Source organism: Lissotriton helveticus, chromosome 4_1 (genome assembly GCF_964261635.1).
Source record: "Lissotriton helveticus chromosome 4_1, aLisHel1.1, whole genome shotgun sequence".
NCBI classification, from domain to species: Eukaryota; Metazoa; Chordata; class Amphibia; order Caudata; family Salamandridae; genus Lissotriton; species Lissotriton helveticus.
The window spans coordinates 51776542-51848630 of record NC_136063.1 but is presented as its reverse complement, the minus strand read 5'-3'; positions in this window follow the sequence as shown (position 1 = coordinate 51848630).

The window sequence follows — 72089 nt, the reverse complement described above, 5'->3', positions numbered from 1 at the left end:
GCCGGAGCAAGTCCAGGGGACTATGAGTCACCCACAAGCACCCCAGAGGAACAGCCACAGGCCTCTGGGACAGGGAAAGCCAAGTAGAAGAAGAGTAGGAAGAAGCGATTCAGTCCGCAGGAAAACAGGATCCTTATAACTGAGGTGGTAAAACACCATCAACAACTGTTTGTCACCTACACTGTGTCACTGGCAACTAAAAATGGAATATGGCAGTCCATCGTGGACAACGTGAATGCAGACGGAGAGTGGAAGAGGAAAATGGGTGTCGTCAAGAGGCGCTGGCATGATGTCAAGCGGAAAACAAAGAACAAACTTGCTGCCAAAGGGAAGGCAGCAATGCGGACTGAAGGTGGCAGTCCAGCGCCACAGGAGGAGCTGGACGAGATGGAGGAACTGGTGTCCACAGTCATCAGTGGGGAGACGGTGGCAGGTGTTGGGGGACCGGACACATCAGCTCCGGGGACAGTAACAACCATGGACTGGGGGGATGGGGGAGATGGCCACAAAGGCACACCTGCACATGTAAGTACAGCACATCTGTGGACAAAGCATGCTCTAGACACATAAATACCACCAAGAGACCAATGTCCCGAAGTATGTAACCCCTCGGCACTGTAAATTCAAAGAAGTCAAATGTAGCACAATCCACAACATGCACGCAAGCACACAGCAGAACACATGACACAACTGGTGCCGCTTGTGTGTTGGCATTGCAGGGAAATGTGAGATGATGTACATGTACAAACCCACATCCGTGACAGTGTTGAAATGTCCACTGTCCCAAATGAAATAGCCATCTCCTCCCAAATAGTCACAAAGTACACAGGCATGCAGTCTGAATGTAAACATGTACAATGCGTCAACATACTTGTGAACACAATGTTAAAACACATCTCCCCTTCTCATTGCAGAGGGAAATACAACACCTCCTGCAGAGCAGTCTGAACCTCTCTTTACTGATGACGAAGAGGACCAAGACACCTTCGACAACGGCGCCATCATAGAGTTCCTGGACAGATGCAACCTCACACCTCCAGAAGTAGGGCAGCCCAGCTGCTATGAGGACACCCAACCCCCTACACAGACCACACAGCAGCCAGCACCCACCACCACGACTGCCTCCCAAGACCCCCAGGATCACCACATGGCCTTCCAATGCTGTGTGTTGGTGTGCCAGGAGCAGCTGGCTGAACAGGTGTGAGCTAGGTTTGACCGCATGGAAGACCAACTAGATGCCATACGTGGGTGTCTAAGTCCCATCAGGGACTTCTCACAGTCCTTACCAGACACCCACAGTTCGCTCCATGTTCTCCAATGAACCATGGCTGACATTTTGGACTTCTGACTCAGAGACTGACTAGTCCGAGTGGCCCCAGCGATGTCACCCTGGAGTTGGGACATGCGGAGGTTCATGGTGCGTCCGCAGGCGGAAAGAGCAGATGCCTCAGCCTCACACCACCGAGTAGTAGCTGGGTTCCTCAATGACCTATAGACCCTCCTCATGGCATTGCTGCCACAAGGCCTGGTGCTGATGACTGCTGCTGCTACCACCACATTCACCTCTCCGCCCCCTGAGGTGTCACTGCCACGGAGTGCTAGAGACAGAACACCACCGCCCACGCGTGAGGCACATGAAACAGCAGATGACAAAGATACAGATGAACATGAAATCCTGGTAAGACAGACCCAGCAGCATCCTTCTCTGCCATTTGGACAGCTTGTGATTGGTACTGCCCTCTGCATCATCACCTTCCGCTGTCCCCTGATTCGCTCTGCGAAACTCACCATTGACATGGACTGCCATATTCTGATTGGACACCAGCGACACAGCATTCAGATTGTGGAATGAGCTCTTCCCCTTCCTTGGACTTGCCATTCTCTGAGGTACTCCGGCTGGCCTTCAAAGTGCCAAAAACTGTAATGTGGGGTTTGCATGGCCCTGTATTGCTCCACATAAACATTCATATCCACACAGATGTGTCATGTCCATGATCTTTCAAGTATGGAAGTATAGATGAATGTAGGGTCAGTGATTCCCCCTAACTTCCATGTTGACTATGTTGTGGGTCACAGGTTGACACATTGGCGATTGTAGGCCAGGTGGCTGTAGCACTACAACAGGGACACCCGCATCAATTAATTCCTCATACAGCCCAGGACGGAAACAGGTTCAGAGCCCCGTGGTCATTGTTTATAGCCTAACGCTGGAATGGCGTATGACAGTCCAGCCCAGCCCACTCCGCTTACGCTTACAGGGGGGTAATGACAATGCTACATGTCCCAGGTTTTCTTTGTAGTGGTCTATGGGTCACAGGTCTAGTTGTCAGTATGCCACAGCCACTCTCTCACGACTGGTTTACACCCACATTGCAGCCATCAAGCACAGGCATTACAGGACACATGACCCTGCCAAAAAAAAGGCCCGGGCACACGTGCTGGACGCCATTACCACTCTGGGTGTGTCTCGGGCGTCACCTATATGCATGTGGGCCTAGGGCACTACTACCCACAGTCCCCAGGGCCGGAGCTTACATGATGGTGGCCGCCCCTCAATAGACAATCATAAAGGCACCATAACTAGTGGGTGTAAGACTTGATGGAACCAGATACACTGCATCCAGCACAGGCACACCGTCACAGGTCGGTGACTTTCGGCGCACTGAGGTAGGGGCACAATCAGTGCTGAATGGGTGTACAGCCTGCGATGATGCCCCATCCTGCAGTCCGGACTGGTAAGGTCTTGTGTAAGCCCTGCTGGACCACAGTGTGGTGGGCAACGTGGGCCTACAGCCACATGGCGTTGGCTCGTGGGTCACAGGGTTAGCAGCACCTTAAGGGCTGAGCGGGTGTGCAGCCTGCGATGATGCCCTGTGCCATGATATGTTCTCGGCCATTGCAATATCAATACCCAGAATCAAGTGTACAACCTTCTGCCCGCCAAGGGCGCAGGCTACGGCCTTGGGTTCGCCTTGGCACGTGGTGGGCCCTCTTGGAGACACACCGGTGGTGGAAGGTGAGCAGTGAGGCTTGGTTGCGCAAGGGTGGGCAGTCACCTCTGGGCGGTGAGAGTGGTTGGGGTGCATCAACAGCATGGGTGCGCAGGGACTGGACAGTGATGAAGGCGTGTGCAGTTGTATGTACTCTGCCATTACTGATTCTGGACTATATTTCAGATGAGTGAGCTGGAGGGGGGCAGTATGTCCTGGCATGTGGTTGGAGACACACCGGTGGCGAAAAGGTGAGCTGTGAGGGTTTTGTGCGCAGTGTCGGCTCTCACGCTCACTCTCACTCTCCCTCTTCCTTTCTCTCTCTCTCACTCTTTCTCTCTTTTTCTCTCTCTCTCTCACACTCTTTCTCTCTCCTCATCTCTCTCATACTCTTTCTCTCTCTCTTCCTTTCTCTCACTCTTTCTCTCCCTCTTCCTCTCTCTCACACGCTTTCTCCCTTTCTCTCTCTCTGTCCTTTGATGAGTGCATGACGCACAATCTTATCTTGATTTTTTTCTTGGAGGCTGTGATTCACAGATTTTCGAGGGATGACACGCCATGGCTCTTCCCACTTTTATTTAGTTTTTTTGTTTAAATAAAATGTTTGATTTGTAAATCCATAGATGACTGTGATTCTCATTTTCCAACCTCACATGCATGTTGATTGTTGTCATTGTGCAACATCAGCCTATTCGTTAGGTTACAGATTTCGTAAGGTTGCTGTCACATTTGTTTGTCAGGGGGAGGTCAGGTGGGATGGCGGACACAGGGGTGGTGGCGGGGGGGTGTCAGGCCCTCTTGGGTGTCCGAACTGCATAATTTGACGGCTCCATGGCATCTGTTGTTCTTTAGATGTGGCTGTGGGCTGGGCTCCCTTTCATGTTGCAGTGCGACTTTATACCAGGTCAGAGCAGGGGTTAGTTTCCTGGTGCCTTATTGCCTGTTTTGTGTTCTCTTCGCCGATCTTGCTGGTGATTGTGAATGTTGCAAAGTGGTGTGTTTACTGCTTTTTGCACGGGAACGCCTACTCTGCATCTCATTAGTATTATTTGCTGGGGTCATCCGTTGCGATGTTTTTGAGGCTGCTACCACTGGTAAACTGGTTATATGGGCTGTTAGCACCAGCTTGTGAATGGTGCGATACATTTATCACCACTTTGGCTGCAATAAAGTGCTGTTAACTTGGCAATAAGTCCTTGAGAATATGCCCCAGTGTGTTGAAACATAGAACAATAGTATAATTGTATTTATTTGTGTGGAGTTTTGGCTTTATTACTGTTTTGGTACTGCACCATACATATTGCCTTTAAGTTAAGCCAGTCTCTTCTCTGCCATAGCTACCAGGAGGTTGTGACTCAGGTTAATTTAGTGACTTTACTTATTCACCCTAAGAACCTGTTAGAACCCCTTTCAGAGGGATACAGGGCTCACAGAAGATACTGGGCCACACCATGGTGGTTGAGGCATTTTACCTCTGAAGAGCCAAAGCCTGACCTACCATTGATTCTGAGCAACTAGGCCAAGTATCCCTTCTGCACTTGACTCTCAATGGTTGCTGTGGATGAGCAGTAAAAGGCTCCCTCAGGGGGGAGGAGAGTATAGATAGAGTTAAGAGAACACATCTCATAACTCAAGTGAAGACACAGTCCCAACAATCAAAGGAATACCAGCATTCATAAGCCTTAACACAATTTCTTTGAGGTTGGGGCTCTTGTACTTATCAGGCAAATCCCGGTCCCGCCGTCTTGCTTATAATGTGGTAGGGGTTAATCCCCATTCACCAGTGGTCACATACAGGGAATGTTCGCTAGTAGGCCATGTTCAAGTGATCTCCTTTAACTTTTGGGAATTGTCAAAAGAGTCTATGGTGCTGTAGCACATTGAGCAGAAAATTTCCCAGGACCACAGACCCAGCAAAATCTTACATGCACCAAAGTATTCAGGGTTAAATCAATCAATCAATCAGGATTTTGTATAGCGTGGCTACTCACCCGTGGGGGTCTCAAGGCGTTTGGGTTGCAGTGGGTGCCCTCATTGCTGGCACACAAGACTTTAGATCCTGCTTGGAGAAGTAGGTTTCCTCATGATACATGCTGCTGCATCCGGCAGGCTCACTCTACCCAGTGGCGCAGCTCATTCCCCCCAGTGATCAGAGAAGCTTCCAGCTCGCAAAAATGTGGTAGAGCAATTTCCCAAGGAGGGCGAGTCAATCCTTTGTCTCCCTTCTGAAGTCCAGTGAGGCAAAACATCCTCCTTGACATTCTCCTGGTTCACGGGTCACCCACTTTAGATCTCTTAGGGCAGGCTTCACCCGCTGGACAAAGCGTCACTCTAGTCCAAGGCTATGACCCAAAATCATCAGCAGATTTGTACCAACAGCTCCTTCAGGTAAATGGGGTTGCCACTGTTCATCTGGAAACAACGTATACACTCCGGTACAATCGCTCTCCACAAAACCCTTCCTGGAACACAGGGGTCACCATTAAAGTATTCACTAATCCTAGCCCAATTGGCCACAATAATATTTCCAGTGTCCACCTCTGCCATACGGAGTCACCGCTATAAGGCATTATGGACTTGCTGCACGGCCCTCTCCTGGCATACTGGGGGTTGTTGAACAATCCTGCTCATGGGCAACAATCCAATCTGCTCCCAACTAAACCTCACTCTCTCCAACACACTTCTCTTCCTCAAAGGTCATACTGGTCCTGAGAAGCAGGAAGGTGCTGGTGCTCCAGGCTGCAGGGCAGATGGTCTCGGTTTTCCCTGGGTGATACCCTCTCACCGACAATAGAGACTAACAGGTCTTTGGCCCTAGTCCTGGTCACAGGAAGGAGGCTTTTAGAACTTTCCATTCTCACACAGGACATCTGACTCTTTGGCAGATGAAAAAGTATGGGTCTCAACCTCCACTTCTTATAGTCCTTTTTCAGAACCCAGATGTTATTTGGGGTCTGAGTCTTTGAAGTTTTATTTTAGGGTTCTGCTTCTCTTGAAGTGCATATTTCTCCATTAATTCTTTACTCCTTAAAGGATGTCTGTCACATTAGGCAAGACTCTGCAACTGATTTACTCACGCAAAAACAACAGTTGATGGATAGAATGCAGAACAATGTAATACATTCACCCCAGTACAGAGTTCTGGCCCAAATCAATAGTTTTTTGTTCACCGTGCCATTCCAGTTTGAACCCAGCCATATACAAATCAGTCTTGACCCTGTGCCTCATGGGAACAGTCCAGCCCGAACTGCCAATCCAGGTCCTCCCTGACTGGTAGTAAGCATCCTAGGATCGGTTTCTGGCTTTCAGCCCTCATAAACCAGGATAGCTTGATTCAGTGGCATGGAGATCACAGGACTCACATTTGAGCATACCCGTCCCACTCGGGGTGACAAATGCAAAAACAACAGGTGATGGACAGAATGCAGAGCAATGTCATACATTCACCCCAGTACAGAGATCTGGGCCTAACACCATCGTTCTTTTGCTCACTATGCCATTCCAGTTTGAACCCAGCCATATGCAAATCAGTCTTGACCCTGTGCCCCATGGGAACAGTCCAGCCCGAACTGCCAAGCCAGGTCCTCTCTGGACTGGAAACAAGCATCCTAGGAGCGGTTTCAGGCTTTCAGCCCTCATCAACCAGGTTAGCTTGATTCCAGTGGCAATGAGAGCACCGGATTCACGTCTGAGCATACTCATCCCACTCGGGGTGACAAATGCAAAAACAACAGTTGATGGACAGAATGCAAAACAATGTCATACATTCACCCCAGTACAGAGATCTGGACCTAAATCCATTGTTTCTTTGCTTACCATGCCATTCCAGTTTGAACCCAGCCGTATGCAAATGTGTCTTGACCTTGATTCCCATGGGAACAGTTCAGCCAAAACTGCAAAGCCAGGTCCTCCGTGGACTGGAAACAAACATCCTAGGACCAGTTTTGGGCTTTCAGCTCTCATCAGCCAGGATAGCTTGATTCCAGTGGCATGGAGAGCACTGGACTCACGTCTGAGCATAAACGTCCCTCACGGGGTGACAAATGTATGAACAACAGTTGATGGACAGAATGCAGAGCAATGTCATACATTCACCTCAGTACATTGATCTGGGCATAAATCCATCGTTTTTTTGCTCACCATGCCATTTCAGTTTGAACCAAGTGATATGCAAATCAGTCTTGAACGTGTGCCCCATGGAAACAGTCCAGCCTGAACTGCCAAGCCAGGTCCTCCCTGGACTGGAAAGAAGCATCCTAGGACCGGTTTCGGGCTTTCAGCCCTCATCAGCCAGGATAGCTTGATTCCAGTGGCATGGAGAGCACTGAAATCACGTCTGAGCATTGATTCCGGTCCAGGGAAGACATGACTTGGCAGTTCGGGCTGGACTGTTCCCATGAGGCACAGGGTCAAGACTGATTTTCATATGGCCATGTCTGAACTGGGGTGGCCTGGTGAGCAAAATAACGATGGATTAAACCCAGATCTGTGACTGGAGGTGAATGTAATGCCAATGTGCAACATTCCGTCCATCACCTTGTGTGTTTTACTGATTTACTAACAACATAATTCTTGGGATGGATCAGACCTGCATGCCACTCACAGTGATATGTGCATTAAAATGCTAATGCCAGGCCCTCAGCCATACTCTTTATGAGATGTGTCCTTGCCCTTTCCTTGTGATATATCACTGAATCAAAAACACCACCTTTGAAGTGTAAAGTTAGAGTCTCTACCTGCCTTCCAACAGTGCATGTCCCACCCAGCACAGGAATGCAGCAATACACATATCTGTATGGTGGATTCCTCTCCTCCTCGTGCCATCACCAGACAAACCTGGGCTTCCCAAAATGGAACCCAGAGTCCTCCATGATATGTAGCATTCTAGACACACTTACCCTAAGTGTATTTTGACAGTACACTTACTCTTCAGCATTGTTACCTCCATGCATTTTGTCACTACATACTCATGCATACAGCACACATATTCAGTCTGGCGCATCACTCAGTACTGTAGCCTTTCTGTAATGTTACAGGTTTTTACAAACACACACTGTCAGCATACACACCACCATGTGCCTGCTATGAAAAATGTCACCCTTCATGTATTTCACTTCAAGCAAGCAGTCATATACCTAGAACCTGCTTCCATTGAGCACGCACTGCACAGCACTACATCTCTCATGTAATATTTTCCCAGCAGGCATACATACACTTAATACATGCACCAACCACACATACACTACACAGTACTGCTCCATCCTGACCCGGTACCTGCCCAGGCACACATACAACCAGCACTCCACAGCTACCTCATATAGACCAAGGCTGAGTTTAGCACACAGCAGCAGCAGAGCTTTCAAAAAGATGAGTGAGCCTGCAGGCCTCACTCCATTGAGACGGGAAAAAAGGACCTGTTCACCACTAATATTCACAACACAGTGTGCTGCCACCACTGTGCTTGTCCTACCACACCATCCTGCATATGAGGTGCTAAGTGGCTGCAACGTGTAGGCTCTAGGCAGTGCCTGATAGTCCTGGGTAGCTGGGAGACTGTAGGGCATATTTGCAAGGGGATTTTGCCACCAGAACAACACTTTTACAGAGGTTCTTGTGGTGCAATGCCCTGCTCCACATTTACAAAGTGGCGTAAAGACACTATTTGTGGCTTAACGCTGCTTTGGAAATATGGTACCCTTGCACACAGTTTTGTGCATGAAAGGGGCATGTAATGAGTGTTGTTGTGGGCGTTCTATCACAACACTCATTGCTCTTTGACACTGCTCCAGATTTACATGGATCTATAAATCTGAGGAAGCACCAAAAACTAACTCTATGCAAAAGCAGACGTCAGATTGGCGCAACAAGGAGAATACTTTTATTTCTCCTTGTTTTTGATTTTTCTATATTGGCTGCATTATGCAGCACACATAGACGGAGCAAAACTCCAATAATGATTGATTTTGTGTATGAAGGTTACCTTACAGCACATAAACAGTCACTAAACAATTGCGATTTGTTACCTTTATGTGTGCTGCAGCACTCATAGAAGTAGCAGATTGCAAATATTGATTATTAATGTGCAGGAAGGAACTTCCTGCATATAAACAATCATCCCCACAAACGCAGGCACGCTCACAATATGATGCAAGTGTGTTTGTGCTGGCGCAAGGTAGCTATTCTTAGTGCCAACACAAGGGGGAATACAGGCTTGCGCTGTATCCTTGTAAATATGGTGCACACCTGCATTTTGGAAATATAGCAGCACAGAGCTGCAAAATGTGGCACCGCGCCACTTTCTGACATTACAAACTCTTCATTAATCTGGCCCTTGGTTTGTTATTATCAACTCTGCAGTGTTTCTGAACAAGGTAGTGAAGTCCCACCGTCAGGGAACATTTTCATGCCTCTACATGATTGACTTGTAATTGTGGTCGGTGCCTCTTGGGCAATGCTTATGTTGGGGAATCTGAGGGAGCCGGTGCTGCGACATTGTTGGCAGTTCATAGGTTGCAGCCGCCTCAGTTGCCATATAACTAAAGACAAGACTAGTGCCTCTGGTGTCATTGTGCTGTCACTGTGCTCTAAGGCGCTAACCAACCTTGTCACAGGAATCAATGTAATTGTTTATCTTTTAATATGGAAAGAATGCTAGGAATGGCCATGACTGAGCAGAAATATTTTTCTCACAGTTGTGCTATAGATAACTCCCCAAAGTCACGCATGCAGATGAGTAATGTGATGATATTAGGTGTCCCCTTTGGCTGAAGCAATGCTTGGTGGTGAAGCCATCTAGGCTGCAGGAATAGATCAGTGTATCATACAATGCCTATTTTTCTCTATTGTATAGATGTACACAGTGCCTACCACAAGGCAGTTTGCCTCATTCTGCAAGGACTGTGCTGAGGAAGGTTGAACTTGGAATAATGAAGATCATAAATAAGTAATCCGTATTAGTAATGAGTATTCACAGATTTCTATAATAACATTTGTACTACTCTTATGTGAATTGCTGTGAGGGTTTTGTTTAGAAAAAAGTTGTTTCCAATTTCATACTATGTTGGAATTTTGTTGATAACTACCATGATGTAGTTATGGTATAGGAGTCAGCACTTGGGGGGGATGATGGTTGAGGGTATGAGAAATAGATGCACAAGTTATATATTAAAGTACTCCCTGCTGTACATTATAAGGACATTACAAGTCAAGGAAGTGTTACTTTATATGGCCATGTGGTCCAGAGGTGGCTTGCAATATCCTTATAATGTACAGGAGAGAATATTTTATTTTAATTCTTACAAATTAATGGTCACACCATTACCGTTCACATAAAAACACTCAAATCCTTAAAGCTTTTAATGCTCATGGCACTGATGAAGAAACACAGAATTGGTATTGCAGAATTAAAAACATCTAAAAGCAGTTAGTAGTTTATGTCAATAGATAATATGATTGGTTCTATGTAAGACAGATTTAACCAATATTGTGTTGAAATATTGATAGATTCTGTTAGATTTGGGGGTCTCTAGTTGGCACAGGTAGGTACTTGTGACAAATAGGGACCCTCTCCTCTTGTCAGGATAAGGGGATTACACTCCTAAAATAACCCCTGCTCACCCCCTTGGTAGCTTGACATGAGCAGAAGGACTTGACTTCTGAAGTGTTGTAAGTTAAGCAGTTGTGACCACATACAGTAACCCAGTGACAACAATACAAATGGACACCACACAGGTTTTATATAAAAAATAAGTAGACTTTATATTGAGTTACCACAAGACTATAAACAACAAAAATACAAACTATGATTACTTTAAGATGGTAGATTTAAGCTTAGTTCAGTTCTTAGATGCAACACTCTGCGTCAATGTACCTTAAGTTGCGTTGCGCTTCCACTACAAGCAATGTCGCAGCGATGGATAACACAGCAAAGTTCAGATACAAAGAATTAAAGACGTGAAGATCTTCCAGATGCGGCAGACTTCTCGGGTATGCAAGAAGTCCTCGGTTCGATGCGTGAACTCCAGCGGTGACACCCTTATGATACGACAACAACAGCTCCAGCGGCGACGCTCTTCTCCCACGATGCGAGAAGCTTCCGCTCGATGCGACAACTACAGCGGCAACATCTAAGATGTGACGGCAGCAGCTCCGTCGGTGGCACGCTTCTCGGGGATGCGAGGTGCTCTTGGTTAATGCGGTGCAATGCGACAATTCCAGTTGCGACACCCTCCTTCGGAGTTGCGACGGCAGCTACAGCGACGGCGGGACTCTCCGACCTCGTTGCGAGATTCTTCTCCTGATGTGGTGCAATGCGACAACTACAGCGGCGACACCCTCCTTCGGAGTTGCGACGGCAGCAGCAACGACGGCGACATGCTTCCTCTTCGTGCAGCACCTTTCTCTCCGATGCAGTGCGACAGTTCCAACGGTGACATCCTCCTTCGGAGTTGCGATGGCAGGCACAGCGACGGCGACACGCTTCTGCTCATTGAGTCAGGCTTCCAGCTCCTTGCGACACGCAGTTCCTCCGGAGGCCCAAAACAGCAGCAGGCACTTCCAAAAGAACTTTGGGGAGCTGGGCGTAAAGTCTGTTGTCCCTGAGACTTCAGCAGGAGGCATGCTCTTTTCCAAGCCCTTGGAGATCCTTCACAGGTCTAAAGCAAAGTACACAAAGTTCCTTTCTCCTTCCTTTGGCAGTAAGGCAACCACTGCAGGCCAATCCATCAAGCAGCACTTCAGCTTGGGAATAGTCTCTTCTCAGTTTCTTCAGGTTCCTCTCCTCTCAGGTTTCTTCTTGTAGTCCAAAGTGATCTAATTTCCTGGGATCAGGGTCCCAATATTTATACCCCAAAATCCTTTGTTCTCTGAGGGGAAAGGGGCCTTTGCCCAGTCCAAACCAGTTCTGAAGCACTCTGTTTACCAGACTTCTCCTTTCCCTTCACAGTGCAGGGCAGGCACATCAGACGCCCCACAGGATGTGGAGCCAGCATTGGGGAAGGCAAGTACAGTCCTGGAGCACTTTGTTGACAGGACTCCTTCTCTTCTTTCAGTGTGCAGGGCAGAGACATCAGACGCTCCTCAGGGGGTGCAGCCAGCATTGTGGAAGGCAGGCACAGCCCTATTCAAGGTTCAGGTGCAACTCCTCCCTCTCATCTAGATGCAGATCTCTCTATTCACCACAGGGTGACTCAGCCTATCTCTTGGAATTCCCCAGCCCTGTCACTCACAAAACCAGACATAGGAATACACAACCTAGCAGAGGCAGGTTTGAATGGTTAGACAAGCAAATACCTACTTTCTAAAAGTGGTATTTGCAAACACAGAATATTGAAATAAACTTTACTAAAAGATGTATTTTATTATTCGGTGTTCAGGCATACTAAACTCGAATTTCTACCATGTTCTCTGAGACAGTTAGGATTATAAAATATAATAACTCTACAGCCCATTCTGGCCTATGGAGAACAGGTAGCCTTATGTTTATGGGATTTGTAGAGCGCATGACTACCCTTGGACATCTCAGCGCTATTGAGGCAGTTTAGCCGAGGTGGGTATTAGTCCTGTGGAAAGAGCCAGGTCTTAAGCTTTTTCCTGAACTGTGTTTCTTCTTGGATAGCTCGTATATCTGGGTCTAGCCTGTTCCAGAGCTTGGGTATCAGATGGGAAAAAGATCTTCCACCCCATTTTGTTAAGGTTTCCTTCATGAGAAACTTTGAGCTTGACCTGAGCTGTCGTTGGGGTGTGTAGTGGGTAACCAGGTTTTGAATGAGTGCTGGACCCCTTCGGTGCATGGCGCGATGAGCCAGATTGAGAGATTTAAATTTGATTCTGGCGTGAACCGGAAGCCAGTGCAGTTCCTTCAGTCTTAATTTTATAGGCTGACGTCGTGGTATGTTCAATAGTAGTCGTGCTGCTGCATTTTTAACAATTTGAAGAGGGTCAATTACATATTTAGGAGAGCCCAAGAAGAGAGAGTTTCCATAGTCCAGCCTCAAGATAACCAGGGCCTGAACCACTGTTTTCCTTGCGTCTTCTGGGAGTAGGGATATAATCTTCCTGAGCAGACGTAATATCCCAAAACAGGTGCCAGAAAGCTTTTTGGCCTGTATCTCCGTTGTAAGATTTTGATCTAGCCACATGCCAAGATTTTTTATGGCTGGCTTGGGGGGAAGGCGGTGGTCCCCAACTGATTAGCCAAGGATTTTCAGCGAGGATTGAAGTTGTTTCCTAGAATCATCAGTTCCGTTTTGTCGCCATTTAACTTAAGTTCACAGTCCCCCATCCAGGATCCGATTTTCTCAAGGCAGGGAACAAGCTGTCGATGGTCAGAGTTAAGGGTGTCTGAGATTGAGAAGACTAGTTGCGTGTCATCCGCGTATGACACGATGAAATGCCGAATTCTTGGATGATATGGGCTGAGGTAAATAGTGAAAAACGAAAGTGGCTGTAATTCAATATTAGGACATGCCACACACACCAGGGCTTGTCCTACCTTATACGTACAAAGCACCCTGCCCTTCGGCTTACCATAGGGGTGACTGATATGAAGAAAATAATTCACATTTGTATTAATTCACATTTGTAAAGCACGAACAATCACCCGCAAGGGTCTTGAGGCGCTGGGGGCCGTCGGGAAGATTAAGCAAGCGCTTTCCCAGAGTCACATGGTGCTGAGCTAATCTGCCACAGGGGATCGAACCGTGATCCCCAGATTCCAGCGTCAGTCGCCCTGACTGCAGCACCACACCTCTCCCTTCCCTTAAAGGGAAGGTTTAGGGACTGTCAAGTGGGTGCACTTACCCAGTCAGCATGACAGTACCAGACTGCACGCAGGCTCTGCAATGGCAGAACTTAGACTCATATTACAAGGCTGCTTCTGTGGGTGGCACAACCAGTGCTGCAGGCCCACCTGTAGCATTTGGCTTTACACGCCCTGGGCACACTAAGTGCACTAGACTAGGGTCTGACAAGTAAACCAAATAGCCAAACATGGAACCACTGATTAATACATCAATTTACAATAGGGAGCACTTGCACTGTGGCACTGGATAGCAGTGGCACAGTGCCCAAAGCATCTAATACCAGCAAAAATACATGAGACAACAGTAAAAATAGAAGGGAGACCCACACCAATGGTGCCAGGTCTCACAGATTCTATATTTCCTGAAATTACCTAAAGCACAAGCAAACATAACAATGTTGCCATAACAACCTACGTTTTGCTGAACATTATTTTAGGGAAGCATATGAGAGAGAGGAAAACCAGTTCCTGTTTTCCTGGTTGGGACCTCAGATGCAATTATGGTCTATGGCCTGCCTTTCACCCTTGCTGCTAGCTCTAGCACAATATATTGTCACTTCAGAACTCAACTGTAATAAGTTATCACAATAATGGGACTATGTAATTTATGTTTTACAGGTGATTATTAGTGAACCAAGCAGCCTGTAATAAGGAATATAGAGAGGGTCTTTTATACAGTTATTGCAGACTCTCATGTAGTATAATTATAATGAGAACTAAACAAACAGGCCACTGCTCTACACCAGCCTGGCCATAGAGATAATGGAATGCTCATGGATTGTACATCAAAAGAAGGGATAGTAAGAGAAGGCCCAGTAATGAGAACATGCAACAACCGCAGCCATAAGTGGTGTCATATGAGTAAAGGTATGACAAAAAGGCAATATTTAAAACTGCTAACATGAGAACTGGCTATGGACTCGTTTAAAGGCAAATATACTGCTGAACAAATGTGCTCAATCAACAAGCAGGGAAGTGACAGAGTATTCAAGGTAGGCAAATGGAGGGGAAACTACACAATCTTTAATATGAATCTCTTTCTTGTACGCCAAACGAAGTCAAACCTTTGAACATGGGGCCACACTCCTGGCCCCTCTCAAGCTCCTAAAGGCCTCCAAAGGCAGACAAACTCTAGCCGAGTGAGCTCTGGACATGGGTCTGACCCTAAACAGCCTTGCACCCTTCACATGCGAGGGTGAGCAACACTACACTTAGAATGTTGCTGCCCTTACAGCAAAAGGGCAGTTCTCCCTGCCCCATGTTACCCTTTTGATCTCACCCTTCCATGCGTGCCCAGTACTTTTCAAAGATTTTCAGAGACAGTCCATAGACAATGTCAGCCCAGCATAATTCCAACCCTACACCCCTCTTTGTTGTTGCTGTGATTTTTATGATACAGGATAATCCCTATTTCAAGTGAAAATTGAAAGATTTAGTACAACAAAACCCTGCACGTTGGATTGTCACTCTTACTTACTGTTCTTCCTATGTGAAGTCATACATCAGGGCAATCCTTCTCTGTTGAAGAACCAAGCCTCTGGACTTTACTTTTAGCAGAGACTCAAATCATCTCAATTCAACTCGAGTTCAGAAATCTTCACATCCTACCACCGAATGGGAGGCACACCATGATAGAGACTAACAAGAGCAGCCTTCTTGTCATTGGGCACAATACCAAAGCAGGAATTACTTGACCACGCTTCAAACACATGCCCATTCAACCATACATAATGAATCTATGTAATTCAAGCAATTGTATCTATAATTCCTCTTCTCCATTATCCTCACTTAAATGCAAATATGTGTATCTCTATAGTAGGATCTCACTTTGTCATCACACAAGTCACTCTTGGCACTTTCCAGGCTCATCCAACTAAACACAACCTAGGGAGTAGAATGATACACAATAGATACTTGAATTAATCGCACCCAATGGTAATTACTCAGGCCACATCATAGAGCATTGTATTGTATTCCAAAACATGAGCCAGCCATATGCAAAACTAGACTTGGCCATGCTTCAATAGAAACAGTCCAGCCCAAACTTCCAGGACAGGTCCTCCATGAACCACAACAGAAGCAATGTCAGATATGTTTCACCCTGGCTGGTGTTCTTCAGTTAGATCTTGGTTCCAGTGGCACAGTGAGCAAAGGACCCACTTAGGGTTTCCACGATTCAAAAATAAATACATGGGCCAGTTGTTTATGTTTCAAGAATGTGCACAATGACACTTTAAGGGAACTTAAATAAAATCATCTTACTAATTTGAAATGAATTTTCTGTTTTTGTTTACTTCACGTATCAGTTTGGGACTTTTAAGACTGCTCTGGAACATTTTTAAACTGACTCCATCTTGTATTTCCCACTTGAAGTATGTACAGATAAAGGGATAATACCAGCTCTGGGTGACTTTTCCAAAATATTTCCAAAAAACAGATCTGGGTAACTTCCAGAGCTGCACAGTTTGCCTAGCTGCTAGAGGAAGATTTCTACAAAGTACAAGAGTTGTGTCCTATGCCTTTGGGACTTTGCGAGGAAGCCCAAGAACAAGTCAATATATTCGCTGGGAGGATGGCCTACATTATAGTGAGGGAGAAAATCATGTGCCAGGCACTCACTAGAGGCCAGTGGTTCCATTGATGCAAAGGAACCTCCTGTTGTCACTGACCCAAAAAGTGCCCTTAACAGGAAATTGGGGATTGGAGAAACCACGGATTGTTTGAACTCTCTGTTCCGCAGGCCAGGGATGCACAGAAACACAGATAGGTACTACATAACCTGTCCAGTTTTCCAGATGAATGGTAAGACAGGAGGGAGGACTAAGAGACAGTGAGTGCCTTTGACAGTAGTAGGTGTTCAGTTGGAGAAGGCAGGAATATTAAAAAATATGTATACTCAGTCCATTTCTCCATCTCACAGTGAGGCAACAAGTACATTTTGATTGTGGCGGGTTATGCTACAATGTATACTGAAGCCGTACCACTGGGGAGTATGACTGCACTGATGGAAGTGGGAGATCTCCCGGGGATCTTTTATAGAGTCAGATTTCTAAGGCAGTAATTTTTGACCAGAGAACAAACTTCATCTCCTTTTACTTGAGAGAGGTGTCGGAGCAAGCTGGTGTGACACACTATTTCTCCATAGCATAAAACTCACAAACTAATGGTTTGGTGGAGTGGTTGAGATTGAGCTGCAATTACCAGTAAGATGGCACAAAACTTTGAGAATGGTGAAAAAGATAGGCAGTGCAAACATTGCAATATAATAATGATTGTTAGACCTGGCACCTTGGTGTGGGTCTCCCTTCCATTTTTGCTGTTGCATCATGTGTTTTTGCTGGTGTTAGATGCTTTGGGCACTGTGCCACTGTTGTCCATTGCCACAGTGCAAGTGCTCCCTATTGTAAATTGCAGTATGGATTAGTGATTCTATGATTGGCTGATTTGGTTTACTGGTCAGACCCTAGTACAGTGCACTTAGTGTGCCCAGGGCTTGTAAACCAAATGCTGCTAGTTGGCTTGCAGCACTGGTTGTGCCACCCACAGAAGCAGCCTGTAAAAGTGTGTCTCAGGTCTGCCATTGCAGAGCATGTGTTCAGTCTGGTACTGCCATGTTGACTGGGAAAGTGCACACACTTGCCAGTCCCTAAACCTTCCCTTTTCTTCATATCAGACACCCCTATGGTAGACCCAAGGCCAGAGTGCATTGTAAGTATAAGGTAGGACAAGTCCTGATGTGGGTGGCCTGTCCTAATTGTGAATTGCAGCCATTTTTGTTTCTTTACTATTGAAAGGCTACCAATTCCCCATAGGCCAGAATGGGCAGTTTGAATATTACATCTTATAATCCTAAATGACTCAGGGAACTAGGTAGGAATTCGAGTTTAGTATGCCTGAACACAGAATGATAAAATACATTTTTTAGTGAAGTTGGTTTTAACATTCTGTGTTTGAAAATACCAATTTTAGAAAGTAGGTATTTTCTTGTCTAACTATACAAGCCTGCCTCTGCTAAGTTGTGTATTCCTTGTCTGGAGTTTGAGTGACAGGGGCTGGAGGATTCCAGGAGACAGGGTGAGTCAGTCCAGTGGTGAATAGAGAGATCTGCATCTAGATGGGAGGGATGAGTTGCACCTGGGACATGAATAGGACTGTGCCTGTCCTCCACATTGCTGGCTCCACCTCCTGTGGTGTGACTGATGTCTCTGCCCTGCACTGTGAAAGGAAAGGAGGAATTGTGTAAACAGAGTGCTCCAGCACTGACCAGAACTGGTTTGGACTAGGCAAAGGCCCCTCTGCCTTCAGAGGACAAAGGATTTTGGGGCATAAGTAATGGGACCCTGATCCCAAGAATTTAGATCACTTTTGGACAACAAGAAGAAACCTTTGCTGAGGAGTGGAACCAGAGAGACTGAGAAGAGACTACCCCTAAGCTGAAGAGCTGCTTGGGGGATTGGCCTGCAGTGGTTGCCTGACTGCCAAATTAGGGAGAGAGGAATTGTGTACTTTCATCAACTTTTAAGGATCTCCAAGGGCTTGAGAAAAGAGCTTGCCTCCTGCTGAAGTTTCGGGGACAACAGACTTCACCCACCAGCTCCCCAAGACTTCTTTGAGAGTGCTTGCAGTTGTGCAGGACGTTTTGAGGAACTGCGTATCGCAAGGAGCTGGAAGCGCGACTCACGAGCAAGAAGCGTGATGCTGCCGCTTCACAACTTGAGAGCGCCTTGCATCGCCGGAGAAGAGGATCGACGTCACAGCAGATGCTGCCGCATCACTGGGAAGCATGCCGCAGGGCCTTTCCTGGCCCCCAAGAACCGCTGGTTAATCGCAGAACCCCCAAAGCGCATCACATCGCCAGAGAAGAGGATCAACATCGCAGCAAACACCGCTGCATCACCAGGAAGCATGACGCAGGGCCTGTCACGGCTCGTATCATTGTCGAAGCACCACGCATCACCAGAGAAGAGGATTGATATCGCAGCAGGCGCTGCAACATCACCGGGAAGCGTGTTTCAGGGCCTGTTGCGGGCCGCATCAAGAAGAATACAACATCTTTATTTCTTTGCACCAAAGCCTCATCACATCACGGCGTTGCTCGCCGCATCGCCACGGAAGCACAGTAAGAAACCAACACATCACTGTATCCTACGCAGCAGTAGGGAACCGATACATCACCTTCCCTGCAACACTTTAGCTGTATTGCGTTACGCATTTTAAGGTACATTGACTCAAAGTGTTGCACTTGAACATCTAAAGCTTGAGAACTAAGCTAATTATACCATTTTAAGTACAGTTTTTTGGATTTTTGTCGTTTGTGGTCTTGTGTTAAATCTATATAAAAGATGCTTATTTTTAATATACAACTTGTGTGGTGCCCATCTGTAGTGTTGTCACTTGATTACTGTATGTGTTCACAAATGCTTTACACATTGCCTCTGAGATAAGCCTGTCTGCTCGTGCCAAGCTACCAAGGGGGTGAGCAGTTTTTTTTTTTTTAGGAGCGTACCCCCTTACCCTGACTAGACGCAAGGGTCTCTATTTGTCACAGGTACCTACCTATGCCAACTAGAGACCCCCAAATCTAACATTGATGGTCAGCTGTGAGGATTCTGGACTTGCATTTGTGACTCATGTACAGTGATTGGTGAACACTACTTGTGAGTGCAGACCAAAACACAACCACATATTTTTGGTAGATTGTTTCCTGGGAGTTTCTATTTTTGCCAAGTTTAACTACCATGGAGAGAGCAGCATCCATAGCCTCTGTTGATCTTGATTGGGAAGAGGAGAGACTAGAATGCTACAACTTAAAACAGCTTAAGCATTTCTGCAGAAGATTCAAAGTTTCTATAACTGGTATGTCCAGGAAAGAGAAGTTACAAAAGGTGCGGAGGGCCTGGTTTGAAGCAAGGAATACCCCTGAGGAAGGGGACGCGAATGCAGATGTGCAGCTGGGAAGGCCATTGGGTCCAGGAGGGAAGAAAGTAGTCTCCCCAGTAGGTAGCAGTGTCTCTGCCAGAGGACTGTCTCCAGAAGAGTTGAAGGACAGGATGCATGAAATGGAGCTGACCAAGCTCAAGCTACATGGGCAGTTAGAATTTGAGTTGCAAACTATGAAACTAGCCTTGGAAGAAAAGAAAAAGCAGTTTGAACATTAGAAGGTTTTGAGGGAGTTGGAATTGAAGGCATAAAGCTTCGAAATGACTCCCTCCGGTGGCAGCACACATCAGTGCCTGTAGAAGCTAGGGTGTATATTCCTAAAGATGTGGTGAAAGAATTTTATATGAATGATGATATTGGGCAGTGGTTCAGAGACTATGAGATAGCCACCGGGTCCCTGAGAGAGATTGGGTTGCGGGGTTGTAGGGGCGGTTCCTTAGTGAGGGGCGGGACACACTGTTAGACTTGCCTTCTGAAGTCCATAATTCTTATAGCCACATGAAGGGTGAATTAATGTCTAGGTATGGTTTGACTCCTGAACTGTATAGATAGAGGTTCAGGAGCTACAAAAAGATAGAGAGCAGTACCTGGGTGGAATATGTCACTTTCTATTGCAGAGCATTGGGTGGTTGGGTAAATGGCAGCAAAGTTAATGATTTTCATGAGCTCTTTGATTTGATTGCATGGGAGCACTTGTCCAGTAATTGCTTTCCAGAGCTGCGCCAGCACCTGATTGATAGTAAGCTGACTAATCCTAGAAAGATTGCTGAAGAGGCGGACTGCGGAGTGAGGACCCAGGTCCACAAGGGTCACATGGGAGATTCAGCCAAAGGTGGGCAGGGTCCCCAGCAGAGGAGTGGGGGACAAGGGTAAACAGAAGGAGTTCCATAAAGTGCCCCAAAGTAATTCCCAAGGGAACCAAGGGAAAGGTTCCCAGCCTCCCCCTGAGAGAAAGCAAGGGTCCCGACAGGTAATCTTGTTCACCAGGGACCCCTGAAGTGTTGCAAGTGTGGGGACCTGGGTCATAAGGCGAATGATCCCAGGTGCCACCTATTTGGAAAGACAGCAGCCCCTGGTGCTCCACCCCGGCAGATGGCGAGTGTAGCCTTGGGGAGGAGATTTGTGTCCAAGGTGGGTAGGGTCCCGCATAGATGTCCCTTGTCTCTTTAGGAGCCTGTGAGGTGGCCCCAGGGACCCAACTGCCCAACAACACTAAGAAATATGGGCAGTGGCTGACCATCAATGGCCATAAGGTGGAGGCTCTTAGAGATACAGGAGCCAGTGTGACAGCTGGCAAGTGTCACCTGGTGTCTCAAGAGCAGATTGTTCCTCATGCATGGTGCCGAGTTGTTGCCGCCGAAAACACAGAGAGCCATTGTCCAATTGCTCAGGTTCCCTTTGAGTGGGGGGGTCTCTGGGACCCTTCAGGTAGCTGTGAGGCCCGCCATGCCTGTTTGTTGGGAATGATTTGGAGAGCTCACCTTGGAGAAAGGTGGAGCGGAGTATTCACTTGGAGATGGTGGGTCTGCCTGACTGGGCGTATGTGACCACGTGGTCTAAGGCAGCCCGTAGGGGTGCTCAAGAGGACCGGGAGCCTGAGAGGGAGGCCCAGGGACCTGCCTTAGAGAGAAGAGGCAGGGGGCCTAACGGCTAGGGCGCTCGACCTCGGACCTGGGGATCTGGGTTCGAGTCTCGGTAACGATGCCAAAACCTCCTGTGATTCTGGGCAAATCACTTAATCTCCCGTGCCTAAAATGAATGTGTGTCCGTCCTCATGTAACGTAAATGGTGCTATGTAAAGCGCTCTGATACCTGATTCGGTTCGGGTCTAGTTCGCGCTATATAAAACTCTGCAAAAAAAAAAAAACAGCCTCCGAAGTTCCCATGGTCCAGGAGGAGGTAGATCCTGAGGGGATGCCCTGGAGACTACAGGGGAACAGGTAGCTGATCTGGGCGACCTGCCTGAGCTGACCCATAGGCAGCAGGAAGGAGGACCCTCCAATTAAGAATTCTGCAAGGAGCAGAGAGAATGCCCTTCTCTTGTGTGTTTGCGACAACAGGCTGCAAGCCAGGCAGCAGGTGATCAGTATGGATCACATTGGATATACTGGGAGAATGATCTCCTGTATAGTGAGCCTAAGGTTGCTGAGCCTGGGTCAGCCGGTGTCCTAGTGATACCCCTGTGCTTCAGAGCCTTCCTACTGGGGCTGGCTCATGATGTACCATTGGCAGGACATTTGGGGCAGGACAAGACCTTTGAGAGGCTTGTTACCCACTTTCATTGGCCCCAAATGTGCAAGAGTTCAGACACTCATTGCAAGACATGTCAGACTTGCCATGCAAGTGGAAAGAGTGGGAGGAAGCAGACGGCTCCTCCCAAGACATTCCCTGTTGTCAGCACCCCCTTTGAGTGGGTGGGTATTGACACTGGGGGGCCACTGGACCCCAAGACAGCCATGGGCAACAGGTTCATCCTGGTCTTGATGGACCATGCCACCCGGTACCCGGCCGGAAGACATACCTCTGAGGACAGTGACAGCCCCCGTGGTGGGAAGGGCACTGATGGGAATTTTCTCACGAGTGGGATTCCCTAGCGAGATGGGGACCCGATTCACAGAACTAACTTAAGACAAAATCCTAAACTTACTACTTTTGGTATTCAAAGAAGGCAGTTAGTAGTAGTAAAGTTAGGATTTTGTCTTTAGTCTGTCTTAAGTCTGTCCTAAGTTTGTCTTAAGTTTGTCTTTGTCTGTCTTAAGTCTGTCTTAAGTTTGTCTTGAGTCTCTCTTAAGTCTGACTTAAGTCTGTCCTAAGTCTGTCTTAAGTCTGTCTTAAGTCTGTCCTACTACTTATGGTATTCATAGAAGGCATTTAGTAATAGTAAAGTTAGGATATTGTCTTAAGTTTTACTTAAAACAGACTTAAGACAGACTTAAGACAAACTTAGGACAGATTTAAGACAGACTTAAGACATACTTAAGACAGACTTAGGACAAACTTAGGACAGCCTTAAAACAGACTTAAGACAGACTTAAGACAAAATCCTAACATTACTACTACTAAATGCCTTCTGTGCATACCAAAAGTAGTAAGTTTAGGATTTTGTCTTAAGTTAGTTCTGTGAATCGGGCCCGTAGTGCCTTGCCAAGGTCCAAATTTCATTTCTAAGTATATGAAGTCCCTGTGGCAGGAGTGTGGGATAACTTATACGTTTACCATCCTTACCACCCCCAAGGAAATGTGTTGGTTGAGAGATTCAACCGAACCCTGAAAGGCATGATTATGGGCCTTGAAGAACCTATGAGGCGTAATTGGGATGTCCTCTTACCATGCCTGTTGTTTGCATACTGTGAGGTGCAACAGAAAACTCTAGCGTTCAGTCCCCTTGAGCTTCTCTATGATCACCCGGTGAGAGGACCTCTGAGACTGGTCAAGGAAGGATAGGAGCAATCACCGGGAAGCGTGTCGCAGTGCCTGTTGTGGGCCGCAGCAAGAAGAAGACAACATCTTTATTTCTTTGCACCAAAACTTCATCGCATCATGGCATTGCTCGCCGCATCGCCACAGAAGCGCAGTAAGAAACAGACACATCAACGTCCCCTACATAGCAGTAGGGAACCGATGCATCACCTTCCCTGCAACACTTCCGCTGTATTGTGTTACGCATTTTAAGGTACATTGACTCAAAGTGTTGCATTTTAAGATCTAAAGAGAACTAAGCTAATTCTACCATTGCTGTGTGGCGATTTCGATTCCATATGCCTTTTCCCGATTCATGCCCTTATATAGGTACAATTCACTTTGCCCTTATGTAGGCATAGGCATAGAAATAAAGCACTTATGTATGCATAACCATGCTGCCCAAATACAGGCATGGCTACTAACATCCGATCATCTACGTCACAACAATTTCTTGGAAAACCAGACTCTTAAACTGAAGGGACTTCCCCTAGCCTGGATATTGATTTCTCCAAGAAACTCATTATTATGCATGAACAACTATTCATATGCCCAACTTTACGTCAAAGCTGGCATTCCTAAACACCTTCAAGGTATAATTATACCTTCACTTGCCATAGCAAAGCACGGTGTGGTTCGGTTCAGTTCGACTACCTACTTTCCTGACGCAGCTCGCTACAGCAAGTGCCAAAGGAAGCCAACTCTCCAGCTGACACACTGATAAGAAGCAGTCATCTTCTGCCGAGAATCCAGCTCCAATGTTTCTGACTCCCCTTGTGGGGTGTTGGGAAATCGAGTCAGTGAAAGAGATACCAAGCTCTCTCATTCTAAGGTATGGAGCTGATTGGAACCTAGAGAAACCTTTGGCAATTCTGAGCAGAACTAAACTCTAACTAAAAGACAAACACCTACTTCTTTCCCTGGAACTAGACCTAGGTTAGGTACATTGGGGTAGGCATATTTTCGAAGCAGCAGTTGAGTATTTTAGCCTGTGTTATTTATGTACGTATTTTTACATGTCATAGCAACAGACCATGCTATTACAGTATTATTTTATACTACCGTTTACGCTGTACGCATTATACTTTGCCTTCTAACAAATGATTGTAGCAGTTCACCTCTCTTGCAGGAGAAAGAAGACTGTTCAATAAATCCCTTTTATTGAAACGCCCGTCTCTCCATTTCTGTGCAACTCTGTAGAAACGAAGCATGCACGATTGACTGAATAAAATAGTTATCTATTGTTTCCCTGACTCTGAAGACATGCTTCAGTCCTAGGGAAACAAAGTTGTAATGTTTATGCAGTTACCAGAAATTAATCCCTTCTTGTGTATTCAAGAAAAAGTTTCTAGTGACCTCTGAGCTAGCTGGCTATCACAATTAGGTTTAGTATACTCGATAGAGACATGCTGACCTCAGTCCTATGTCAAATCTATAGTGTATATTATTCCAATGTGCAGAGCCTATTGGGAATATAGGAACTACACTACATGGCGCCCAACGTTTGGTAAGTTACTAATTTAACGCTAGATACTAAAGTAACTCAGTTGTGCTTTTCTCAGAGACCCCCTTTTCCGTAATACTACAATAGACATCTGGAGTGGGTAAAGGGATAATATCCATCATAGCTGAGTAGCACGAAAATCCTATGTATTAGTTGTTGGTTTGTTCAATGTTGAAGGATACAGTGTTCCAAAATATTGTGCACCTTATCTTTGTTTCCTTGAAACTTGCTCTGCAAATTTTAATTAAACAAAATGGCTGACGAATATAATCCTGGGTCCAGTGGAGCTACAGGCGACAACGCCGACAGAGCTTTAAACTATAAAGGTTTCCAAGAAACCGACGAGGATGCTATATGCATTCCTATTAATTTAAGGAAAGACATCACTATAAATCTTACAGAAAATGGCCTAACATCAAGAGCTGCTAGGATACTTTTTGTGATAGAGGCACATGAATATCACCAGACATAGGTATTCTATTCATGGGTAGTCTACCAAGAAGCAAATCCAGTAACACATGTGTTTCACTTCTACAAGGAAGATGAACCACCAGAGGAACATATTCCTTTCAAGGATATAGAAATTCCACTCACATACCAGGAGCATGAGCTCTGGTCTAAAGGTACCCTAAATCATTTAAATCATATTACCAGGCTCGGTCCACTAGGTAGACCAGGAGCAACATGGCCGGCTATATACCACATCTTGACATGAATGAAATGTCAGATGTAGAATTACAAACTCAACTCAAAGAGTTAATCAAAATCTATAGACAATTGGTTCAATATGTCAAGCAGATTCTTACAGTCCAACCTGCAATATTGATTCCACAAATACCCCTCACAAGGGGAACACACTAAAAATAACACCACAGACTCTACACTCAGTCATTGGTAAATTACCTGCAAAGCGGGAACAAATTCCATTCTGGATCGCTCAAAAAATTACTCAAATCGAAGCAGTATTTCCCAATACTAACCCTCATGAGAAACACAGAATTTTAACAATCTGCTTACCGATGGGGTTCACACCACATCTGGAGGACTGCACCACTTGGGGTAGAGTCTTTGCTGCAATCTACACTAAAACAGATGGTGTTCAGTCCATGGTGTTAACACCTGATGTCCTCAAACAGATTCAAAACGAATACGGGGTAGAGCCTGCTTTAAATTTGGGTAAGGAACTACTGAAAGATTTCAAACAGGTCTCTGCAATAATATTAGCTAGTATTAAAGGTGAAGCAGCATCAGTGGCGATACACCAAAAATTAAGGCAATTTGATATAACTGAGCAACCACAAGAACTAGCCAGAATAATTGAACAATCCTATGAAGAATTAGGAAGAGACAGTCTGGGTGGGAAACGAGTGAAACCCCAACTGTCTGAAAGTCCTGAAAAGGTCTTTATTAAAAACATTCCTACTCCTTCTAAAAAGAAGTGGGAAAATAGCAAACAAACTTCTAAAGAGAGGCATTCTCAATCCAGAGGTAGTTCTCCTCAAAAGGAGCCCTCTGAAAAGAGGTATAACCTCAGGAATAGGGATAATTGAGAAAACCTAATAGATATCAAGATACTGATACACGTTCCTCTCGTACCTTTCAGACTTCGTCACTGAAATCCGAAAGAAGAGGACGGTCAGAAAATAAAGAAGAACGTGTGAAGTCCAAAGACGATCAACACTTTCAGAAAAACAAGAAACCTCAATTTACCAAAAAGGAGGTAGCAGGTCTAAAAATCAGACATGCCGAGATTCTTGAGGACACAACTCAAGAACGAAGAATGGGCTCAGACAATGTTGGACAGCGCAACGGAAGTCACCATAGCTCGCCAGAACCTAAAGGGTCTTCTGGAGACAGTGGACTTGAATGAAGACATTGAAGTTGAAACTGCAGATACCAGGGTTAGTTCTCCACATAGGTTATATGGAATAACACTCCGGATGGAGGGAGACATACCAAGGAAAATAAAGCACTCTTTTAGGAGTGACTTTCCAAGGGTTATGACATTTTTCTAGCTGAAAAAGACTGGCCACCGCAATTTGTCAGTGAGTGCCCACATGGCAAGGACATCATTATGCTAGCCTTCTCCAACCACATTCCAAGTCATTTAAAATATACTTATGCCAGGAAATGGGCAGTAGCCCAAGCTCCTGCAATATATAAAAAACATGTAGGATGGGATGAGGACTCTCCTCACCATAAAATCCAGTTACAAAATCAACTAACTGCGCCAAAGGCAGTACCCAGTTAAGCAAGAAGCTAAAAAACAGGCCAGGGAGATCTTAGATCAACCTAAATACCAGGGAGGGATTGAAACATGCACCTCGTCAATGAACAATTCTCTGTTTCCTGTCTCCAAACAAGAAAATACATTTCATCTAGTTTTGGATTACAGACATTTAAACTCTTGTTGCAAAACATTTGCATTGTAGAATGCACACAGTACAGCATTAATGAATAACATTGTGCGTAAAAAATATAAAACAACATTAGATATTTCTAATATTTTTTTCTGTCAAAACATTGCACCAGAAAGTAGGTATTTGACCGCTTTCTCAATAATAGGGACACATCGTCACTTCTGTCGTCTCCCCGAGGGATTCCAGAATAGTCCTGGGTTATTTTCAGCAAGGCTAACAGCGTTAATACAAACTTATGATGATGCATCATTATTATATGTCAATGACATCTTTCTGACAGATGATGACTTGGATAGGCGCTTGAATAGGATGAACACCTGTAGTGTAGTTCCTATATTCTGCGCATTGGAATAATATATCCTATAGATTTGAAGTAGGACTTATGTCTTACTAGGTCCCTAGTGAGTATATTAAACTTAATTGTGAGTGCCAACTAGCTCAGAGGTCACTAGAAACTTTATCGAATAAACAGGAAGGGATTAGTTTCTGACAACTGCATAAACATGACAACTTTGTTTCCCCAAGAATCAAACGTATCTTCAGAGTCATGGAAACAATAGATAGATATTTTACTCAGTCAATTGTGCATGCTTCATTTCATCAGAGGTGCAGAGAAAATAGAGAGACGGGTGTTTTCAATAAAAGGATTTATTGAACATTCTTCTTTCTCATGCAAGTAAAGTGAACTGCTACAATCGTAATACTGGCTGTAAAGTATAATGCGTACAGCGAGAAGAGTATTATAAAATAATACTGTAAAAGCATTGTATGGTTTCTAAAAAATAGATAAATACATACATAAATAACAAAGGCTAAAAGTACTCAACTGGTGCTTATAAAATACACCTAACCCGATGTACCTAACCTAAGTCTAGTACGAGGGAAGAAGTAAGTGAGGTGTAGCATAGGTTTATTTATTTTTTGCCAAGAATCTAACCAAGATTTCTCTTAGGGTCTAATCAGCGCCGTACCTTAGTTTAGAATGAGGGAGGTCTGATATCTCTGTCTCGGGACTTGATTTCTCAATACCCCGAGGGAGCTTGGAAACAATGGAGCTGGATTCTCAGCGAGAGAAAGGACAGCTTCTCAGCTGGAGGGTCGGCTTCCTTTTGCACTTGCTGCAGTGAGCTGCGTCGGGCAAGTAGATAGTCGAGCTGCTATGAACTACTGTGTCTTTGCTAGGGCAAGTGTAGGCATATTTATACCTGGAAGGTGCCTAGTTTGACGTAAAGTCGGGCATAATAACATCATCAAAGAACCCCAAGGGAATGGTAGTTCTTTGAAAACTCCATGAATTCTTGGACAAATCAATATTCAAGCAAGGAGATGTCCCTGACTGCTTAAGCCGAGTTTTTCAAGAAATCATAGTGGCTTTTTGGAACGAGTGGAAGTAGCCATGCCTGTATTTGGACTGTAAAAGGCTTTATTGTTATGTGGTTAAAAACCCTTCCAATATAAAATCAATTGCAGCATATTCTTTAAAAGAAAAATCAGTATATATAAAATTACACAGAAATCCAAAATTTGCATTGTACATTGGAACTCGGGAGAGGTAATGTTCCACTCAAGGGCCAGCTTAGGGTCAGATGTTTTTACCAGTTACTAAACCCAGAGATGGGGTGCCTCGCTGCCGTAATGGGGAGTGGTTGGGAACATTAATGGCTTTCAACTGTTTTAGCGCCTTGGTAACAAGTTTTGTTAATCTGATGTTCAGCTTCATCTTGCTCGGGTTTAAAGCTGCTATTATGGCTTGGCGGCATGATCGAATTCCGAGTCTATTCTATTCTTCACACAGTAAAAAACATCTGACGGTGAGCACTGCGGGACATAGGCAAGCTATGTGTTCCAATCCTTCTATATGGTAGCCGCACAGCCTACAATGAGTATGATTATTTGATCGGCGCCTTTCTAGCAAATTTATTAAAAAAGGCCATTCACCCATCCTTTGAGCCAAAAAATTTCTTTTCAAAAAGAGTGCAAATGTACTTGATAAATAGGGGGGTACAACCCTGGGTTTAAAATTTGTGATCACTGCCCCCGACTGGGGGGGATTTGTTCCCCAGAACTCCTCAACACCCAGTTGTATTTGGACTGCATGGGCTATGTCTAAAAATGGTTGTGATTTCTATGCCTATATAAGGGCAATGTGAATTGTACTTATATAAGGGCATGAATCTGGAAATTCCGCTCAGATCCTAAAACGCCATACAACACACCTTTATACTCGGGTTCGCCTCTCAAGGATACAAATTCAATTTCAAGAAATCGAGAATTGCCCATCTCAATGTCCTTTTTTGAGGATATGAATTATCAAGTGAAGGCACAAGCTTGGCAGCAAATTTTCTAGAAAAGTGTGCGCTGTTCCAACCACCAAAAACACTGAAAAACTTACAGTTGATTCTAGGTTTCCTGAATTTCAGAAGAACTTACATTCTAAATTACGCAAAAAGGGTTAAACCTCTCTACGAATTAATCAAACCTGATTTTAAAACAGTAAATTGGACACAAAAACACACAGAAATGTTGCGTTCATTGCGAACAGATATGTTAGCAACTAAACATTTACAAACACGCGTAAACGTACGCAACTTAGTGATCCGAATCATTCCAGGACAATGCGGATTCACGTACTTAACTTTTAACGAAGGTGAAAAAGTACCAGCTTACAAATCACACTTGTACACACAAGCAGAAATTAAATTCACTTCAACAGAAAAAATTCTGACAGCTGTTCAGACTGCTGTCGCAAACGAGAGAGCCCTCACACGCGGTAAGCGCAATATGGTAGTTACAATTGTACCTGCTTTAGAGGCAGTGACAAAAGCGAGCATTCCAAATGCTAAAGCTTGATATCCTTGATCGATACAATGGGTTAATTATCTTGTTGCAACTGGCATTGAATACGTTTTTGATCCATATTTGAAAACACAAGCATTTCTACAATAGGAACAAGAATGTCCTCTGCCTACTGAAACTCTGCCTCTAGAGCATTATGAATGTATAATTCATACTGATGGATCAGCTCAACCCGCTACAGGGGTAAACAAGCCTATAGTGCGGCGTGCTCAATAGTTAAAGGTCGCTGGCGCGATGGCAAATTCCGACCAATGCTCACTAAAACTCAATCCTTATGAGATTGTACAGCTCAGCGAGCTGAAATACAAGCATTCAATATGGCACTTGAAAACACGGATCGCAAATTCCCCACACTCATAGTGTGCAATTCGTATTATTGTGTTCAATCTTACAATGAATACTTGCAAAACTGGATTCCAAACGGTTACACAGATGCAAAAGGTGGCGCAATCAAGCATAAACTGCTTTGGGAACAAGTAGTTCAGTTACGACTAGGACTACAAAACACTCAAGTGATACACACGCTGAGTCATCAACGTAATGGTGTTCAAGTTGCAGGGAATTCATTGGCTGATGAAGCCGCGAACACGGCTGTGCAAACGGTTTCTGTAGCTGCAATCACTGGTTCAAAAACGAAAATAGACAGCAAACTAATGCTAGCTGTCAATGCTTCAAGCAAAGACAGTGGTAAAATGTTACTGAAAGGGTTTCCACTCAGATACTCCTATATGACTGATGCAAACAATGTTCCGTTTGCTTGAATCCCTGGAGTGGGGGATAAGGTAATTCCAAACATGGAACATAGATTAGGACTAATCTTAACAGAACATGAAGGGCTCGCCTCTGCACATGTAGGTGTTTCTGCTACAGTGTCGTTATTAAAACAGAGATACTGGTGGCCACGCATGAGAAAACAAACCAGAAACTATGTTTTGGAATGTGAAATATGCCAAAAGATGAAAGTCTGTACAGTGAAACGTTGTGTGCAGACGCCCCTGTTAATTTCAGACAAACCATTAGCTTGCATTTACCTTGACCACTGCGGTCCCGTACAAAGGGATGGTAACTGTAAACATACCATGGTCGCAGTGGAATGGTGTTCAAGGTTCATTTGTAAGTGGCCTGAGCGCTTGCTGGCTGTTGTAAAAGATTTGCGAGTCTTTATCGGCACATACGCAGTTGGCACGCTACATCCTGACCAGGGTTCTGCGTTTAGCTCTCAGGCTTACAAAGATGCCATGCCCAATTTGGGCGTTGCATTGCGGTACTCTAGTTTATTCCATCCTGAGGGAAATTTGGTTTTCGGAGAGTAATAACCAGGACTTGAAGCAATCTATAACAGCTAGGGTATTAGGTTTGGGTGACGGGTGGGTCAAACATCTAATAAGTGTCCAACATAGTCTTAATAACTTGCCAAGAAGTTCTCTAGAGGGTATTACTCCATATGAGGTCCTTTTTAGAACTAGAATGCTGGTTGCGGACCTTGATTGTCAGACGTCAATGGTGGACCAGAAAGATGTTGATATCAAAGATCAGTTGGCTGTTTTACAGGACTTAAAAGAAATAAAACAAAACAAAGTAACGTGATCCTGAAACCCACCAGCACTGAGGAAAAACTGACCATCCCAGCAAGGCCTGTCTGGATTCCTAAGCTTGGGGATCTAGTCAGAGAAAATATCGTGGACAAGAAGGAATTTGTGCCTTCTTACAGACAACCATTACCTGTCCAAGCAATCCACGGATCAAGAACAATATTACTGCCGCCCCTTGCTGGTAAAAAGGAGAACAGTTTTTTGTCTATCGACCTGGTCAAACCACATCATGTGGCCGATAATAAGCAGTAGGCCAAGTGGACTCCGCCAATGTAGCAGACGCCCTAATCTAGCTACTATGCAAGAGGTTCAAAATGAGAGACTCATCACCTTTGAAGAATCTGCAGTGCGAAATGAAGGACTAAGCAACAAAGCTATGGAACTTGTACCTCTAAAACCCAAATAACAGTTCATCAAGAAACACGTGTATACAACGAAGTAACAAGTGATCAAGTTGTTCCAGCAATGTCAACGAACCCTGATGCAATTCCAACAATTAACAGAACTGCCTCTGGCTATTTCATTAACTTTGATACGTTTTCTGAGAATCCCAGCAAACCTGAACCAACGCCAGTAAAAAGAACTTTAAAAGAACAAGAAAATGGCCTTTTTCATCACCTGGAAAAGACTTATCTGGTTTCACCATGGATTGAACTTTAGATTGTGTTGGGTGTGCTTTTTCTTCTACTTTGGTTAACTCTGGTAATAACTCTGGGTATACTGATACATGGAAGATTTGTCAAAATGGACACAGCAAGTAAGAACATCGACTTACTCCTCAAGCCACACAAATCATCCCATCATGAACAAAGAGACTTGTCAGTGAACATCACAACCGTTCCTATACCTGGGGGTATAGCTTGGGACAGAAATGATTATGACATTTTTGGCCCATCAGAGCTGTTGAAGATTCTACACCAGTTCAAGATTTCATTAAGTGACTTTGTTTTATCTAGTACCTTTTTTGATTATTGAGACTTTGAGACTGTTAATAAAATGATGTCAGACTTTGAAGGTTCATCAGACTATGAACAAATGTATTGTTATAATCACTATGGTAATCATTTCTTGCACAAATCTGCAAATCCTAGAAATGTATTAATGTATAGCCAATGGGAACATTGTCCTCTGCCACCAAAGGGTAGCTCAAAAACTTTTGCCAATAAGTTTCCATACTTTTCATGGTTCAATGTAGTAAATCCAGTATTGTTTTACTTTAAAAATGTCAACAAAACAGGAATGAAAAGTATGTTGACTAATACAAAACAGATTTATTCTGCAGCATTTTATGCCCAACTGTCTAAACTAGGTTTCGACTTTTGGAAAGGCAATATTGAGAAAAAAACTGTCTGGGGTACAAAAGATAGGCAGGTCTAGGGAATAGAAGCTTTATTTAAAGCCTGTATCATCCCTTAGCAAATTGTTTTTTTTAATGGCACTGTCCAACAGGCGTCTTGTCTTGGGTTAGCCAAGATAAAAGACCTGAACAATCTTTCCATACCTACACCTTCACCTGATACCAGTAACACTTCAGAGGGGGAGGTCAACATATAAATTATTTTGCATCACAACAGAACAGATCCAGATTGGAATAAATGGTTGATCTGTTCCACAGACACAAACAACTGTCAAAATAGATTCCTGAACAAAACACAGGGTTTCACATTCACTAGGCCAGACCCAAGATATGTTCAAGGACAGCATCCTGGAAGAGCAACAACATACAGTGTAGGGAACCTCTGCCTTGATTGGCTACATAGATCTACACTTAGGATGTAAAGCAACACTTATCTGTACTTAAAGATCGCACTGATCTTAGGGAATTCTTGCAAGGACCAGGAAAACCGCGTCATAAACATTTTATATATGCCGGTATCTATGCTGCTTATATTGAAGCATGGAAGATTAGGCAAGCAGAGACTGCAGAAAGAATACGAGGAATTGATTGTATTCATTTAGAGAAAACTCTCTCTGTGGTTGAAAATGGGTTAACAACTCTCTCGTCCAGGATATATTCATTGGACAGCATAGTGTCTACTGCCATAGACATCATGGAACAGGACTTGGTCATGTTGCAACATGGTCAGTTGCAATTACGTTCTATCATATTATTAGGCTGGACGTTGCAAAACCTTTGTTCAGGCTATGTGCCTTGGCATTTAATCAATATCACGTCACTGTTTTCAGAATTTAATCTTACTGATAAACAGATTAAACTGGCACAAAGGGGAGCAGACTATACGGTGCTGAGCATTGAAAAACTGGAAAGATTGCCATTTACAGTAGCAGAAAAAACAGCTATTGAATGGATAATACATGGAACAATCACTCTGCCTGTTACAATTTTCCATTTTTAGTATTACCTAAAACACATACCAGCAGGCCCATATGAAAGGTTGGGTAAAGAATACATCATGACATCCTGGGAATTACCGTACACATATAGATGTTGGAGTTGGGGACGTGAAGTGTTTTTTAGCGGGAAAAACTGTGAAAACTCACAAAGCGGTTCTCTCCTTTGTCAGGGTATAAACTTACACTAGGCCTGCGATGGTTCCTCTAACAACTTATCCTGTCACCTGCAAGGTTCACCAGCTGCAGTGATTGATCACATTTTTGGACAACTTTCGAATGGGAGTTACCTCATGTTGAATGATCACAGCTGCTGTGGCATGTTGCCAGGTATACCATATCTAGTAACTGTGTCAGCCAGGGTCACTTGCTGTATGCAAGTATTGTTTCCTAAAACCAAGACAGACCGGGAGTTGCCTTTATGGCCTTCACTGAACATCTCTTATATACAAATTAATACTTTAAGAAGGCTGAAAGCCATTCTTTTGCAAAAAAGTGTGCCACTGACCTCGGCCAAAGAGACCTTTGATCTGCAAGTTGCAAGGACTTCGGCAGAGAAACATGCCCTCTTAACTACAAACTGCCCTGTACATTTCTCAGAAATGTTAAGTCGTATCTTAAACTTGTCTGATATGAGCAGTTTTGTACATGTATTTAAGACCGTATTTTCTGGACTGTTAGCACCTTTTGAAGCAGTCCTAGGAATTTTTCCAAACTTGAAACTGGATTATCAAAATCAGTAGCTACTTGCAATTTTGGTGGAACCACATATTAGAGAATTAAGGACCAGCTTACCCTGAAGTTCAGCAGTAAAACAATTTGAGAAGAATTGTGGCTTAAAGATGAACTCTCATTAGAAGAAGTTATACTCATAGCGAAACATGTTGAACAAATATGAAAAAAGATGAATCTGTAATTGTGATCAAAATTGGTAGTAGTAGTAGTAGTACCAAGAAAAACTATGATGAGTAAATGTAGGGGAAAATGTTTCAGATGTGTAAAACAGGGTCACAGATATAATGACAGTGAGTGTTCGTCAAGAATATTTACAAGCTAAATTTGTAGGGAATAGGGACACTTGGAAAATGATGTAGAAGGAAAGGGAACATGAATGACAATGTACAACATATCCTGCTTCAGATTAAGGATACTCTAGATTCAAAAAATAACTGTGGAAATATAACTCATAAACACCTCTCTGTGTTGGTCAAGGTTAACAACATAGACCTTGTGATGAAATCTGACACATGCTCACATCTAACAATATAATCCCTAAAAGAAGTGTTTTCGGTGGGAACTGTCAGCGCCATCATGATGCACATTCTAGGGCCCGTCCCAAACACAATGCACACCCCTAAGAAAGTGTTGTTTGTTTCCCTTGCACAAAAGAAAAGTACATTGTGGTAAACTGCATGATATGACTTCTGCCCATTGATGGTTGTGTTGTTCTAGATCGAGCTTTTAGGGCTCCTGTGGCAGGGTGAGTGTGTTTATTTCTATGTATTTTTCCTTCCCTTTGCAGCTTTACACTACATGATCCAGATGCCTTGGTGGCAGCCCTCTTGAGTGTATCCCAGGGCATAGAAGGCCCTGGTTGATTTAAAGAGACTTGTGAATTATTATAAGTAAATAAACTATGATCGCCCGCATACATACCAGGCTGAGTCCACAGACCTCGGTCCTTGGAGCTCACTCTTCCCGGCAGCTCCGCTTTGCCCTGCATCACCTCTGAAGCCTGTCTGCCTGAGACCCCGCTGCAGGGTTCGAGTACACCCGGACTCAGGTTCTCGCTCTGTGCGCTTCGTGCCAATTTTGTTAGCTTAATTTGTCTTTTATTGTGCCTGCTCTAACTGTGTTCTTATTACTTATTGTGCCTGCCATCAGTTTCCTTTCTGTTTGCCATCACTGCTGACCCGTGACTCTACCCCCTCCCATCCCGCTCCCACCTCCCAGCTGCTTGGCCCTCCCTCTCCCCTTTATAATGGTGTCGGCTGCGTGACTGCGCCGCTGGCACGCTGAAGGTGTGCCTAAGGCAAACCCGTCTGCGCCTGTCTGTCCCAGGCCTTCCCGAAGCTCACACACAGACCCTTCTCCTGCCGAAGCTGCAGCTTCACCAGCCTCCAAACTCCAGCACGCCCTTCCCCACCCACCAGAGCAGGACACAACCATCTCATATGCATACTACTCAACACCCGCTCCATCCACAAGCAGACCATCGAACTCTGGGACTTACTTGACTCAGCCTCCCCAGAGGTCGCCTTCCTGACGGAGACATGGATGAACCCCTCCTCAGCGCCCGACATTGCCATAGCCATCCGGGACGGCTACAAGATCACCCGAAGGGACTGCACCAACAGACCAGAAGGAGGAATCGCCATCGTCCACAGGAATACCCTCAGAATCTCAACCAGCATTGAAGACACCTCCAGCGCCGCCGAACACCTGCACTTCCAGATCCACACCGACCCCAACATCACCCTCAGAGGAACCCTCACTACAGACCCCCGGATCCCAACCACAGTTTTGCAACTCCATCTCCGACATCGTCAGCACACACGCCCTTGCGTCCACAGTCTACATCCTCCGTGGAGTCATGAATTTCCACCTCGAGAACACCAACGACAGCAACTCCAAAACCCTGTTCAAAAACCTCACCAACCTCGGACTCAAACAGCTCCTCACGACCCCCACTCACTCTGCCGGACACACACTCAACCCCATTTATTCCGCCAGCGACCACTTCACTTTCAGCCACACCACCGAACTCCACTGGACCTACCACCGCTGCATCCACTTCACCTTTGAGAAACCTACCTCGCACCACCACCCTCAACAGATCCCTCACCGCAACTGGAACAAGGTCACCAACGACCAGCTGAAAACCACCCTCGCCCGAGACCCACCAACCGATACCACTGACACTGACTCAGACGTCCGCAACCTCAGGCAATGGATCAAGGACTGCTGCAACACTTTAGCCCCGATCAAGAACCCCCAAACAGACACACCAACAGAAAGGCCAACTGGTTCACCACCGACCTCTAGGAATCCAAGCAGACTTGCCGAAGACTCGAGAAAAAGTGGTGCCATGAACAGACACAGGAAAACAATGCAGCCTACAAGAACGCCAGCTGCAAGCACCACCAACTCATTCGAGCCATCAAAAAGACCTCCTTCAAGGAACGCATTGATAATAACGCACACTAGAGCAAAGAGCAAATAAACATTGTGAAGGAACTCTCCAATCCCAACTCTAATGACATGCTGCCGTCGCAAGATCTCTGCGACTCCCTAGCCACCTTATTTCTTCTCAACATCGCAGACATCCACGATAGCTTCAATGCCCAAACCCTCCAGACAACCATAAACAGAGTCAGCACCCCCCAGCCACACTAACCTCCAGCTCTTCTGGACCCAGGTCAATGATGACAACACCGCCAAATTCATGAACACCATACACTCTGGCTCACCATCCGACCCCTGCCATTGTCACATCTTCGCGATACCAAAGGGGATAATGGACGGACCGTCAGAGCAAATCAAATACTCCCCCCCCAGTCAACTGATCTGGGTTTAAACCATCATCATTCTTTAGCTCACTCCACCACCCTAGTTCAGACATGGCCATATGCAAATCAGTCTGACCATGTGCCTCATGGGAACAGTCCAGCCCGAACTGCCAAGCCATGTCTTCCCTGGACCGGAAACAAGCATCCTGGGACCGGTTTTTGGCTAATCAGACATCATCAGCCAGGCTAGCTTGAATCCAGTGGCAAAGTGAGCAAGGGACACACGTCTGGGCATACCCTGCCAACTTAGGGCAAACAAAGCTATACCAAAGGGGATGATGGATGGAGCTTTGGAGCAAATCAAACACTCACCCCCAGTCAACCGATCTGGGTTTAATCCATCATCATTCCTTAGCTCATTCCACCACCCCAGTTCAGACATAGCCATATGCAAATCAGTCTGACCCTGTGCCTCACGGGAACAGTCCAGCCCGAACTGCCAAGCCATGTCTTCCCAGGACCGGAAACAAGCATCCTGGGACCGGTTTCTGGCTAGTCTGCCGTCACTGGTTTTGTACAAGTGAAATGTGAACCTAACTATATTGCCCTGTAACCTTTGGTAATCACGTTAAGTCTGACCTGAGGTGGCAAAGCAAACTGAACTGGAGTAACAAAGTGAGCTGAAGACCGATGATGGATTAAACCCGGACCTGTGACTGGGGGTGAGAGTTTGAAAATGTCTAGTGCTCCGTCCATCATCTCCTTGTGTTTGCTTCATCATGCCGGGTTAGACAGTCAAGACTGTCCTACATTTCTCAACTCCGCCATTGTTTCACTAACAGGGACTCCCAACACTCTCCGTTTGCTCCCACCCATTGCAGAAGACACATCAGTACCCCCTCTGCCTCAATCAGCTCTAACTCACGGCACTGTCCCGCAAAGCACTCTCTGGATATGCATTCCCCATGTGTCACCAGCTTCAGGATAACTTATTTCAACCCTCTCTGATCATTGGAGAGCCAATTAGTGTCAAAGTACACACTAGTTACCTCAGTTAATTTATCGTTTGCCTGGCACTTACCCTGACTACGGTCGTGGTGGCTGGTGGTATACAGCAGAGGGAATTTTGCTATAATAAAACAGAAAAAAACGATATAACATTATTATAAAGTGATTGATATGTGAAAATATGTGGCCTTGAAGAAGTGATTCAATCAGAAAACACCTACTACCAAGATCTTTAGTAAGCTAATATTGAGTTGGTTCTTTATGCCCGCAATGAGAATGCCAAGATGTGGGTCCATTTTTGCTAGGGCGTCAGTATTGTGCCAGCATGAATTTTAATGCTTTAGCTGGTACAAAAATTAGGTAAAACGCCCAGAGGTGGCATTTTTCCCTTTTATAAGTACATACTTGACACTGCAAATATAATACTATGTTCTCTTTTAGTATCATTTTGCAGATTCTTAAAAAATAAAAAAAATGTCTGGAATAGGTATTTTAGAGAGCTGCCAAACCTATGTGTACCATAGGGTCATTTAGTCACTGGAACCAAACTATAGTCGACTGCTGCAATCAAGGTGAACCCAATCCTTGGTTGCTAGTTGTTTCCTAATCAGAGAGGCCCTGGCCTGGCACTATATCTTGGGCTTTTCCAGTTGGAGCAGGGTCAGGACTGATTTGCATATGGTTGGGTCCAAAATGAGGTGACATGATGTACACAATAAAGATGAGCTGGGATAACACCTTGGTAATTACTAGTGCCTGAGATTAATATTTTGTTGCAAACTTCGAGATTTATCCGTATCATTCCACCACCTAGGTTATGTTTGGTTGGAAGAGCCTAAGGAATGCCAGGAGTGACTTGTGTGATGACCAGAGAGATCTGTTGTAACCTTGCCCCATACTTCACCCTTTACGCTTCCACCCCTCTCCTTCCTTCTTAAGTGGTTTACCCCATGTCCTCTGTTGAAGGCTGACATAGAACGTTCAGGAGCGCTCTCAGTACGAGACACGCTACAAGCTGGGGACACCTTGCCTATTTAATACTTCAATAAAGAAGCTGTAATCTACATGGTTTGGACTCTTATTACCACAAGATCCTACTATAAAGTCACAGGTATCTTCATTTAAGCAAGGAGTAGGGAGAAGAGGAACAACAGATGCTATCACTTAAATTCACATAGCATCATTATGAATGGTTGGATGAGCGTGGGTTCAAAACGTGGCTTAAGTAATGTATGTGTTGATGCTGTTCTAATGAGAGGAGGGCAGCAGTTGTTAGTTTCTATGAAAGTGTTTCTGCCAATCACTGGTATGATGTGGAAGTTTCAGAGTCTTTCTTATCTTATCTTATCTGAATAGGAATTTAGAGAGCGTGCGATCACCCAGAGGTTTCATGGCGCTAATCAGGCATGCGTCACACCAAGGGGAGTCACCCGAGAACTTGCTCATATAACCAAGTCTTGAGCATTCCTCTGAACGCCAGGAGGTTATTGCTCATCCGGATTGGTAGTGGCAAAGAATTCCAGAATGTTGGGGCGAGATAAAAGAACCTATGCCCACCCTGGAGTCTGAGCTTGAAAGTAGAAATAGACAAGAGCTGGAGATGGGCAGATCGAAGGTAACGGGGAAGTACATGCCTAACTATTCTACAGCTAATGAATTTTGGGCTATTTCCATACAAAGCTTTAAAAATAATACAGCCAGTCTTGAAGGTGATGCGTTGATCCATAGGAAGCCAATGAAGTTTATCCAACATAGGTCCAGCAGATAGCCATCTAGGTTGCTTATGAATTAGCCTAGCGGCCTGATTTTGTATCGGTTGGAGACGCTTAAGTAGGCCCAGAGGGAGGCCAAGGTAAATGGAATTTGAAAAGTCTAAGCGTGACAAGACCAAGGCAATCACAACCTGTATCAGAGCGGAGTGGGTGAGTAGGTGGGCAATTTTCCTAATCCTGTGTAGCTGAAATAGGCAGGATGAAACCACTGCACCCACTTGGCCTCTGAGAGAGAGGTCGGCATTAAAGATGACCCCTAGGCTTTTTACCGATGAAGAAGGAGAAGGGGAGGGGCCCAGTTCCGACGGCCAATTGTAAGGGCCCCAGGAAAGTTCACTCTTCCCGGGCAAGATTAATTTAGCCTTGCCCGGGTTAAGTTTCAGATGGTTCCTATCCATCCAGCTCTGAATATGGAGCATAGTAGTTTGGAATTGAAAGATGGAGTCCGTGGAACTGTCCAGGGTAAAGACCAACTGGAGGTCATCCGCATAATTGAAAGTGGTAACCATCATATCTGTTAAAGAGTGGATCAAAGGCCGAAGATATAGGTTGAAAAGGAGAGCCGAGATGGAAGAGCCCTGTGGGACTCCACATAAGGTTGCCTGTTTAGAAGCGATGAAAGGGGTAAGACGGACAGCTTGAGTTCTGCCCTCGAGGAAGGATCTAATCCAGTTATAGGCAGCGCCCATGATGCTGGCCTGTTTGACACAGTCCAACAAGGTTTTATGGTTGACCGTGTCAAAGGCGGCCGACAGATCTAGTAATACTAACGCCTGGGCGACACCTCTATCGGCATTAGCTCTCATGGCGTCCAGCAGAGTCAGAATTACAGCCTCAGTGGAGTGAGCAGGCCTAAAGCCTGCCTGATGTGGCTCTAAGTATTCTGTCTGTTCTATAAAATTGGATAAGGACTTAGTCACATGGGCCTCTAAGATCTTGGACAGCGTCAGTGACTCATTGAGAAAAGGTAACACACTGTGAGGTAGATGAGAGAGGGCAACTCTCATTATATGGGGGGGCAGCAGTCGTTAGGGGAGCCAGATTTGACACGAGTCAATAGATCTGAGAACATCAGAGGGCTGATGCGAGGAAAAATTTCCAAAGTAGAAGCGTTGATTACCAGACTTTTCAGAGATTCTCTAAGCAATTAAGTTGAAGTTGGAATACTAGCTTTAATAGTCGAGATCTTCTCCAGGAAGAAATTATTTAGGGAATCACATAGATCTTGAGTGGGAGTTTGTTTTGGAAGAATCCTTTCAGGGTTACAGAGATTGTTAACTATCGAAAACATTTCATTCGACTTGTTCTGGGAGTCTAGTATTCTTTGTGAGAAGTAGGTTGCTTTGGCTCCCAGAATAGCAGTTTTGTATTCTTTACGAGCTGAGGAGTACTGGAATTTATCTTCCAGGGAGTAATGTGGTAAATAATTTACTATTACCTTGTCTTAGAATTTCTATATCAATAAAATACTTTAAATTAAGTAAAGAGAGGAGTCCGTGGTATTCGAGTAAAGAAGGGTTTATTCAATAACTCGAGTTAAGGGAGAGCTCCAGCACCAAGTGGGTACAGGAGTGGTCTGATGTTGTATTCATACAGCAGGTTATTTATACAGTTCAGGCAGTAGGCAAAAAGAAGAAGAAGAAGAATAAGGAAGTGACAAACAGTAATTACCAAACAGATGTGTCAAGGTATGGGCGTCTCTTGTGTCTCGTGAGAGTGCATGTAGTGTCGAAATGTGCTCCCTTCAGTTGAGGGTCCTTCCTCAGTGTCGAAATGCTCTTTTCAGTTGAAGGCCCTTTCTCAACCGGGGATTATTTCTGGCTTAGAGTCAAAGAACAGGAACGGTCTCTTGAAACAGGAACTATCTTGTTGGTTTCTCGGAATTGACAGAGCCACAAGAATGTGTGGTCAATGAACAGGGGGGCCAGGGGCAGGGTGTCTTGCTCGTGGGTTTGGAGACAAAATGGATTACACACGAAAAACGAAAAGGGTGCTGTCTGAATCAAAATGGTGGGCAGGCGGAGAAGGGAAACGTTGGGGCATCATTTCCAATTTTATTTCCTCATTCCCTCCTTGCCCCAGAGTGTACCTGTATCTATATTTCAATTTTCATGAGATTGTCTATGCATTCCTGTAGCATAATTGTCTCGTTTTCTTTCTGCTGGATATGTGGTTTAGGAATGCAGCTCAAAGCGCATAGGCCGCACAGGGCAGGGCCACATTGGATGCAAAGGCAGCATCCAGTTATTACCAGGAATATTATGCTTGCTGCTGACAGCAGTTTCCATCCCCATGATGGTATTATTGTCCAAAACCAGTCAGACAATGTCCAAGTGCCAGGTTCTTGATGTAGGCCGGCGGCTATCTTGTGTAATTTTGTTATAGCTGTGTATACAGATGGAGAGTTATAAGGGATGAAAATACAGCAGCTAGAGCCGATAATTCTACAGGCTCCGCCTCTGTCAGCCAGGATGACGTCAAGGACAAGATGGTTTTGGAGGGCAACCAATCTTATGGCAGACTGTTCCTGGGTCAAGTTCCCCAGGGCAGACGCCGTCTGATTTACAACAGCCTCCAAGGTCCTTGTCAACTTGCGTATGAGCTTGCTGTTCAGTACAGGGCCAATAAAGAAAAAGAATCCTTTGTTGAAGTCTGTATACTGGTCTAAAGTAGTTTCCGTGTGATCAATCCCTGAGATATCGATCATTCTCTTATGTCTAACATGGGGCACTAGGAGGTCTCGGTGGTAAGTGGATGGGGCCACAAAGACAGGAGGTAGCAGAAATGCTATATAGCATGTCCCCCCCAGTTCAAGGGCAGCTGCACATAGGCAGTTTGCCCACAGATGAAATAAGTATGGCGGGATGCTAGAAATGATGATTTTCCCCTGTCTTCAAAACTCACAGTGGTATGGCAGTTACTGTGTCCTAATGGGACAGAACCATTTTTCCGGACGCACAGGTGCCCTTTTACTGTCGAGATCGAGATAGAAGGGGGTACAAAAGGGGGTGGTGATGGACGGAGCATCAGAACCAATCAAACACTCACACCCAGTCAAAAGATCTGGGTTTGATCCATCACCGTTCTTTAGCCCACTCTGCCACCAGACTTGGCTATATGCAAATCAGTCTGACCCTGTGCCTCATGGGAACAGTCCAGCCCGAACTGCCAAGCATGCCTTCCCTGGACCAGAAACAAGCTTCCGAGGACCAGTTTCTGGCATTCCAGCCGTCTTCAGCCCGGCTTGCTTGAATCCAGTGGCAAAGTGAGCAAGGGACTCACGTCTGAGCATACCCTGCCGAAATAGAAGGGGGTCCAGCATTCTTTTTAGGTTTGGCATTTAATATCCTGTAGGACATGCTCATGTTCCCCTGTTTGTACTCTTCGCTTTCTAGGACCGTACCTGTTGCCTGAGGATCTCCATCCTCATTCGGGTAACAGACAGCATTAAGGACCTTATTTAAGTCCCCCCAAGGCCACCAATTCTTGCATGACCTATTTCCATCAGGGTAGGAGGTACGGGTAGTTCTGTCGGCTGTTATTAGGGTGAACCAGGCCTCGCAAGTTCCATTATAAGAAAATGGAAAGGGGAAGAGAGGCATTCCTCCCTCCTTTTGATGAGGTGGGAGGCGGCCACATATCCAACAGTCTGTGATATTGCTGACCTGGTGCGTATTCTGTAGCATCTGTATAAAGGTATTGTTTCGGAGAGCTAGCCTATGAGCTTGTTCATGAGGGGGCAAGTCGAGGTACGTGTGCTCTTGGGTGTTGTTAGGTGTAGGAGAGGAATGTGGTGCTGGTAGGACAATGTGGAGGGCCCAACCAAGACACGTCATGATTGTCATCAGTAAAAACAGTATGATCAAACATATGATAGGTTCGCTGTGCAACTTCTTAACATTCTTCTTTAGGCGCCTCATTTTATCTTTTTCCCCGCATAGTCAGAGTGTCTGAGTCTGCCCCCATGCTCCAACCGCTTCACCACGAGACCTGTGTCCGTGGGCTTAATCAGCCAGAACCCGGGTGGCAGACCTCAGTTTCGATGTATATTCTTGTTGTGGGGTCTGTTCCAAGGGGAATGAGGATTGTTCAGTCACAGTGTCACTGGATTTGGCGGTCTCGCTGGCGAAAGAGTCTATTTCTCCAAAGTATCTTTTGCAGTTGCTGGCGTGTAGCCAGGCTTTTCGGCCCTTGACCTTGACGGCAGTCCGCGTAGTCAAAAGGACCAACTTCGGCTCCTTCCACCTGGGCTGGAGGGGATCTGTCCTATCAAAATTCCGGACCGAGACCAAGTCCCCGGGTCGGATGGCATGTTCTTCCGGGTTGGTTTTGTCTGGGAAGGCTGCAGCCACCTGTGAACGACAAGAATGGAGTGCAGACATCAAGGAAGCAAGGTAATCCGTCAATATTCTGCTATCTACATCAGTAATAGATTTTGGTCTAGGAACTCCCCACATGTTTGGTGGCCTACCAAAAACCATCTCGAATGGTGCTAATCCTATTCGGGAGTGTGGTACCATTCACATATAGAACAGGGCTACTGGTAAGGCAGTCATCCAATCTACGCCCTTTCCTGCTGTCATTTTGGCTAACTTAGTTTTAAGGGTTTGATTGTGTCTTTCTTTCAATCCTGCTGCCTGGGGGTGTCTCACGCAATGAAATGTCCAAGTGTATCCTAATAGAAGGGAGACATGTTTCATTAGCTCGGAAGAGAAAGGTTGGCCATTGTCTGAATATATGACTCTTGGCAACCCATATCGTGGGAAATACTCTCTTACTAGAACCTTAGCAGTCATTGTGGCTGCATAGTCAGGGACGGGATAGGCTTCAGTCCACCTTGTTAATGCACACACCACCACTAGTACATACTTGTAACCTCTACATCTCTCCATCTGAATATAGTCCATCTGAAGAGCTTCAAATGGATGGTCAGGGGGTTGGAATCCACCCTGCTCCACCTTTGTGATTTTACCTGGGTTGAACTGGTTACAAATCATGCATGTTTTTACTTTTTGTTTGGCTGCAGCTCTCAAATGGTTGTTATGCCATATGTTCTGTATGCTATCTAACATTGCCTTTTCTCCCAGATGCGCTGGTCCATGTATAGTGTTTATTATAACTTGAACCATAGGATCCGGTAGTAGCCATACTGCTCTCTCAGGTGTCATCCAACCCTGGTCTGTAAGGACCCCTCCTTTTTCCTTCCATTCTAGCAGTTCCTGTGGTGTGGTGTGACTTTGGACATCCTGGATGTCAGAAAAGGGGTCTCGTATTGCGTATTAGCGGTGTAGTGTATTCAATTCTGTGTTCGCAGCCAGTTTGGCTGCATTGTCTGCAAAATCATTTCCTTTCGATATTTCATCTGTTCCTTTTGTGTGTGCCTTACATTTCAGCACCGCTATTTTTGTTGGTAACTGACTAGCCTCCAAGAGGGCAGTTATGAGGGCAGCATGTTGTATTTTGGACCCATGTGATGTGAGAAATCCCCTCTCCCTCCATAATGTGCCGAAATTGTGTACAACCCCGAAAGCGTATTGTGAGTCTGTGTAGATGTTGACTGATTTTCCTTTTGCCAAGTGACATGCTCGTGTTAGTGCTACTAATTCGGCTGCTTGTGCTGACAGTATCTCTATTTTATGTGCTTCCAAAGTGCTTACACCATTTGTGACAGCATAAGCTTCTGCCAATTCTCCAGTGGGGAGTCTCATGCAAGACCCATCAACAAAGAGTGTCATTTCTGCCTCAGAAAGGGGTGTTCTTGTAAATCTGGTCTGGGTTTGGTCACTAAATCCATTGTATCAATACAATCGTGAAGTTGTTCAGCAGAAGAGGTAAGTGGCAACAGTGTTGCTGGGTTTAAAATGTTGCATCGTCGGATCTCAATGTGTGGCTGAAAAAGTGTCATCTCGTATCCTGTGAGTCTGGCTATTGTCAGATGTTGTTTTTGCGTTCTGTTTAGGAGAAGTTCAACAGCATGTGGAACCTGAACTACCAGATGGTGTCCTAGTACGATAGTGTCACTCTGTCTTATGGCTTGTGCTGTGGCAGCCACTGATTTGAGGCATGCAGGGAGTGCTTGGGCCACCGGATCTAATGTACTGGAAAAATAACCTCATGGTCTATGCTTGTCTGCCTGAAGTTGGGTCAGGACCGACAGGGCTGTACCTGAGCTTTCTGTTACAAATAAGGTAAAGTCTTTGGTATAATCAGGTGTTGCCAACACTGGGGCTTGACACATAGCCTTTTTAAGAGACTGAAAAGCTTGTGTGTGTTCATCCGTCCAGGGTAATGGATAGCACCAGCTTCAAATGTTGTCAGCTGTACTAGTGGTTTAGCAATGAGGGCAAATTGCGGGATCCACTGTCTGCAATATGAGGTAAGACCAACAAAAGCTCGGACTTGTTTCTGTGTTGTTGGTTGTGGCATTTGTTGTATAAGTTGGATGCGTTCCTGTGTAAGCTGCCTACCCTCCTTTGACAGCAAGTGCCCTAAGTATGCCACTTGCTGCAAACCAAATTGGAGCTTACCAGGGGAAACTTTATGGCCATTCTCAGCTAGGAATTTTAGTACCAGCAATGATGCTTCAGCGCAGGCTGGGTCAGATCTGGCCGTAATGAGGATGTCATCAACACACTGCAACAATGCAGTGTCAGGGGGAATTTAAATAGTATCCAATTGTCTTTTTAACGCTTGGCTATACACACTTGGGCTTTCGGTGAAACCTTGGGGAGCTCTTGTAAATTGGAAGCTTCGTCCTTGTAGGGAGAAGCCGAAAAGGTATTGGCTGTCTGGGTGAATGGGTATACTGAAGAATGCATTTTTTAAGTCAATTACAGTAAAGTGTGTTGCTTTTGCATCTATGGCTGTGAATAACGTGGAGATGTCTGGGACCACGGGGTGTTGGGGAATGACACATTTATTAAGTTCTCTCAAATCTACCACTAGTCTATAGACAGGTGGTGTTCCCAGTTCCACTTTTTTATGAACTGCTAAAACTGGGGAATTACAAATATTAGAAACTGTTTCTTTAACCACACCTGACCGTATGAGATCCTGAATAATTAACATTAACGCTTGTTCAGCTTGAGGTGGAATTTTGTATTGTCTAATGCGTGGCAGTTGGGCTCCCTCTTTCAGTGTAACTTTGTGAGGTGTGATTTCCATACACCCTACTGTAGTGGAGTCAGTGGCCCAAAGGGTGTGTGTCAAATCTTTCAAACGTTCGTCTAATTCTCTACTGGTGTAGTGGCCTTTAAAATCTCGTAGGAATAGTCTAACATCCTTAGGTGAGCAAACAATAACAGCTCCTAATCCTTTCAATGTCTTGATACCAAGTACATTTTCTGGACATGATTTTGTCAATATAAGATCTGTGGTTGTCGTGAGGGGACCAACCTGTAAGGGCAGTGGTTTTGACGTGACGTTTGTCACAGGCTGTCCGGAGAAACACAGAGAAATACTTTTTGAACCCGAGAGATGAGCCTCTGGGACCTCTTGATGGCTTATTGTTGTTTTACTGGCCCCAGTGTCTAGTAGAAACTTTCTATCCTCCCCAAGAAGTCGGACCTCTACAAATGGACCTTTCTGATCTACTGGGATGGGGATTAGGGGCAGTTTGTCATCTTCTCTCCCTGGGCAACATCATGAAAAATCTGGGTAGTACTCAGTATAGTCATCATCTCCAATGTACATTTGGGTCATTTGTGCTGTCGGTGGAGCTGCAGATCCTGTAGTGCCTTGTGGGGCATTCTGTTTTGGCTGATATGGACGGGGCTGTGTCTTACCAGTGGCCAAATTGCGTTTTAAGACAGGACAATCTTTAACGAAGTGTCCCGACTTTTTGCAGTAATTGCAAGTACTCTTCGCGTTTGTCTGACTACCAGGTGTCTGTTGGCGCTGGGGTGCAGTCACAAATTATACAGCGGGCAATGCAGAGGACTTTGATGGCGGAGCATCTGGGCCTGGCTCGCCAGTGGAGGCCTTGTCTGCTGTTGTGAATGTGTAGTTATTGTTTCTTTTCACCATTTCTCTCACTCCTTTCCATATTTCTGTCTTCATTTCTTTTGCTTTCTCTTCTTTAAATTGCTCATCTAGTTTATCTTTTTTCTTACTTGCCTACTTTATTTTGTCTTTTTCTATTTTTCCTACCATGTTTTCTCTTTCTTTGATTGTCTTCATTCTAGTTGTTTTTCCAAACTTACTTATATCTTTCCTCAGCAACAGTAAATGACACCTATAAGTTACTGTTATTTTAGATCTAATGCTTTTTGCTAGGGGTGAGAAAAAATAGAATAAGGATTGTGGGAGGTGGAGAGGACCACACAGTGAGACCTGAGGGAAAGTTAATGTATGATTAGAGTGTTTCACAAGGTCCAGAGAACAGTAAATAGTTAATATAAGGCTGCTCTCTAGTGGCAGTTTCTAAAAGTAATGAAAGTGGAAGTGGACTGTGATATAGTCTAGGTCAGGAAGTCCTTATATCGACTAGAAATCTATGAAAAGTATACATTGAGGGGTGACATGAGGCAGGTCATTCTGCTCTTGTGGTTTTAGGGCATCAACCTACCTACTTCCCATGCATGTCTGCTTAGTGGTCTGATCTCTAATATAACTGGGGTTACTGGAATGGTGCTTGTCTGCCTTGGGAGGCCTTCGGGAGATTGAGAGAAGCCAAGAGTGTGAATCTCTTCTCAAACGTTTGGCCCACCAGAAGTAGATGTCTTTTTCAGAATGTGCAGTTTCTCCTCTTTTTGCCAGCCTTGAGTACATTATAATGATATTGCAAGTCACCTCTGGCTTACATGAGCTTGTGAAGTAACTCCTCCTTGACTTGGAATGTCCTTACAATGTACGGATGACAGAACTTAATCCCATATAAAACTACATTGATCTCACACATAAACTCAAAAATCAACCCAATCCAACAAGCACCAGGTCCCATTGCATGATAACAGCACTATGGTTGTGATCAAAACATTTCTAATATGGGCTAAAAACACAAACAACACCCTTTTAAGTGGAGCCTGCTATAGATAACACTCCACATTAGGGTAGTACAAATGTTACTATAGAAATGCGATAATATCCATTACTAATACCTGAAAATATTATGTGACCCACTCCAGGTACTTTGAAATGACCTAATTACTTATTCATGTTCTTCATTATTCCAAGTCCAATCTGACTCACAACAGTCCTTGCAGAGTCAGATAAATGCCTTGTGGCAGTCACTCTGTACATCTATAGAATAGAGAAAAATAGTCCTATACCTTTACATGGTGAGAGAAACTGATCTATCTAGTGTAGGTTAGCTGACTTCATCAACCAATATGGCTTCAGTCACAGGGGGCACCAAACATCTATGCATAGTTCACAGGTGTGCGTGACATTGGAGTGCGAACTTTAAAACAAACTGAAAGAGAAACAGTTTCTGCCCAGAGGTGGCCATTCTTAGCATTCTTATCATATCAAAAGATAACAAAGCAAAGTGAGTCCTGTGACAAGCTTGGTTAGTGCCTTAAAGAACTGTGACACCACAATGACACCTCAGGCATTGTTCATCTTCTGTAGGTTCATGGGAAATGAGGAAGGCTGCAAAGCCTGAACTGCCAATGATGTCACAGAACTGGTCCCATGAGTCACTCTCACAATCACACGTTCATCATGCAGAGACATGATCTTTTTCTGATGGTGAGAAACACTGCAGAGCTGATAACAGACCAAAGGGCAGATTCATCAAGAGTTTACACTTCCACGAAATGGTGCAAAGAGGTAAAGGCTCATTTGAAAAGGGTTTAAAAGGTGACCTTTTTTTAGCACAGGTAGCACTTTGAGGTGCTTTGCACCAAGGGGGTATCACATTGGTGTTATAGAAAAAGCATCAATTCAATTGAAACAACAAGAGATCTACAAAGATTGTCAGACTTTATTTTACTTTAAAAAGTAACACCTCCTGCAGGCTGGAAAAAAATCAGAGAAATATTTTTATTTTCCAAACATTTCACACATTAGGGCCTAGATTTACTAAGATACCACAAATGAAACACTAAGCCATATTAGGTGTTTTTAATTGTATATATTGAATATATTTGTTATGTATTATGTATAGTCTGCTAAAGTTTTCTATTGTCAAAAATGAATACATGTAGTTATGTTTGTTTTTATAAAATATGATATAATCTGGTATGCTGAATTTAAGTAGCTGTGTTGTGAGATATTTTTAGAAAGATGTTCATTGCCTTTGGACCCCGTTATGTATCCATCATAAGGGATACACCAGATTCACTATATTATAGGGGAGAGTAATCAAAATGGTTGTTCCCAATGTTATCATCTTTTTAGCCTATATATCCTGATTGTCATTATTTTATCTCTTTGGTTACAAGGGGACATTTATTGCACTGATGTATTTTCCCTGCCCTTGGAACTGGGACCTCTTAGCAGGGGGTCCCTTTTTTATACATGGATCAACTAAACTTGCACAAATCCCCATACTTCTCTCGCACTCAATCCGTGGTGCCCCCCGCTTGGACTGCTAATGGTATCCGCATGACAATGTTTGAATCATTTTGTTCCTCAAATATTAATTTACCATGAATATTAATGCCAAGATACATTTGGCAAAACAGGAATTCTTGGTTTAATTAAACTCTCTAAATGAATAAATGGTTCCATAGATTTCATCATTGACAGTAGAAGATTGATATATTTAAAGCCTGAGCAGAAATACAGATAACTATCTCCATTACCACAAGTGATGCAATTGAATATCAAAGAGTGCACTTGGGCTGCATCAACACTCTATAAAGTAAAGTTTCATTCATAGTGCCTGTGAGGCACAAGAAAACAAAAGTACAAACACCCATTCACATACTTCAAGGTACGGCATCAAGTGCCTCGTTACTGAGCTTCAGCACAGCTGCTAGCATGGGACTGATATCAGTGAACTACAAGAAGAATGATCATCATGAAACTGTAAGTCATTTCCCTTTGTTATGTCAATTATTAGGAAAGCGTAAGCCCAAAAAAGTACAATTGCATTTTAATGAGGATCTTTGTCCTGTTGCTCAAAGACACAGGAGAATTGGATTCAGTCACAAGAAGTTGGATCCCAAATCATTAGTTAAGCATGGTATCATTGAACGTCCTACTGATCCAATGCCCTGGTTTACTCCGCTAGTTTAAATGCCCAGAATGAACAGTAAAGGAGCTGAGCCCAAATGTCCACGGACTCGATAATTCTCGCCTCGGTGCCTACTCGAATCATGGGTTCACACTCTGCAGCTCTGGGCAATAGCTTGCTTAATCTCCACTACGGCCCCCCGCGGCGGGATTCCTGGTCTTCACCTTGGGGATGCCCAGTAGGGGTAATCTCGCAGGGAAAGCCAGGACGGGTTCCCAAAGCAAGCGCTAAGAGACCTGTCGGTGATTTGGCGCTATATAAATCGAAATTAACATAACATAACATAACATTTGCGTGAATGTACATCAAGCGAACAAGGCAATTGAATGAGAACGACATCCAGGTCCACACATCGCTGACATGAGAACAGGTTTGATAAGTGCCAGGTACTTCCATCCACTTTATTTCAATAAGGTTGACCATCAGTTGGAGCTCAAAGAGAATTGTAGGTACATTACAATCTTCTCTATACATACTATTCTGTTTTGATACCAAAGACTAAGGGGGTCATTGCAATCCGCCCGCCTCCGTAGGGGCACCTGGGATCGCCCGCCTGCAACACGGCGGTCCCGCACGTCAGATTAGGATGCAACTGCAACTGTGGAAGTCGCATTGCGCATGGTTAACGTTGTTGCTGGTGCTGCTGGCAGCAGCACCCACTGCAATGCTAAACATGCAAGTTTTGCTTTTCATTGCACTGCGTGGCAGGCACCTCACAGAGCCTGCCACTTAGTGCAGTGAATATAGGGGGGTACCATGGGTATCCCCACAGTGCACCACATCCCCAACACAAGGAGGGATCGCAACAGTCCTCCAAATGCATTCTCTGCCAGCTTTGTAATGGCGGTTTACCCATCATGGAAAAGTTGGCCATGGCCAGCATCATAATCTGGCAGATGATTCCCCCGCCATCCTAATTTGGTGGGCAGTGAATCATCATCCAATGACAGAGGGCCCGCCACCACACAGCTGGCTGTGGCGGAGCCTCCTCCCTCGTAATCACCTCCTAAGTTTTGGTTTGTCAGCTACAGAGATTTTTCAAGATCTCATTAGAAGTATCATACAACTTGTTGTAAATGTTTTCAACTATAGCAATAGTATTGTTTTAGGAGTTAAACAGAAGGCACATGACAAAGCCAGCAGCCAAGTGTGTTGCCTACTTTTTGATGCAGGTCTTTCTGATGAGGGCATGACACCAGATCCAGCTATGTTAACTGCCAGTCCTCCACTAGATGTATCTATGTTAAGTTCATCTCCTTGCATGCTGAGTTACTGTTTTAGATATATACAAGACTTTGCCACTTTGAGTGTCCCATTGAGATGGCTAATGAAAAAGAATGTTTCAGTTCAATGGTTAAATAACTCAATCAATCAAATGGGATTTATAGAGTACTACTACTTACCCGTGAGGTTCTAAGGGCCTGGGGCTGCTGATCCATCTGGGCTCTGGCGTTCAGTCAAAGAGGCAGGTCTTAAGATCCTTCCTGAAGTCGGTCAGCGACAGGGATTGCCTAAGGGCGTGATGCAGGATGTTCCAGGGTATTGAGACAGAATATCGAGTTAAAAATGTTGTGACACTTAAATATCAACAGCAAGAATATTGTGTCCAAGAATATCTAATTTAAGGTAAGAAATATAATTTGCAAAAATATAGAAGTCATTAATATCGTTTGCAGATCATATAGTTGTTTAAAGTATCAATTTTTTAATTAGTGTTATGTATTTTAGTTTTATATTTTAAATGTATGTGATGTATGTTTTTTGTATAAGTTTTGTTTATGTTTTTTGAATATGTGTTAAATTTTTTGTAGTTAATAATTGTATTTGAATTTAATTTTGCGGTTGTTAGATCCGTAGCGGGTGTGGGTTTAAAGAGGAATATGATGGGAAGTAATTTAGTTATAATTAATTAATTAATATTTGTTCTTTATTCATATTTATTTAATTTAGATTTTATAGTATTAATTGTTAAAAAAGAATGTGTTTGATATTAAATATTAATTGGTTGTTAATTGTTATTAATTAAGTAATTTGTAATGTATTATGGTAATCGTGTAATTTCTTTTAGGTGTGGGTTCTGGCGTCTATAGGGGTAAAGGGTGGGAAGTAATTTATTTTTGATTCATTAATACTTAGTTAATTTATATAAATTGATTGAAAATTAATTATGGAAATTGTGTAATTCATTTTAGGTGCAGGTTGTTGGGTTTGTAGGGTTAAAGAGTCGGAAGTAATTTATGTTTAGTTAATTAATAATACGTTTTTAATATATATCAATTAATTTTTTGTAAACTACTTATTGAAATTGTGTAATTAATTGTAGGTGTGGGTTGTGGTGTTTATAGGGGTAATGGTTGGGAAGTAATTTATGTTTATTTATTTAATATTTATAAGTTAATTAATAATAATTAATAGATATTTATTTAGGGTAATTGTTTATATTTTTTTCTTTGTGGGTTTTTCTTTTCTAGGGCTAAAGGGATGGGAGTAAATTAATTTTACTTAGTTTATAATTAGTTGTTAAATACTTTTAGTTTTTTAATTTTAATTACGTTTTATTTGGGTAATTTATTTTTCTACAGTTTAATTTGAGCTGTGGGCTGCTGGGATTATAGGGTTAAAGTGTGGGAATGTAATTCCTTTTTAACGAGTTTTAATTTGTTTTTAATTATTAATATTTTTTTAATTTGTATTTAAATATGTTAATTACGGCAGTAATATCGTTTTTAAATTTAGATGTGAACTGTATGGTGTTATAGGGTAGGAAATAAAAAAAAGTAAACATTTTTAATAATAATTTATATTTTTGTTTCTAAATAATTTTCAAGTTAAATTATTTATTTGTTTGAAATGTATGTTTATTTTATTTAATATAATATTTGTAGGTACTTGTCATGAGGTGTTTAACATAATATTTTTTTATTTCTAATATTATACATATTTGTATTTTAATTTTAAACATATGTATATGTTTTTTTAATTTATATTGTTTTTTAAATATTTTGTTGTTATTAATATTTTGTTTGTTTTTCATTTTTCCCTGACTGAAGTGAGAATATTAATTGGTACCCTTCCGCAATCAAACACTTTCCCTACTCTTGCACACATTGGAGTGGAAATAGTAGTTCTTACCTCTTCGCTATCCAACACTTTCCCTACTGTTGCACTTATTGGAGTGTGAATAGTATTTTTTACCCCTCTACTATACAACATGTTTCCTTATGTTGCAACCATTGGAGTGGTAATAGTAATTTTTACCCCACCGCTATCAAAAACTTTCCCTACTGTTACAAATATTGGAGTGGGATTAGTAATTTTTACCCCTCCGCAATCCAACAATTTCTCTACAGTTACACTGACTGCAGTGTAAATAGTAATGTTTATCTCTCCGCTACTCCCCAATTTCCTACTGTTGGACTCACTGGAGTAGGAATAGTAATGTTTACCCCTCTGCTATTCAACACTTTTCCGACTGTTATACTCACTGGATTGGGTATATTAATTGTTTACCCTTCGCTATCCAACACTTTCCCTACTCTTGCACTCACTGGAGTGGGAATAGGATTTTTTACCCCTCTTTTATCCAACACTTACTCTACTGTTACACTCACTGGAGTGGGAATAGTAATTTTGACCCCTCAGCTATCCAACACTTTCCCTACTGTTACACTCACTGGAGTGGGAAATTTCAGTTTGAAGTTACTTAAATAGTATATATATAATCGTTTTTTTATTGGATTCTATGTTATTGGTATATACATATATATACATATTCACAGAAAAAACTATAAGTCTCTGGGACGTTATAGTTAGATGGACATTTCACTCATACAAAAGCAGGGACATTTAGCAGTTAGGGTTATTTGACCAACTATAACTCGCGCCCCTGCATGATGACGTCACATAGTACATCACTCATGACATGCTCAGTGACATCACTGATGACATGACACCCCTGATGACATTACTGATGACAACATATGTGTGTTTCTGTACAGTTAAAATATGTTTTATATATATATATATATATATATATTACCTACTGGCGGTCGCCAGTAGGTATATATAGTTAGGATTTTTTCCCTATGGGATTTTTGAAAATTCTATGTCTAATAACTTTGGCGTTTGTGGACGGAATTGGCTGAAATTTTCTGGAAAATGGAACATTTTGTTTCTGAGCAGCCCTTGAAAATTTGGGGGGTGTTCGTCAAGGGGGGGCCGAGAAAAAAGGGGGGTCCCAAAACGTGTTTTTAACATTGAGTTTTCTATAGGGCGGTTGGCCTCACTTTTAGCCCGAACGGCTGAATGGATTTGCCCGAAACTTGGCAAAATTGTAGGGACTGGTAGCCCGATGTGCCTTTTGTAGGTGTCAATATATGTGCTCCAGTGGATTTTGAGAAATTACCGTTTAAAAAAAGATATATATCTGTAACAGCGGACTGGGCAGCGCCCCGGTTCGCGGACCGGGGCGCGTAACGGAACCTCGCGTAGCGAAGCTGATTGGCTCTCCGGTGTCTGTCAACATTCTAAACAGTCCGGAGCGGCCGCCATCTTGTCTCTCGGTAGGATTGAGAGACAAGAGGAGGCCAAAACAAAGGTGGAAATAACCATAAGGGGGCATAGTAGATCCTCCCTGATCCCCTAGGTTTAATGTGGAGGATTTAAAAGGGCCCCGCGGGGCAAAAAAAAAAATTTTTTTTTTTTGTTTTTTTTCGTGGGTAGCGCCCGGTCCGCGAACCGGGAAGCGTTCTGGGCAGCGTACTGCAATGAAAAATGAATGAGAGACTTTTCAAATGCAGTATGTTAATTGATTGTTGGTTTTGTTGATTATTTTTTATTTTTTTTATTTTTTAAGCAATTATTTATTATTGTGATTGTGTTTCAAAATTTAATAACATTTCTAACATTTAACTAGTTTATGAATTACATATAAAAATGATTAAAGACTCAAACAATTTTTTATTATTACATACAATTTTATTTTTCGGATTGTTTTTCAAAATTTAATAGAACGTCTAGCATTTGACTGTCCGATATGTCCTCTTGTTGAGTGAACATAAGTTCCCACATTTGACCGTCATCATAATGAAGTAAATGATCCACAGATTCTACACATTGAACTAATTCATGGTCCCGTGATTCATCCATGAAATCTGAGTCATCATTGTCCTCAATATCTTTTTCTGTGTTGTTCTCCAGAACAATTTCAAAGGAAACATTCTGCTCACCTTCCATTTTATTGCTGTAATTTGCATAAAAAATAAATATATCAGTAGTGATAGGACACTGTTGGGTTTAAGTTCAGACAGGTACTTGTGAGTTTATAACAGAGAAGTAATCTATGGCCACTGTATGGTTTCAGGCGTGAAGTAGTACTATTAAAAAGTGCCTGTGAAGAAGCCTAAGTAAATTCATAATTATACCACAGAAACCTAAATCAATCAATAATTATAATAAAGAAGCCTTTCTCAATGTCTAACTCTTACAGAGGGATAGTATATAACTATCTGAAAATGTTTTCAAATTTATAAAATAATATCTCACCTTCTAAAAACAAGTTTAAGTTGTGAGTGAAAATGATCTTGCAATGTAGTTCAGGAAGTAGTAGTCAAAATGGCTGTGTTTCTCTCTCTTCCTTTATATATATTCAGGTACATAACCAATCAAATGTCAGGTAAAAAAAGTAGAAAATGAAAGTAACATTTTCATTGGTTGTCAATTCCAACACTTCAGATGTGTTTTGTGAAGTAATTTACCTCAGGGTATTTAGAGAGGTCTACAGGCTAAATGACTAAATGGAATTCCAATCAAATTTGTGAAAATGGTAGGGATTGGTATGTAGTATGAGCTAATCTATATTTGGTGAAATTGTCTCCAGTGGCTTTTCTGTGAACTACTTTCCCACCTTTTTTGATGGTGCGCTTCCAAGGGAGCTACCCGGTACGCGAACCGTTGAGCGCCTCGGTTCGCGGACCTTAAGCGTTCCGGGAGTCCACCATTTTGTGTTTCGGTCGAATTAAGATACAAGATGGAGGGCAAATAATGTTCAGAATGGGTAGAAGGGGGCACGGTAGACTTATCTTGACCCCCTAGGTTTTGTGAGGGTGGCTGAGGAGGCCCATATGTGCGAAAAAAAATCATTTTTTAAAAAAATTTCGCGAGGTTAGCTCCCGTTTCGCGTACCGGGTAGCGCCCCAGGGAGCGTACTTTGTTGAAAATTAGTGAAAAATGTTAGAGTAAAATAATAATTGTGAGTGATCAGATGTAGGGTAGCTCTGAGAAGAGCTTTTGGGTTTATGGTACATTTAGGTACTTATAAGTAGGTACCAATGCACATTCTTAAATTCAGAGTGAAAATTCTGTTGCCCTCATCTGAGAAGTGAACTCCATCTCCTCTGTAGATATCTTGCATGTAGTAACGCAAGTTATTGTTGTACAGGGAGCCCATTCCATGGTCTCTCATGTAAGCTGAAACAGATTTGTTTACATGCTTCCTCGACTTCTCAATTTGTGGACAAAATTGGTTTGACCACCTCCATTTCTGTCTTTGGCATATATTTGAATATACCAAGGCAGTCTGAGGAAAAAGTGCCATTAATTGCTCAAAGGTGTCCTTTAAAAGCATTTCCAGACCTACACCAGTCAAAGTGCCCAAGTCATTACCTCCACAGTGCACAATTAACAGGTCAGGTTTGGGCAAATGCATAAAGGTTTTCACCAATGGTATCAATTGGTGACATTTTAATCCTCTGTGGCCAAACCACTTAATTTCCACATCTTGTAAATTGAGGTTAGGTAAATTCCTGTTTTCAACGTACCTTTGAGCCCAGTGAATATAACTATGTCCAACAATCCAGACAGAAAACATGGTGAGAGAAGGTTCTCCTGCAGTCAGATGAAGTGTGGCAATGAAATGGCAGTTGAAAAAATGAGAGTTTAAAATGAAAAAAACTGTGGAGTTTCTGTGTTCATGAAGCAGTAACAGTGATTGGTGGATTTTGATTGCTGAAAACAGAAAGTTAGGGTGCACGGATGTGTTCTTTGAAAGATGTATTTTGAATGGTCAATAAAAAATCATTAAATGAAAGAATGCACTGGATATGCAGGTGCACTGAGAGTTCAGAGTTCAATTGCAACATTGTTGTGTGAACTTGCAAACAACAGAGGTCTTCCAAGAGGTGGTTGCCATGCAGAAAAGGCATGAAATGGCAGAGGGGGGAAGGGTTTTCATTTGAAAAAAAGTGAGGGAAGAGTTTTGATTGGGTGACATGAGAGATATGTGTGAAGAATTACAGCATTTCTGTGCTTTTGATAGCTGCAGACTCTGGAGTGCATACCTTTTGCTCTGCTGAAGACAAATTGGTGTGTTTCTGAGACTGTTTTCAAACTCAAAGTATTTGCTAAGGTGAGAAAATATTTCTTTAATTTAGATAGAGAATAGTGTGCTTTAAGGAGAAAATTATGAATTATGTGGCGCAAATTGCTTGTAAATATGCTCCCACATGTGCATGGAAAATTTTGATTTTGAATGTTTGTGTTACATAGCCATGTTAAAAGTGATACAAACATGCTGCAAAGGCAATGAAAAAATGCTTTTATGTGTCTTAAGGACATTTTAAGTAATTTTGCCATGTGCAGTGTTTTGAAATTATGATTTGAAAATCGTTTTTGGGGAAAAGGAATTGTTTTTAAATTTATGACAAGGACATAATGGTGTATGCTTCTTTATACGGCAATTGACTGTCCCTGATGTTATTTTTCCCATTTTAATGTAAGACCTTTCTCTGTGGCGCAAGTTGCTTGTAAATATGCTCCGACCTGTGCATGGGAAATTTAGATTTTAAATGTTTGTGTTACATAGCCATGTTAAAAGTGACCCAACCATGCTGGAAAGGCAATAAAAAAACACTTTCATGTGTCTTAAGGACATTTTAAGTCATTTCCCTGTGGGCAGTGTTTTCAAATTATGAATTGAAAATCGTTTTTGAGGTAAAGGAATGTTGTTAAAATTTATGTGCGCCATATGCCCCCAAATTTCGTTTTCAGGGGTGCAGCAGGGTGTTCTTGAGACACCCCTGCACCTTTGGAAAAATTCCTAATTTGTGATGAGCTAATTGCTCATCGCAAATTGCACCTTCATTCCTATGGGCCTCCTGCTCCATGGAAATGAATGGGTAATTTGCAATTAGCAATTTGCTCATCGCAAATTAGGAATGGTAAAGAATCGCTATTTATTCCTTAAAATTCGCTATTTTGGAAATGCAAAATAGTTATATGATACATATGGCGGTTGATGTCTAACAAGATAAGAAGCTTAGGGATACATTTATGATGACTGGCGCAATGAAGTGGACATCACTTACTTCATTGGTAGAGCTTTACATGTATTATGTCCTCTGTATTCTTCATCAAGCGTAACTTTAATCTGCAATCCTGAGTAGGCCTCACCTTAAACAAACCTCTGGATAGGCCACACCTTATCGTCATCCTGGATTAATTATTTAAAATGCTAGGGACAGATTTATGATAGGTGTATGCCTCTTTTGCGACACTTACAAAACACTGTTCACGGGGAAATGACTTAAAATGTCCTTAAGACACATGAATGTGTTTTTTTAAAGCGTTTGCAATTTTTTTGGGTCACTTTTAACATGGCTATGTGACTCAAACAGTCAAAATCTAAATTCACCATGCACAGGTGGGAGCATATTTACAAGGAATGTGCTCCATGGGGAAAGGTCTTATAATGTAATATGGGAAAAATGACATCAGAGACACTGAAATGCCTTATAGAGAAGCATACACCATTATGTCCTTGTGATAAATTTGCAAACCATTACTTTTCCCCAAAAACGATTTTCAAATCATAATTTGAAAAAACTGCACATGTGGAAATGACTTAAAATGTCCTTAATTCAAAATTTGCTATTCCTTATTTTGTGATTGCACTGAAGGATTTGCAAATTTTGCGATTCCTTAAATGCAATGTATCAAACAAAAAATATGTAAAAAATGATATTAAGGATTTTGAAACTACCACCAACTTCTAGTTTGTGGTAATTTGCGAATTCTTTTCAAACAGCATTTTTTTCCAAAAAACAAAAGGTGCCATATGACGCCTATACATGTCCTTAGGGCATGTATGTGTGCCATATGCCCCCAAATTTCTTTTTCAGGGGTGTAGCAGGGTGTTCTTGAGATACCCCTGCACGCTTGAAAAAATTCCTAATTTGTGATGAGCTAATTGCTAATCGCAAATTGCAACCTTCATTCCTATGAGCCTCCTAGCCCATGGAAATGAATGGGTAACTTGCAATTAGCAATTTGCTCATCGCAAATTAGGAATGGTAAAGAATTGCTATTTATTCCTTAAAATTTGCTATTTAGGAAATGCAAAATAGTTTGATGGTACATATGGTGGTTAATCTGTAACAAGATAAGAAGCTTAGGGATACATTTATGATGACTGGCGCAATAAAGTGCACATTACTTACTTCATTGGTAGGCCTTTACATGTATTATCTCCTCTGTATTCTTCATCAAGCGTAACTTTAATCTGCAATCCTGAGTAGGCCTCACCTTAAACAAACCTCTGGATAGGCCACACCTTATCGTCATCTTGGATTAATCATTTAAAATGCTAGGGACAGATTTATGATAGGTGTATGCCTCTTTTGCGCCACTGTGCGTCACTTTTATGATGCAGCGGCGGTGCAAAAGATTTGCTATGAGGCGACAACATTACAAATTGATGCATTTAGGCAGATATGTCATGGTGTAAAAAAAACGTACCACATGAAACCGATGCAGCAGTGATGGAAAAGATGCACCATGTCGCAAGACAGGCCTCACTTGGGGCCATATGTATCAAGCAAATTAGCATTCGCAAAGATCAAAATTCTACAAATTTCGGCCTTTGCGATTGTTAATTAGACAAATGGTATGTATCAAACAAGTTTGATGCAAAATAAGGAGTAGCAAAATTTGCTATTCCTTATTTTGCAATTGCATTGAAGGATTTGCAAATTTTGTGACTACTTAAATGCAATGTATCAAACAAAAAATATGTAAAAAATGACATTAAGGATTTGGAAACTATTGTGGTAAATTGGTGGTAATTTGTGAATTCTTTTCAAAAAGCTTTTTTTCAAAAAAACAAAAGGTGCCATATGACGCCAACACATGCCCTTAGGGCATGTATGTGTGCCATATGCCCCCAAATTTCTTTTTCAGGGGTGCAGCAGGGTGTTCTTGAGACACCCCTGCACCCTTGGAAAAATTCCTAATTTGTGATGAGCAAATTGCTAATCGCAAATTAAACCTTCATTCCTATGAGCCTCCTAGCCCATGGAAATGAATGGGTAACTTGCAATTAGCAATTTGCTCATTGCAAATTAGGAATGGTAAAGAATTGCTATTTATTCCTTAAAATTCGCTATTTAGGAAATGCAAAATAGTTTCATGCTACATATGGCGGTTCATCTGTAACAAGATAAGAAGCTTAGGGATAGATTTATGATGACTGGTGCATCACCAGGGATGTGTCAGTCATCCTGCGCCGCTGTTCCGCCACCCATGGTGTGCTGCATTTAGAATGCGGGGCATCATGGGGCAAAAATGGCACAGATGCGTGATGTATCTGTGCTGTAAAGGTAGTGATTGCTGGAGTTGTATCGCAAGTGCGATGCAGCTCAAGCAAGGCTCAGGGGTGCCCCATCTCCACAATGTTGCGTCAAGACCTATGCCTGCTTAAAGCAGGCGCAGGGTTTTGACGAAGCTTTCTCCTATCTGATTGTAAATACGGCACACCATGGGTAGCAGAGTAATGGTGCACGTTAACTGGTGCATGCCTGGGGATGTGCCATTTAACATAAATCTGCCCCTTTACATTTAAGTATGTGCAGGACACACAGAGTCGGTGAGGCTTATCCAAGGTTAAGAAGAGATGAGTCCTGTTCACTGAAAATTTAGACATTTCACTGTTATTGATTTACTGTTTGGTAATAGTGGTTAATAACATTTTTTATTATATTTTACCACAGATTCAACTGCAGATCATTTCAAGATTTCACCATGCCTACAATAGAAAGACAGAGAAAGGCTGCAAAACGTCAAAGACAGCAGGTGAAAAAAAATACGCAGCAGTCCTCTAACAAAAAGATTTGTCAAGTCACGAAGAAAGCACCGGGTAAGAGCACAAAACAATTCATAAGAAATATGTGTAGTAAAAAAAATATTACTACAGAAAATGTTTCAGTCCATAAAACGAGAAGGAAATCAAATGAAAAGGAAAGGCCAATGAAAAATGTTACTGCTAGAGCAAGAGATAACTCTGTGCATGATAGTAGAAGGAAACAACAGTTTAGGGAGATTCGTAAACGAATGTTCCGGAACAGGATAATTGGCAATTTTTTAAAAAATATTAAGAAAGGTGAACATAAAGTGGTTTTTTATAAGAGAAAAAAAAAAGTTGAGAAAGTTATTGATCAGGCATTTGAAATTAAACATAAGTTATTTATTTTGATAATCAATAGAATTAGGAAGCTAAACAAGGCAAATTATGATTTCAAAAGAAATAGTAGATGGAAGAGAATAGTTAATCGTAGTAATTTTTGTGAAGTTTTTTCTGGAGAATGGATGCATAGTTCAAGCTGTGAGGCATTTTTTAATGAGGAGAGTTATTTCCAGGATAATGATTTGGTGCATGCAGTTGACACCAGTGGTCGTGCTTATGAAGTGAAAGATGGTTGTCCAGTTGAAAAAGAAAAACTTGTGACAACAGAGGCAGAAGAGGTGTTAGGTAATGAGGTTTTAGGAAGACGTGCTAAGGGTCCTGTGTACACCTGGAAGTGTAGTAGTATTTGCAGTGTGCGACAGGATTCCATCAATTTGCTTTGTGATTTTGTACGGTCATTTAATAAGAAAAGTTTGAAGCAGAAAATAAGGTTGTTGCAAGAATTAGATCCTTGCAGAGTAAGAGAAGTGACAGGTTTGCATGGTCATTCACTGGCTTGTCTTTCCAGGAGAGTATGCCAGAGTGTTTTTCATCATTTCAGGATGCTAGCAGTGCATCATAATAAAGTGAGGAAATTAGTTAGAATGTTGTATTATGCTAAGAGTCCAGCAATTATGCTTAAACAATTATGCGCTGCTCTTTTGCATGGTTCTGAAATAGATGTGAAGAATATATGTGAAGAAATTGAGTTTTGTTACTTTGGAAGTAAAGAGGAGAATGTTGAAATTGAGCAAGAAGAAGAGGGTCATGTGGAAGATAGTGTACAGGTTTCCAGTACAGATAATTTCCAGAGGGAAATTGCGACGTTTGAGGTGAAATCAAGTGAGAGGCCTAATTTCACTTGTGTGTGTTGTCGACGCACTTATTATAAGAATCAGACTAAGTTAGTGGATTTATATGCAAAAAGTGAAAGGGAAAATAATAGTGAATGGAAGGATTTCGCAACATACTTGATGGTAGAAAATTGTTTTGATTTGGGATTGGATCAACGTGTGTGTAGTTATTGTTGTTGCAAATTAAATCAAAACCAGATGCCTGCTAGAGCAGTTCATAATAATCTGGAATTGGTTGAGATTCCTTCTGAATTGAAGGATTTAAATACTTATGAATCTATTTTGATTCAAAGTATCCATCCCTTCCAGGCTATTGTAAGAATGGAGCCAAAGACAGGGAAATTGCCTCCATCAGATTTACAGAGAGGATTAAAGGGAAGAGTTGTTTATTTGCCTCTAGATTTGAAGAAAAACATTAACACAATTGGAGTAGAAAAAGTGGAAGAGGAACCTCTGGTTATCTTAGTTAATGGGGTTCCGACAAAGAATAAGAAAATATGGCAAGATTTAGTAGATGTTAGGAAAGTTAAAAAGGCAACATTGTATTTGAAAAAAAATAATAAATACTATAAGAATGTATATGTTGCAGAAGAGGAAGTAAGTGAGGAAGAGGATAGCGATTTGTGTGCTGGTCAAATTGAGAAAGTAGAACCCTCTACTAGTGAAGAAATATATGAACATTATAGTGTTCATCCTTTGCATTCCAAGGAAGTCATGGGGAATGCTATTGAGTTGTTTCAAATGAAACAAGCCAAAGGGAGTCCCATTAGTGTTTGGGAGGAAAGTTTGGAAGCTCGGTGTTTCCCACAGCTTTTTCCAACAGGTCAGGGAGGAAGATATGATGAGCGACCTCATCAAATTCCTGCTTCTGAATACCGGACTTTGCGATTGTATGCAGGAGATGCTAGGTTTCGACAATGCATTCCTTATTTGTTTCATCTCCTGTTTGAAAGCGATCTGTCTGGACTGTCATATGCAGTGAACCACATCTTGAAAAGTGGTATACACATGCAAAACATCTCGGCAAGTGACTTTATGGATAAAGTCAATGTCCAAGACAGTATTTTGGATTCTCACCTGATTAATCTCATGGCGTGTCAGCGTGGTACTAATGAGTACTGGTACCGTCGTCATGGTGATTTAAAATGTATGCTGAGGAACTTATGTACTCCCACATGGTTCCTCACTCTGAGCTGTGCCGAGTATGGCTGGGAAGACTTACTTGAATTTCTACGAGAGGCAAATGCTAACGTAGATAACATCGAATTCAAGACACCCGGAGAACTGTGCTCTTTGGATCCAGTCAATGTATGTAGGTACTTCAATCATAGATTTGAAGCTATGATGTCTTTCATCATGAATAAGAAGAATCCACCTCTTGGAGAGGTGTTGGATTTCTTCTGGAGAAAGGAGTACCAAGCAAGAGGTGCTCCTCATATACATATGTTGCTGTGGATCAAGGATGCACCTAAATTTGGAACAGATCCGGATGACTCAGTGATGAGTTTCATCCAACAGTATTCTACGTGTGCTGTTCCAAACGCAAAGGAGAAGAAAAGCCTAAGAGAAAAAGTTCTGCGTTTCCAAAGCCATCGATGTGGAAAGTACTGCCGTCGTAAATTCCGAAACAAGGACAAGTTCTACACTAAATGTCGTTTCGGCTTTCCACGACCGGTGATTTCTAAAGGAAGAGTAAACAGTTTGATGTCTTCGCCTCGACACAATGTCATGAAGAAATCACCTAAAAACACTTACAATTTGAAGAGGAACGAAGAGTCCAAGTACATCAACGACTACAACCCGGTGATTTTGTCCATGTGGAATGCTAACATGGATATACAGTTTGTGGCTGATAACTGTATGGCTGTGGCTCGGTATGTGACGTCTTACATCACCAAAAAAGAGAAGACAGAATTGAAGGATATGTGGGAGGACATTTCCCATGAAAAGAGCCTCAGCAAGAAGTTGTACAGTTTCAGTCTGAAGATGTTGTCGCATCGAGAAATCGGAGCGTACGAATGTTCTGACCGGTTGTCTTCAGCAAGTCTCTATGCCAAGTCCAGGAGTATCGTTTGGGCGAGTCTTGGTCTTGCTGCAACGCGTAATCGAGTTCTCAAACCTGTGCGGGAAATTGAGTATTTGGCGGAAAAGGAGCCAAACATTACCGACATTTTGAAGACCAACATGTTGGATACATATTATCCAAATCGAAGCATTCACCTCGAGAATGTTTGTCTGTATGAGGTTCTTCAAAATTACATATTCAAGAGGAACATCAAAGAAGATACTGAGAAAGGAGTGTATGCTGTAATAGGAAGTGAGGGATGTCTGGTCAAGCAAAGAAAATGCCACTTGGTAAACCATCGAAAATTGAGTGGCGAATCTCCTGAAAAAAAGGAGTTTTTCTATTTAGCACTTTTGCAACTTTTCAAGCCTTGGCGTGCAGAAGAGGAACTGCTTGGAGATTTCCTCTGTTACGAAGACTCTTTCAATGCCGCCAAGGAGACCATAGAATGTCCTGCTTTTCCCAAATATGTAGAAATGTTGAATGCGGAAATTGAGCAGGAAGCAACAATTGCAGCCGAGATTGCCAGAGACAGTTCTCAGGACAGTCAGAGTTCTGCTTCATTGAGTCAGGATCCACTAGGAGGACCTGTTATCGAAAATGAAGCTGCCACTGCTATGAATGAAGTGGAAAGAGCCATGGCACATGCTCAAGAGGATGCGGTTAACTTAGAAGAGTTGGAAAGACAACTCAACGTTGAGCAGAGGAAAATATATGACGAAGTTACCATGCAAATTGATCATGGATTAAGTCATGATAAGAAAGAGTGCTCATGTACGTCGTTGAAGCCTGTCCGACTGTACGTGAGTGGAGAAGCGGGAACTGGAAAAAGTTTCCTCATTAAAGCAATTTCATGCTATTTGCAGGAAAGGACAGAGTCATCGCTGTCTTGTGTTGTCACTGCTCCAACTGGACTGGCAGCACATAATATTAAAGGGATTACTTTACATCATTTACTGATGCTGCCAGTGGAGCATGACAACAAATTACAATATCACAAGCTATCTGGAGATACTTGTTTTGAAGTTTCAAGAATCTTGAGAAAAATGAAACTTCTTATCATTGACGAAGTAAGCATGGGTTCCAATGTCATGCTTGCCTTTGTGCATTTGAGAATGCAAGAAGTTCTCAAAACAGAGTATGATGTGTTATTTGGTGGCAAACACATCATTGTTTTCGGAGATCTTCTGCAGCTGACACCAGTGAAAGGGCAACCTGTGTTCAAAATGCTCACGCATGAAGATACCAGGAAGTGCCTAGGCAGCATTGGCAACGTCAATATATGGTTAAACTTCAATTATGCTGAACTGCATGAAAATATGCGTCAGGCGAAGGATGAAGTTTACAAGACTATTCTACAAGATGTTAGAATTGGAAAAGTGACCGAGCATGGGAAAGAAGCTTTACATGCACGATTACTGTCAAATTTATATCCAGAACAAGATGTTGTGCCTGAGAATATTTTTCAGAAAATTACTGAGAAGAAATCTGGAATATGTTTGATGCCAACTCTTGCAGAATGTGCCAAATTTAACAACAAAATGTTGCATTTAGAAAAGCAAGAGATTGTGAAACTGGAAGCTATTGATAGAGTAGAGCATATGGGATCAACAATTATTTTGTCTGAGAATCTGAAAACAAAATTGGATTCATTAGAGAAGAGTATATCTAAAACTGCAGGTTTTGAAAAGACTCTGAATGTGTGCTTGAACTGCCGTATAATTTTAAGAAGGAATTTACATGTTGAAAGAGGTCTGGTAAATGGATCAATGGGTAATGTTGTTGATTTTGTGAAATACAGAAATAGAGATGGAATTGAATTTTTAAAAATTAAATTTGATGGCATTGAGGAAGTACAGCTAATTGCTCGTTGTTCTGCTAGATTTTTGCTTGTAAAAGACTTATATGTTCGCCGTAAGCAGTTTCCTGTTTGCTTGGCATATGCGGTGACAATCCATAAATCGCAAGGTTTAAGTGTAGACAGTGCATTGGTGAATATTGGCAGTTCTGTGTTCAAGGAGGGTATGGCATATGTGGCATTGTCACGAGTTAGAACTTTATCGGGATTGTACTTGATTGAGTGTGATGTCACAAACATTTGTGCGGATCTAGATTGTGTTATGGAATACAATAGGTTAAGAAGAGAGTATGCGCCACATTTGCCTCAGTATCCTTTGTTTCAGAAACGTGTGGTAGGCCGGAAACAAAGAAATGTGACCAATACTGGGGAGGTTGTAGCAAAAAGACAAAAAGTCAATGAACCTAAAATTACAAGCAGAAACAAAAAGGATTCTGTTGAAGATGTTGTTGGTTTTCAATTTGAAAACAGTTCTGGTGTCAACTGCTATGCTAATGTAGTGGTTAATGTTTTGTTTTCTCTAGAAAATGTAAAAGAAGAGATTGTGGTCAATTCTGATCAAAGATTTTGCAGTTTGTTAAATTCTGTGTTAGAGAAATGTAGCACTGATAGAAGAAACATAGAAAGTGTGTCTGAAATTCGAAATCTGTTAGACAGATGTTCAGGCCAAACACAATTCTCTCAAAATATTCAGCAAGATTGTCAGGAGTTTTTAATGTATATGCTTGATGTATTACATGCTGAAGGTGTAGATGTAGATCAGCTGTTTGGGCTTTCTTATCAATGGCAGCATGACTGCGAGAACTGTATGGTATCAAGTACTACTAGTGTAGACTCAGAAAGATTTATATATTTAACTTTGCCAGACAGTAAATCAGTCTCCTTTAATAAGCTAGTAAAAGCAGCTGATCACAACATGGAGTGTAGCCAATGTAAATCTGAAATGATGTCCACATTATTTATACGAACATATGGCCAGTATGTCATTTTAATGTTCCAACGATGTAGGCCTGATGGAACAAAATTGACAACTTTAATTAAAAATTTTGTAGCTTAGCAGTTGTCAATATCAGGAAGGACTTTTGTAACTGCAGCAATTATATATCATGACGGCCCTTCAATAACATCAGGACATTACACAGCTTATTTAAAGTCTAGAAATGGCTGGTCATTCTGCAATGATTCTGTTTTAATTTTCAAAAAAAAATTGCCGTATGACCTTAAAAACTCTTACCTGGTGTTTTTAAAACCAAAATTTTAGGGAAATAATCTCGGGATGTGCTCTGTGGAATTTCAAGAAGTTCTAATGGCTCCTACACAATTTGGCCTTGAGGATAAGTGTAGTTCAGAGACATAACTTCTAACCATAAGACTGGACGTCATGGAGAAATATGTGCACTTTGAATGAGTTCAGAAAAACTGTTTCTTTTTATAAGCTAATTGAAGCAGCCAATCAAAACATGGAGTAGAGGGAATGTAAGTCTGCAATGCTGTCTACTGTTTTACATTGCTTTGTGATTAAAAGTGATGTAGAAAATTAAATAATTGTAGTAGTCATAGAGGTAGTGTAAGTCTGCTTCATAGTAAGCAGTATCAGTGTCATAGGAAATGTAGAACATGACTGAGCAAGAAGGGGAAGATATTACTATTCCAGGATTGTGAAAATGATCTTCAACATTTTAATTCTGAAAGTTGCGGAAATGCCAAATGACGGGATTGGCTTACAAGAAATCCAAGAGTTATAAATGGCTCTGACCAGATTTGGCCTTGAGGAAACTTGTGGTAGAGAGCAAGAAGTCATTTATTGCATGTAACGTGTTTTTAAAAACGATGGAGATTTTCTTTCAGAAAGTGGCGGGCTGAAAGTAATAACAGCACAAAAGAGTGTAAGCTGTTCATAGGACATCCTTGGACGTCATGGAAAGTAAGTTAACTTTAAGGAGTTCTGAATTTTGATTTCTTATGTTGTATGGGTTTTTTAAACACAATCATTTTGATTGTGTTTTTTTTCCCCGCTGTTATATGATGAATACCTTCAAGTCACTGTTTTTAGTGAATTTTGATACATTCTGAGAACAGCAAAAATAAACCATTTAACATGTATAATTAATTCTGTACTGTTTGCATTTATGATGTATATGTAGAACTGTGTAGGAGGCATGGAGAAGGTGAGGCTTCTGTAAGTGTCAAAGTTGTTGCATGCAGTGCTGCACTTCTGCGTATTCTTTCATATGCTAGACTACATCTGCACAATGAGATACCTAAGCAAAGGAAACACAAGTGATGTGATTGTGAAATGACCAAAATAAATTGCACGTATTTCAATTACATCACCTGTGTTTCCTATCATTACGAATCACATTGTGCAGATCAAGTTTAGGTCTGTCCAGGGAAACATAGGAGGTTTGGACTTTGTTGAAGAGTGCAGTGGACATGACTCACTTCATTGGTAGACCTTCACATGTATTATCTCCTCTGTACTCTTCAACAAGTGTAAATCTCATCTGCAACCCTGAGTAGGCCTCACCTCAAACAAACTTCTGGATAGTAGACATCTTATTGGCATCCTGAAGCAATTATTTAAAATTTTAGTGTCTTGCGACACTTTTCTGAAACAACAGCAATGCAAAATATGCACCATGTTTTAAGATAGGCCTCACTTCATCTGCATCAAGATACTGTTAGTTTAAAATGTATATCTTTAGGACTGTGTAGGGGGCCTGGAGAAGCAGAAGCTTCTGTAAGTGTCAAAGTTGTTGAAAAACTGTTTGTCCTTCAATCTTTGCCCTTGTCTTTTGTAATTTTTAAATACATGTTTTAATATTTTTCAAATGTTTGTTCTCTCTTTCACAGATTGAAAGTATAAAAACAAAAAGTGAGTAATTTAACGACAATTATAAGGTAAATATTTTGTACTCTTTTCGTTACATTTCTATCACATTGAACTACTATTAGTTCCACTGCTTCATTTCTTTAATCCTCAGTTTCCTACCTTTGCTACTTCCCTCATTCCTTTCTCTATTACCTACTTACTCAACTCCTTCCACTCTTTTTCTCAGTCCCTCTCTTCTCATAGTTCCTCACTCTTGTTCACTCACTCCGTCTCTATTACTCTTAGTGTCTTTGACTGATCACTGTATCACTATTTGTTCATAATGCTTTCTCTGTGTAGTTGAAGCACACTAAGGGGCATATTATGAACACAGCCAATAAAATTATTGCTGTTTCTATTGGCAGAAAACTGGTGCAAAAGTAGTTTTAGTGGCAGTTTTCTGCCGCAAAAGCAGCTTTAGCGACACATTTCTGCCAATAAAAGCTGCAAAACTTTTATTGCCTATGTTGATGATATGGCTCTATGTTACTTACATTTCTTTGCTGTTTCAATTAATCTTTTTCTGTTATTTTTTGTTTTCTGTTTTCTATTTTTTCTCTCTGTTATTCCCCATGTTTTAATCTTATTTTGAACATTCACTCACATTCTCCAAGAAACTCTTCTTTGTTAATGTTATACTCTCTTTTTTAGGTCGAGCGACCTATCTCAATGCGCATGTGCGCATTGAGAGCGGGAGCTCGATCTATTGCGGCTTAAACAGAGCTTACCGAGATCAGGCGATTCCCAGGCGATTTCTTCCAGTGCACGTGAAAGCGTGTGCACAATGCCACCAGCCGCTTGCCTCGCATTACCACATCAAAGGCAAGGCGGCCTCGTCTCAGGCCCCTGCTGCTTCACACCCTCATGCCGCTCTCCCCGCTCCGCCCCCTCCCCTGCCCGCCGTGTCGCATTTCTCCTCCGCCGGCCGTACTTTCACTTTGACGGCCGCAGGCCATCTCTCGTGTTTCTCCTTGTTATTGTTCGAGTGTTTCCCTGGCTCAGCGTGGTGCCCGATTCATGGACATTTACAGACGCTCTGGTCTCTGTTATTGTATTTCCAGGACATGGTGCCATTCTGCCGCAGCAGCATTAGGGCTGTACATAAAATGCCATGCGATAATTCACTCTAGTTTTACTTAGGCTCTCACAATGTTTTTAAGTAACGTGACAGCTGCAACATATTTAAGTGCCCAGACAGCTACAACCACACTTGTGAACAGCATTTCTTACCCCGCTCGGTAGGCGGGGTCATGACTTCACTCAAATGGTGAACAATGGCATGGGAGTCAAGAACATCGCAGAGTAGGGTTATAAGCTGGCCGGTGCTTGTTCTACATTGGCATGCAGCCCTCCCTTTGAAGACTAGATTCCTGTTTGTATTCCCCAGTCTAATATAAACAAGCATTTTTTATACTGCAATCAAAATAAAATAAAGCGGAACAGGACCGTAAATTACGTGTGACGTACATTGCATACAAACTGAGGATTCACGTGTGTTTGTCTATACACTCCAGCGCCCGCTTACACATACAGTGGTACCTACACAGCAGCACACACACAC